This window comes from Impatiens glandulifera, chromosome 6 (genome assembly GCF_907164915.1).
Source record: "Impatiens glandulifera chromosome 6, dImpGla2.1, whole genome shotgun sequence".
NCBI classification, from domain to species: Eukaryota; Viridiplantae; Streptophyta; class Magnoliopsida; order Ericales; family Balsaminaceae; genus Impatiens; species Impatiens glandulifera.
In genome coordinates this window covers 14,868,273-14,940,361 of record NC_061867.1, presented here as the reverse complement: position 1 = coordinate 14,940,361, position 72,089 = coordinate 14,868,273, and the positions used below count along the sequence as shown (strand labels likewise).

The 72,089-nt window shown below is 28.9% G+C and overlaps 3 protein-coding genes across 3 annotated transcripts; 2 read left to right on the top strand and 1 right to left on the bottom strand.

Moving 5' to 3' along the window:
* Positions 1-16,349: 16,349 nt before the first annotated feature.
* Positions 16,350-18,918, top strand: LOC124943231 (F-box protein CPR1-like). Its single transcript, XM_047483776.1, has 4 exons — positions 16,350-16,455; positions 16,675-17,286; positions 18,486-18,601; positions 18,853-18,918. Exons 1-4 carry the CDS (start codon positions 16,350-16,352, stop codon positions 18,916-18,918), a joined length of 900 nt encoding a protein of 299 aa, XP_047339732.1.
* A 23,554-nt stretch (positions 18,919-42,472) lies between these two features.
* Positions 42,473-43,543, top strand: LOC124943229 (F-box/kelch-repeat protein At3g06240-like). Its single transcript, XM_047483775.1, has one exon. It carries the CDS (start codon positions 42,473-42,475, stop codon positions 43,541-43,543), a length of 1,071 nt encoding a protein of 356 aa, XP_047339731.1.
* Positions 43,544-52,516: 8,973 nt separating this feature from the next.
* Positions 52,517-56,806, bottom strand: LOC124942088 (subtilisin-like protease SBT5.6). The gene is made up of 8 exons (XM_047482504.1): positions 56,697-56,806; positions 56,420-56,612; positions 56,044-56,223; positions 54,693-54,804; positions 54,011-54,572; positions 53,842-53,942; positions 53,379-53,736; positions 52,517-53,286 (listed from the first exon to the last, which is right to left on the bottom strand). Exons 1-8 carry the CDS (start codon positions 56,769-56,771, stop codon positions 52,531-52,533), a joined length of 2,337 nt encoding a protein of 778 aa, XP_047338460.1. The 5' UTR covers positions 56,772-56,806; the 3' UTR covers positions 52,517-52,530.
* Positions 56,807-72,089: the final 15,283 nt, after the last annotated feature.

Here is a 72,089-nt window from a genome sequence, read left to right as displayed (position 1 = left end):
ATTTATAGTTAAAGCAAAAGAACTATGAATCATAATGCAGAATTTGTTAAACTTTTGAAATCAAATTTTTAAGTTATTATTATTTTTATTATTATTATTTTTTAATTAATTTTATTTCTATTATTTTTATTATTATTTTATTATTATTATTATTAATATTATTATTATTTTATTTTATTATTATTATTATTATTATTATTATTTTTATTATTATTATAATTATTATTATTTTTTATTATTTTTATTCATATTATTTTTATTCATATTATTATTATTATTACTGTTATTATTATTTATATTATTATTATTATTATTATTATTTTTATTATTATTATTATTATTCTTATTATTTTTATATTTATTATTATTATTTTTATTATTTAAATTAATATTATTTTTATTATTATTATTATTATTTTATTATTATTATTATTATTATTATTTTTATTATTATTATTTCGATTATTTTTATTCATATTATTTTTATTTATATTATTTTTATTTTTATTATTATTATTTTTAATAATATTATTTTTATTCTTATTCTTATTATTATAATTATAATTATAATTATTATTATTATTTTATTATAATAATAATAATTATTATTATTATTAATTATTATTATTATAATAATTATTATTATAATTAATAATTATTATTATAATTATTATTATAACAATTATTATAATTATAATTATAATTATTATAAAATAAGCCTTAAACTTTTCTTTTCTGAGTTTTGTTTTCATTTTACATTGATTTAAAACTTTAAAAATAAAAAATAAAATACACTCTAATATCTAATATCCCTCTTATTGTTAACAAACAACTCTAACATAAGATTCAAATATTCAAACTTCTTTCAAATTTTTTTTAAAATTTTCCAAAAATTTAAAAATATTATTTTTACAAATTATTTTTTTTCTTTCAGAAATTACTAATAATTAAAATTCAGCAGAACTTTCAATCATTATTTATATTATTTATTTTATTATTATTATCATTATTATTTTTATTATTATTTATTATTTTTATTATTATTTTTATTATTATTAATATTATTAATATTATTATTTATATTATTATTATTATCATTATTATTTTTATTATTATTTATTATTATTATTATTATTTATATTATTATCATTATTTATATTATTTGTATTATTATTATTATTATTATCCCGTAACGGAATACTAGGAAAAAATTTTAAAAAGTTTAGAAAACTCACACATGAAAATTGGTGTTATTATTATTATTATTATTATTATTATTATTATTATTATTATTACACGAAATCAAAAGTTTAAAAAGTTGTATTATTATTTATATTATTATTATTTATATAATAATAATTATTATTACTGTTATTATTATTTATATTATTATTATTATTTATATTATTAATTATATTAATTATATTATTATTATTTATATTATTTATATTATTATTATTATTATTTATATTATTATTTAATATTATTATTATTATTGTTATTATTTATTTATATTATTATTATTATTATTATTATTACTATAATTATTATTATTATTATAATAATAATAATTATTATAATTATTATTATAATTAATTATTATTATTATAATTATTATTAAAATTAAAATTATTATTATAATTATAATTATTATTATAATTATAATTATTATAAAATAAATCTTAAACTTTTCTTTTCTTTTATTTGAGCGCCTGGCCTGGGCTTTGTTTTCGATGTTGATTTAAAACTTTAAAAATAAAAAATAAAATATATTTTAAGTTCTCTATTTGTTTCCCAGATTTAACAAACAAATTTAACATCAGATTTAAATATTCAAACGACTTTCAAATTTTCTCAAAATTTTTCAAAAATTTAAAAATATTATTATCTTCAAAATGAATTTTTTACTAATAATTAAAACTTTAGCAGCAACTTTCAATCATTTCAGCAACTAATAACTAATTAGTTGATTTCAATAACAGTTGTTGACTTGTTATTTGGTTCAAATTGATTATTAGTTGTTGTTTGGGTCTCATATATGGTTACTGTTAGGATTTGGAATTGAAGGTCCAAACAACATTATTGAATGCTTTAATTAGTTATTAGTTGCTGAAGTTATTGAAAGTTGCTGAAATTTCCTAAATCTGGTTGAAATTATTGAAAGTTGCTGAAATTATTGAAAGTTGGTTAAACTTATCTCTATGCCTGTTACTTATTCACATGTGTTAAAGTTTTAGTCTTGAAATTAGATGGATAAAGTTTAAAATCCAATGAGAGAAGTACTAGTATTAAAGAAGTTGAACTTCAATTTCAACATCATACTATAACCGCTAGTCAACATACTAGGACAAACTTATGGTCCCCAACCTAGTAGTGATAGTAAAGGTAAAATAGATGCAATACTATAACCGCTAGTCAGTTGCAACTTGCAAGCGGATTACTTGGTGCTCTAATATTTGCAATGAAAAATAAATAGTTAGGTTGAGAGAAATGCTTTAAAACTGTTAGATTTTTACTTTCAATGTTATAAAACTCTTCATTTTGCTGATAGTAATAGAGTAACAAGAACTCAAAAAAATATTTTATCGAGTTAAGTGAGTTAACTCGCTAGTTTATTACGATTCTACTCTGAAACAAGTTTTTTTTAACTCGTCACCCAATCTCTCTTTGATTTATTATAAGGTTGTTGGTTCAAAGATGGGCACTTGTCTCCCTTTTATCCTTTTTCTAGTAGCATAATATAATATAATTGTAGTGAGTTGTTTTTACATAGACAATTTTGTATGTGCTACTATAGACTAGACTGATGACATTCTGATAAGTGTAACTATAACAATTGTCCATGGGATCATCTTCCGTATTAAATTTGGTAAATAACTATTTTTTGTTTTTTTGTTTTTTGATAAATTGGTAAATAAGTGTTTTCATATTCATCTGGGATGAGATGACAAGAGACTTAAACTCTAACGAGTTGATCATCCTAGGTTTTAAGTTTGATTCTCACTAAAATCACCTAGATTGATGTGCTAGTCTACTCCTATGAGGATTAGCCCGGACACTCATGAGAAAAAAAAATCCTCTTCACATCACTTACCATCATCATTATGGGTGTCTCAATTTGGCAGGACTTGCTTAACACCAATTTGGTTGTTCTACGTTTGTATACTTGCTTATTCAAGTTTATTTTCATTGTTAACATTTAAGAGAGCTGACTGTATTTCATACTTTTTTTCCTTATAGCTTTCAATTATTTGAGAATAAGGACTGGAGGTTCTCTTCAAGATCAAGTCTTGTATGGAGCAGAAAATTTGAATTTGTCATGCCAACCTTTCAGAAAGATGGCGGATGGATTGTTTGGATTTGCGAGAGGATGCTTATTTATGTATGGATAGGTGGGATAAGTTGAACCAATTCTTCAAGTAGACAAGGTAATGATACTAGGATTTCTCATGTTGGGTTGAAACTCGAGAAACAACTCCAATTTTTCTAAAAAATAATATAGTTTCCAAATAAGCTGTTATGGTATTATAGACCCTCATTTTAGCTTTTGATTTATAATTTTAAATCCTGAGCCAACAAACTTATTAAATATAATTCGTATAGTGTTTTTTTATATAAATTTGTTGAATAAAAATATAAATAAAAGTTCGGCCTAACTAATTTCTTTTTGTTAATTTTTCTGCTTCAAGGTCGTAGTGAAGATAAAATGCGGAAGAAGGACCAGTTTGAACAACAACAAAGAATTATAGGGATTCTAACTCACTTCCCCCTCTAAATCAGACGATTCAGAGGGGAAGCGACGATTTTTGCGCATACAGGTCTGACAAAAATGTTCCGCAATCTCACCCTTATCAAATTTCGCTTGAAATCCAATTTAAATCTAGCTTGCGATCAAGTAAAGAGTTCAGGCTGTTATCAAACTAAAACTCTAATTTGTGATTCTACTTGAAATCTTCTATTTTCTTAAATGTTCATAATGATTTTATTAAAATCTAACTAAATTTTTACATCAAACTGTTATGTACCAGCCTAGAGATCTAGGATTTGTAAAAGAATAGACAAGGATGTTGAAATTAATGTTTTTAATTAAAATAGATATTTTTAATTAATTATGGTATTGATTAGGATAATATTGGGAGGTTATAAGTTACAATATTTAATTCTAAGATAACGAAAAGATTTTTATTTTTATTATATATTTACCTTGTAATGGGATGATTGGTAAATCACAACAAAATAATAATATTTTCATTTCCTTTTGTAACCTTCGTTCCTTATTTTTCTCTTCAACCCAACAAAGTGGTATCAGAGCTTCAAGATCGATCCATGGCGATGCTAGGAGATTCTTGGCCGATACGAGGAGCGCAACTCATTTTCGACGGAGAAGATTATGATTATTGGAGTGTTATGATGAAGACACTCCTAGTCTCACAAGATCTGTGGGATTTGGTGGAGAACGGACACATTGAAGATCAAGATGCCGCAGGATCATCAGATCGTTCATCCGATAAAAAGTTGAAGGAGAACAAAAAGAAAGATGCGAAGGCCTTATTTATTATTCAACAAAGTATTTCTCGTAAGCTTTTTCCGAGAATAATAGGGGTTAATACATCGAAGGAAGCGTGGGATATATTGCAAAAGGAATTTGAAGGGAGCGATAAAATGAAGACAGTGAAGCTCCTGACTCTCAAACGAGAGTTTCAAAATTTAAGGATGAAGGAGAAAGAAACTCTACAAGAGTACTTCTCAAGGGTGATCGAAGTTGTAAATCAAATCAAGTGTCTTGGCGATGACTTGACCGACAAAACGGTTTGTGAGAAGATCTTGATAAGTCTTTCTCCAAAGTATGACAATATGGTGGCCATTATTGAAGAAATGAAAGACCTCTCGTCACTCAGTATTCACGATTTGATGGGTTCTCTTGAGATGCATGAACAACGGATGAAGCGACATACCGAAGCTTCCATCGAAAGTGCATTTCAATCAAAAGTGAGTGTAAAAGAAGATTCTACTGAAAGCTCGAGTAAACGTCAATATTCTCGTGGCGGTGGAAGTTATGGAAGAGGTCGAGGGCGTGGCCGAGGGGGAGGTAGAAACTTCCATGATAACAAATTTTGTCATCATTGTAAAAGATCGGGTCACGTTGAAGAAGACTGTTATCATAAAGGTAAACCTCAATGTTTTAATTGCAAGAGATTTGGTCATATGCAAAAGGATTGTCGAGATCAAAGAAGAGAGCAAGCCAATTATACCGAGGAGAAAAGGAATTGTGAAAGTGATGTAAGCACATTTTTTGCATGTCAAGCGGCTATTGGAAAAAATGATAACGAGTGGTATGTTGATAGTGGGTGCAGCAATCACATGACCGGAGATGAGTCAATTTTTTGCAAAATTGACAAGAGTGACACAACTCGGATCACAATGGGTAATGGTGCTGTGGTGAAATCAAATGGAAGAGGTACGATCGCAGTAGATTCAAAGAAAGGTAAATTGCTAATCCATGATGTGTTGTTTGTTCCGGATTTAGCTCAAAATTTGCTGAGTGTTGGGCAGCTTATGCAAAATAATCATGCATTGTACTTCGATGATGATTATTGTAAAATTTTTGACAAGAAAAATAATAGAGAGTTGATTGCGGTTGTTAAGATGGAGAGGAATCAAAATTTTCCTCTTAATCTTAAACCTGCAAGTTGTGCATCGATGAAGACCGATGTTGAAGATATGTCATGGTTGTGGCATAAACGGCTTGGGCATGTGAACTTTGAGAGCTTGAAATTGCTAAGCAAAAAAACTATGGTATATGGGTTGCCAAATATTGATAACAAGCATGATGTTTGCGAGGCATGTGCTCTTGGTAAAATCCATCGAGAGACGTTTCCGAAAGAGAAAGCCTGGAGAGCAAAATCATTGTTGGAGCTCGTTCACACTGATATCTGTGGTCCGATGTCCAAAAACTCTCACGGAGGTAACAGATATTTTATCACTTTTATCGACGATTTTACAAGAATGTGTTGGGTCTATTTTTTGAGGCAAAAATCAGAAGCACTTTCTGTTTTCAAGAAGTTTCAAAGAATGGCTAAGAGACAAAGTGGTAAGGTGATTAAAAGATTAAGAAGTGATAGAGGAGGAGAATACAACTCGAAGGAGTTCAAGAAATATTGTGAAGATATTGGTCTTGAAAGACAATTGACGACGAGTTATACGCCAGAACAAAATGGCGTTGCTGAGAGGAAGAATCGAACAATTGTCGAGATGGCGAGAACCACGATGAATGCAAAGGGGTTACCATTGACTTTTTGGGCCGAATCAACCTATACAGCAGTTTATTTGTTGAATCGTTGTCCGACAAAGGCGGTTGAAAACAAGACACCATTAGAGGCATGGTCCGGGGGTAGAAAGCCGTCAGTCAATCACTTGAAAGTGTTCGGATCCATTTGCTATGCTCATATCCCGATGCAAATGAGAAATAAACTTGAAGATAAAGGTGAAAAATGTATATTCGTTGGCTATAGCACCAAGTCGAAGGGATATCGACTTTTTAGCTTGAAGAAAAATAAGGTGATTGAAAGTCGGGATGTGATCTTTAATGAAAAAGAACAATGGGATTGGAAAGAGAAATGTGTTGAGGATGTACAGATGCCGGTTTTTGAAGAAGATCGGAGGGAGTCATCTAGACAAGTCAATGAAAGTGGTTATGAAGAAAGTGAGCATCAACAATCTCCGACAACACAACCCGGGGCGAGTTCATCCATTCCGATCCGTACTCCGGTAAAAATGAAAAATTTGAATGACATATATGCTCGATGTAATTTCTGTGTTGTAGAACCTGAAAGCTTTGAACAAGCTATTCGAGAGGAGATTTGGGTTAAAGCAATGGAAGAAGAAATCAACGTGATCGAAAAAAATGAAACTTGGGAGTTAGTAGAGAAGCCGAAAGAAAAAGATGTGATTGAGTTGAAATGGATTTACAAGACGAAAATGAGTCCTGATGGTTCGGTTAAAAAATGCAAGGCAAGATTGGTGGCAAAAGGGTATTCTCAACAACCTGGAATCGACTATCATGAGACATTTGCACCGGTTGCGAGACACGAAACGATAAGGATGTTGATTGCATTAGCCGCTCACAAAGGATGGAAGCTTTATCAACTTGATGTGAAATCTGCATTCTTGAATGGAGTATTGAAAGAAGAGGTATATGTGGTACAACCACAAGGCTTCAATGTTGAAGGAGAAGAAGAAAACGTATACAAGTTGAAGAAAGCGTTGTACGGATTGAAGCAAGCACCTCGTGCTTGGTATAGAAATATCGATGAGTATTTCTCTAAAGGAGGATTTTTTAGGAGTCCTAGCGAGCCGACACTCTACATCAAGCATGGTGAATCCGGTATGCTCATAGTCTCTCTTTATGTTGATGACTTGATTTTTACTGGAAATGATGAAAACATGATTAATGAGTTCAAAACTGATATGATGAAGAAATATGAGATGAATGATTTAGGTTTGTTACATTATTTTTTGGGTATTGAGATTGATCAAAATGATGGAGGTGTATTTATTTGTCAAAATAAGTATGCCCAAAGCATTCATTCAAAATTTAAAATGGAGAATTGTAATCCCGTGATGACTCCATTGGTAGTAAATGAGAAGTTGGTGAAAGATGATGGTAGTGGTGATGCTGATGCGGTACAATATAGAAGTCTGGTTGAGAGTTTGTTGTACCTTACGATTACAAGACCCGATATCATGTATGCTACGGGTTTATTATCTCGGTTTATGCACCGACCAAGCAAAATTCATCTTGGAGTTGCAAAGAGAGTGTTGCGATACATTAAAGGGACTATGGAGTATGGTCTCATGTTTGAAAAAAATGATAGTGAAGATATTGAGTTGTTTGGGTTCTGTGATAGCGATTGGGCTGGAAGCATGGATGACATGAAAAGTACATCCGGGTATTGTTATTCACTAGGTTCAGGTATTTTTTCATGGGCCTCGAAAAAGCAAGAGAGAGTTGCACATTCCTCCGCCGAAGCCGAATACGTATCGGCAAACGAAGCAACCAAACAAGTGGTTTGGCTAAGGAAGATTTTAGAAGACATGGGGGAGAAACAAGATATGGCTACAGTTCTCTTTTGCGATAGCAAATCGGCAATTGCTATGTCGAAAAATGCGGTATTTCATAGTCGAACAAAACACATCAACCTTAAACATCACTACATTCGTGAAGCAGTGGATGATGAAGAAGTAATGATCAAGCACGTAAAGACTGGAGATCAACTTGCAGATATCTTCACTAAAGCACTTCCTTTAAACAAATTCGTCTACTTACGAGATTTGTTAGGCATGACCAACAAAAACATTAAGGGGGAGTGTTGAAATTAATGTTTTTAATTAAAATAAATATTTTTAATTAATTATGGTATTGATTAGGATAATATTGGGAGGTTATAAGTTACAATATTTAATTCTAAGATAACGAAAAGATTTTTATTTTTATTATATATTTACCTTGTAATGGGATGATTGGTAAATCACAACAAAATAATAATATTTTCATTTCCTTTTGTAACCTTCGTTCCTTATTTTTCTCTTCAACCCAACAAAGGATGGTCTAAAGGTTTAACCCCTTGAAGGAAGTTGAAACAAAATATAAGAACCATGAAAACTCCATTCCCCGCAAAACAACCAATTGAGAAACTTTCTTCAAATCTTAGTTTCTAAATAGGCTCAATTTTAATTTTTCTTTTTTAGTTGTGAAAAAGACCGTTCTTAAACTAATAAATGGAATGGTAGAAGGATAGAGGAAAATACTCTCAAGGTGCTTTGAGTAGCTTAAAACATCATTGAACTAGTTTATTAGACTATCTATATATAAAGTAACCAAAACCAAAACATATGTATTAACTATCTGTAAAGTAATAAAAAAAAAACCAAAATATAAGTATTAACCCCTCTTAAAGAGATTGAAACAAATAGAAGACGAAAAATAATAAATTCAAAAACTTCCCAGTTCACACAAAGAAAGAAAGACAAATCTTAACACTAAAAGGGTTATGATCAACATTTATTTTAGATCTCACGACTTGTCATGATTCAATTTTTATGTATGTTGAGATTTTAATATTGAACTCTTTTCTATTTATAATGACTTGGTTTGTATAGATTGGTTGATTAGGTTGACCCAAAATTTTAAAATATGAAGTTTAATAAAAAAAAAATATCACTTTTCATATATATATATATATATATATATATATATATATATATATATATATATATATATATATATATATATATATATATATATATATATATATATATATAATTTTTAATGTCTGTCATACAAAAATGAAGATGTGCCTCATTATGATATCAGATATATCAGATATCTGATATCTGGTAAATTGAAGTTATTTCAAAATTAATAATTTTGTGATGATTGAGAGATTTTTTTATCTTGTATTTTCGATAAAAAGCCAGTCGGACCGTCCGATTTGATTGAAAATCTGAACCGGAATTTTCCGGTTCGAAAGGTTTGTCATGAACATGCGTTGTTTCTTTCTCACCTCGACGACTCGCCGTTTGCCGCTCGGTTGGTTCCAAACAGTCGGTCTGATTCCAAACAGTCGATCATTCTTCATTATGTTGGTGTTTCATTCTCTATTGACCGTTTGTAGTTTCAAACAGGCGCCATTCTCTATTGACCGATTGTAGTTCCATTCGACGGCCGTTTGTAGTTCCATTCGATGACCTTGTAAATTATATTAGTATGGAAGAAAAAAGAAATGAAATATATAGATAAGAAAAATAACAAAGATAAAATAATAATAATAATAATAGCTGTCAAGTCAATCTGTAAATATATATGGTAGAGAAAGAGTTGTATTTTCAGATGTCATTCAAAAAGGTAATAATCAATGTTGACTAACATTTTTTTTAATTCATGGTAGAATTAATTATTTTATAAATCTAAAATATATAAAAAAAGAGTTCCGACCGGTGGTCCGACCGGTTAAGCCGTTTAAACCGGATTTCGCCTAAAATTCCGAGTTGATAACCAGAACGGTTTTCAAAACTTTGGTAAAATGAAAATATACAATATTTTCATGTGAAAGTAGATAAAAAGTTAACAATTCATATTTTTTTTCTCAAGCTTGACTAATTAATAAAATTTAAAGGATTAAAGTTTTTTATTTGGGAAAACTGGAGTTGTTAAACGTTTCTATTTTATTACATAAAAATAAAAAAGGAGGATCCTTTTCTTGTGGTACTAAAATATATAAAAAAAATGAGGTCCGACCGGTGGTCCGACCGGTTGAACCGTTTAAACCGGATTTCGCCCAAAATTCCGAGTTGATAACCGGAACGGTTTTTAAAACCTTGGTAAAATGAAAATATACAATATTTTCATGTGAAAGTAAATAAAAAGTTAACAATCCATATTTTTTTTCAAGCTTGACTAATTAATAAAATTTAAAGGATTAAAGCTTTTTATTTGGGAAAGCTGGAGTTGTTAAACATTTCTATTTTATTACATAAAAATAAAAAAGGAGGACCCTTTTCTTGTGATATTTTTTTAGTTAATCTAATTTGATTTCTATACCAGTGAATTATATAGATATCAACTTGAATAAAAAAGAATCATAAAGAAATAAATAATAAGATTGAATTTTAGGCTTCGTTTTTGGATTTTTTCAGATCTTACAAAACCAGAAGACTAGTAAACTTACCTATCGGGAATTCCATTTTTATACATCGGAAAATCCGTTTTGTTATTAATAAACTAAGAAAGTGAAAAAGAATAACCGAAAGAAAGGGAAATCGCTTTCCAATTTAAGATAGTGACAAGATTTTTATTTTTATTTTTATTATGTTTATTTTTTTTAAGTTGCTTTCCAATTTAAGGACAATGACAAGACAATTCATTTTTGCAGTCTTACTATGATTATGATTATGTCTTATATTTACTGTTATTTTATTAATAATAAAATATAATTTAGTTACACCTCTAATTCTTAACTTGTTAAAATTTCATTTTTTAAAAAATCCAAGTAAATAATAATATTACACATTCACTAAATAACTTATATATCCTACCTTAAAAATATATTTGATATATTTATTAAGTTATGTCACTTATAAATTAAATAAGAATCAACCAGAAAATATACCTGATATTGATGATTTGGAGTATAAAATTGATGTTAATAGTAATACAAATAAAGTAAAATGCAAATTAATTTTGTTCTAAAGTCTTATCGGGGAATATATATTGTTTCAAACATCGTTTAGCTTGTAAACACATATATGCTGATAGTTGTATTAGTATTCTTGATTATGTAAAATTAAAGATTAAAAAAATCGAAAAATGATGAGGCAAAACAAAGAAAAATACAAAATAATATTTATGAGAATGAATATGATAAAAGGACATGATATGAAAATTGTTTCAAAACAATTTGACAAGGTGCGAGACAACCTTTTGTAATTAAATTAAACGTATAAAATCTAATCACACTCATCTATAGTGAGTACTTAATGTAGAGAAAAGGAAGAAGAAATATGCGAGTAAGATGGTGGTGATAATGTTAAGGATGATTTGGACAATTTTGATGTTAAACATTGAGACAAATGTTGATGATTTATTTTGTTGATTTAAGAAATTGGTTATATATAATATACTGAATATTTTGAATTATCTTATTTATAAAGTTTAAAATATTTTGAATGATTTATTATTTAATAGTTAAATATTATTTATAAGTAAATTAGTTTGACAAAAAAAAATTATATCTCACCCTCTCTTTATTTTATTTATGTCTACCTTAACTCTAATTTCTTTATCCCTCTGGACCTAGTCATAATTAATTGATTGTAGGTCCTTCATCTCCCTTACCGAACTAAGTTAAAGTTAAGTGTAACATCTCACGAACCATCATGACTTTTGTTTTGGTTGTGTTACATTTTTTAGATTAGACGATGTTTCCTTTCAATAAACTCAACTAACATAGAGCGGCGACAGTGGACGATGATAGTGATTTGTGCCCATATCAACTCCATCAAAGTGGTTGTCATTTTCCTTAGTGAGATCAGTTTACATGTACTACATATTTATATCTGTTGTGCTCGTAAGGGACACAATAAAGACTCATAGTTCGTGTTAAATTTAAAACTAGTTCAAATAATATTTTATTCAATACTCTCTTTTGAATTGTAGCCCAACACATATGCTAGTTTTATTTGTAGCAATACAAGTAAAAAAATATTCATGTTTGCGTCATCGATTATGTGGACTAAAAACTCATTTTCTAACCGTCTATTCATAACTTTTTGTTCTCCAATCATTTTGTCCGAAACATAATGAAATATAGGGATGGAAAGGAGATCGGGCTAGTTGATTCCAAGTTCAAACTATTATGTATTTGATCCTAGCGTTATTGAGTTTAATAAACAAAAAAATCGTTTTTGTTAACTAAGTGTTGTATAAAATGACATGTGAATCAAACTAGCCCTTAATTCACTTTGAACTCCAAATTTTCTATTCCAAAAGCTGGTTTAAACTACTCATGTCCTCTTACACACATAGATATAAAAATGAGGGAAAGAAATGAGCAAAAATAATTAAAGATGGATTCAAGACATTTAGGTTTGTCTCTATATATGTTCTAATTAATTGGGAGTAACCAAAATTAAATGATGTGACATTGACATGTGTAGAAACAAATCATCTTCTAAGTTAGAATTCAATGTTGTTATATCTTTAGTTAATTTATTTTTAGTTATAAATTTATTTATACTTGATTCAAAATAAAATTTAGTCAAGATCATAATTTTGTATTTTTTTATTTATATACGGTTGTTGTGATTTATTTATTTTTAAATAATAATACAATATAGTTAAACTTTAAGTTATATTATAAAATGAATTAATTTATTTAAGCAAAATAATCTATTATTAATCTAAGATATACACTTAATTGTAACCTTATATTAATTTTTGAAAATTATAACATTTGTTCTCTAAAAAAAATATTTTTGACTTTTAAGCTAGTGAGTTATTACATTATTTTTAAATAAAAACATAAACATTTTTATATACTAAATAAAAAGACAAATCAAGATTTGTAAATAAGTTGAGACATGTGGCTATTGGAATTTTTTTTTATCTTAAACTCAATATCATTTTAGGTGTGTTCAACCGCCGGTTAACTGGTTAATCGTTTAAACGATTTCCGTTAAGACCGGTTTTTCTTTTATTTTACAAACCGGTTAACCGACCATTAATGATATCGGTATTACCGATTCTAGTTCTACCGGTTTTGATCGGTTTCTGTCGGTTAACCGGGTTTAACCAGAAACCGATAATTCAATTTTTTAAATTAAGTAATAAATTTATGAAATGAATTTTTTTTTAATTATTGTTTGTACTTTACTATTATTATAGTATTCTATCATTTCTTGTCTCTATTATAATATATTATATTATTAGAATATATTTTATTGATATATTTAAGAATATATTATAATATATTATTTTATTATAATAATATAATATATTTTATAACTATTTTGTTAGCTTTTTATATATTTATTGAGAAAATTCATTATGTAGATTTTGTACCCACCAAGTGTTGGACAGAAAGTTAAAACATAAAGTGAACGTGGAAGACATCAAGTTTTAATTTGTTTAACTATTTTAATTTTGTTAATTTATAATTCTACATTATTGTATCGTTATAAAAACAATTTTACATATTTTAATAAAATTATTTCAGTTTGATTTTATTTTATTTTTGTAAAATTTTATATGAATTATAATATTTTTTAAAAATATTGTATATAAAATAAAATTTAAAAATAATTTTTTTTATAGATAATTAAATATTATTTATAATATATTTATTATTTATAAAATAACTAATACAAATTATAAAATATAAAAAATATATAATTAAATTATTAACGGTTTACCGGTTAATCAATTAGAAAAATTGAAAAACTGAACCGTTTAACCGGTAAAAAACCAGTTAACTAATAAACCGTTAAAATGAAACCGGTTAACTATCAGTTCGGTCGGGTTACCGATTTTTCGTATTTTTACGCAGCTCTAATCATTTCAATTATTTAATCAATTTATTTATTTATTAAAATATTAAAATTATTATTTACTTTTTCTTCCATATAAATTAATTATTAAATAAAAATGTAAAAGGAGAGAAAAGAATAATTTAATAAAAAAATAATTTAAAAATCATTTTTTATTTTTATTTTTAATATTCAAACAATTTATTTTAAAAAAATCCCATGCAAAATTAAAAAAACTAGCAACAAGACAAATATATTATAAACTTAAAATAAGTTAGGTGACATAAATTCACATAAGCTATAAGCTGTGGTGAAAGAGGCGACTTTCCTCCGTCTTAATTATTTATTTCTACTCATATTCTAATTTTGTTAAAGAAAAATAGAAGAATATATATATAAATAAAAGAGTAAATGAATATTTGAGTTGGATTATGGGTTCATTCGTCCATAAACTTAAAACGGTTAAAAATAAAAATGTTATGTATATGTTTTCAAAACCTAACAAATACAAATACAAGTATAATCAACTAAACTAATAAAATTTTATATTTTCAATTTAAAATCAAATTTGATAAATGCACGTTTAATAAATATAAGATTAACTTTTTAACTAACTATAATTAATATATATATATATATATATAATAATAATAATAATTAATTTTAAAGTGTTCCAATATAATTATTGATAAAACAACAATATAAAATATATTTATATAAAATTAATAATAAAAAATTATATATATAACATATTCTTATTATCATATATATATATATATATATATATATATATATATATATATATATATATATATATATATATATAAGAAAAGAGAATTGTTAATGTGAATTATTGGATGCTTAACGTAGATTATTTTGTTGAGTTTAAATTTTAAACATCATTTTATATATATATATATATATATATATTAGATAAACCAACTGTAAATTATATTAAAATAATTTAAAAATATTAAGAATAATACTAATATTATTACAGTAAATCGGGGTGGGCGACACCTTAAATCATGGGCAGAGCCTGGAGACCCCTTAATCATATATCTTCCTAATTTACTAATTCAAACATAATACTATAAATATTTATTTAATTAACATCATAATTTATTAATTCTTAAATAAATAACTCATTCAATAATATATATTTATCCCTTTTTAATAGGTTATAATTTATTCATTCTTAATTAAATTCAGTTTAAACTATATATAATTTATTCAGCTTAATTAAACAAATATGTCCATAATAATAGTCACAATAATAGTTTAAAAAATTGAAATTTTCTCATTGGCTATTAGATCTCTATAATTTAATTTGTAAGGTTAAACCGGTTTATATTGAAATTCATTCTCTCAAGGAGGTTTGTATCATTTCAATTTTATGGTAATTTGTATCTATATGAATTATTTTTACATTATTTATGTTCAAATGATAATTTTCATAGTATATAATATATTTACATGTTAAGAATTTTGAAATTCAACCAGTTTTTTAATGTGAAATTTAGAGAATAAGAGAGAAAATATTTTATATTTTCTTAAGCCAATAATTGATAATATTTCATTATCTGAGCCAATCTAACCAAATATAATAATTTTCGATGAGATTCTAGAATCTCTTTATAAATCTTAAAAGGTTGAGTTTCATTAAATTACCTTGAACGAGATCTAAGATTGCGTATTTCTATGTGGCGACATCATGTGAATAATAATGATGAAATTAGATGAACTTACATCATTACATTAAAATTAGACCATATTAACCTATGTTGTTAGTGTATTGAGATCTAAATTTGCTTCAATTATAGATTAAAAGTGAATATTATATTTCAAAAAATTTGTAAATTCCAACTTTAATAGTTAATGTCATTCTTATTTTTTTAATATATATTTGGTCTAAGGTATTTATTTTTCTCTTTTTAGTATTTTTATTTTTCTGATATAATGATTTATTTGGTTGTGCTTGTTGTGCTTAAACGATTATTATTTTTTAATATATGTATTATATTAAATATTGTGAAAATATATTTAATTTGGTTTTTGGTTAGATTTGAAATCCTGATTCCACCCTAATTATCTTTGTCTTGAAATTGTGTTATTATCACATTTTAAAAAATGTTTCACAGCAAAATCTTTTTTTTTTATTATTTTATATAATATTATTAGAAAGAAGGGGCATATATAAACAAACCCAATACAACTATATTAATGATATAAATATTTTTCATTTTGCATTGTTCAGTTAGTAGAAGATGGTGCAATTACCGGATGAAATTATTGAAGAGATTCTTTGTGGATTGCCTCTAAAGGATTTGCTCCGATTCAGATGTGTATCTAAATCTCGGCTTGCCCTAATCAGTAGTTAACATTTCATCAAATTTCATCTTAAACGATCAGTTCAAACTAAGAGCATCCTTCGCCGCCTTTTTTTCACGAGTTATTACGATCACTTTCGGGTGGATTTTGATTCCCGCAACTTTCTTCAACCAGTGGAGATCGATTACTTTAAATCGAGGTATCCAAATCATGAAACTTTGATTTGCGGTTCATGTGATGGCTTGTTTTGCATGAAAACAGACGATGGTACAGACAATGTATTTTTATGGAATCCATCAACAAAAAAGTCTATACAACTTCCTTCTCCTGCATCGAGTGCTGACGGAAAAATTTGGTGGTGGGTTAATCGATTTGGTTACGACCACATCAATAATGATTACAAGGTGGTGAAACTTATATTTTTTGAAAATGGAAAAGATTATGAGATTAATGTTTATAGTTTGAAATCAAATTCGTGGCATAGTCCAAAGAAGTTTCCTTACCGTCCAAGGTTGAGTAGCATTGGAGATTTCATAACTGGTGGAGCTATGCACTGGATGTCAAAAATGGGATCAGATTCAAAAAGTAAAAGATCAATTGTTGATCAAATTGTTGCCTTTGATCTTGGGACAGAGAAATATAGAGTAATTACACCGCCTGAGTTGAGTGGTTCTCATTTCTGTTTATATTTGAGTAATTTAGAAGGATGCCTTTCTGCAACTGTTCATTATTATTCGTGGACTGTGGATATATTTTTGTTGAAGGAATACGGTGGGAAGAATGAACATTGGTCGAAATTGATTTCGATTTCACCAACAATGTCTATCGGGGTCGACTTTCCTAATGTTGAAGCTATTGCTTATTCAAAATGTGGTAAGAAAATATTGTTTCTAATGGATCATGAGAGGCTTGTTTGGTATAATTTAGAACATAAATTAGAAGAGGAAACTAGAGTTAATAGTGAAAACGTATACACTTACATTGAAAGTATTGTCTCTCTTGATGTTCCACAGTAGCTGAAAGTAAACCAAATCCAAGAAGAATCTCCAAAAAGAAGAAAAAATTAGTCTAAGCAGATATAATAGATTGTTAAATTTGATTTACAAATTAGAAATGTTCTTTTTTTTTTCCTTAATTCTCGTTCAAGCTATGATTGAATTTGAGTTTTTTATGAACAATTTCATATCAAAGTGATTCAAGTTGAAAACTTTTGCATTAGTATTTTTTTATGTTTTTTTTTCTTAATTTCTCGTTCAAACTATGATTGTTCTCGTATCGCCTAGTTTTTTTATTTTCATATAACATCTCTTATTCATCAACAATGATTAGTTCAAATCATAACAACACTTAGCCATTCATTTAAACCTGTCACTTCACTTAATCCTAGTTTTGCAGGTTGTTAGGATTGTCATTAAATCATATCTTCAAATGTAATGATTTATTTGCTAATTATGTCAATTAGAGCAAAATCATATGATTGAACTTAAATTTGTTTTTGTAGATTATCTGGTTCAAAACATCATTAAGACATTATGATTTTGAACTAAGTGTGTTTGAGAGAATTGATTCATATTTAAAGAATCTTCAGACTTGTTAGTTTTTCAGTTTTGGTAGCTATTCTTGTTTTTGTCTTTTTAGTTTCGGTTATATCAGTTTAAGTAATTTTTGGTCTCTAGAAAAATTGAATCTTAAACTCTTACTTTAAACCAAAAATAATTATAAAATATTAGTTAAAAATCATAATTAATTAAATAAGGTATTTTTAAATATTTGAAGTATCACCATAGAGAGGAATGTAAAAACTTGTATATGATTATTCCGGTGTTAGAATTTTTCTTCACTATAAATTCTACAAATCATAATTATTCCAGTGGGAATTCACTATTTTTCTATGCTGCACAACTGAGATTATCAATCTTTTTATTTTGTGCTTATATTTTTCACGAAAATCAAATTATTCGACCAAAAAAAGAAAGAGATGCTCTAGTCCTCTCTTCGCCGTGGAAGCACCAGAAAAGGTAATTAGGAGATGAAATATCAAATCTAACACTAGCCGATTAATACTATTAAAGCTGTTAGAGCTTTGAAAGAAGCTAAGGAATTGATTGAAGAATTTTTACCGAAGAAGTTTAAAGAGGCGATTTCCAAGGAAGAAGCTAAGAAACAACTTGAAGCTGCTGGAGCGAAGGTCACCATTGTTTAATGGTGGAGATATAAAGCTATTTTGATGATGCATTATTTGAAAACATCTTTTATGTCATATTTATCATGTGGATCGAAATAAGATCATAACAAAAGTATTTCCAAATATGTTCAATTGTTGTCTTATACAAGTCTAGGTTGGTTTTAGAATAGGCATGGTTGATGATATTGAGACAACATGAACAAAGATAGGTGAGTAGTTTGACTCTTAATTCAAGATTTGTGTTTTATTTACAGAGAGATGAAGAAACTGATCAAGTATTGGAGGTGGAAATGTGGAATATTGGAGATATCCCTAAATGAAGAATCTATTTTACCTATAAATATAAATAAAAGATATTGAAATCTTAATTTTTTTTAGAAGATATCATCAAAAACCAAAACCAATTTATTGAAAGTCTTATAATTTCATCTTTCAATCTAGTAAAATTTTGACAAAATAGAGGAATAAAGGGCTTTGAGATTACATTAATTTAAGTCTACCACACAATTCTAATTTCTAGATCCGTCCTTACCCAGTCCTTACCCATAGTTTAATTCCTAAAAATGAAAACTAAGAAATAAAAGATATTAAAAATGAAACTTGGAATGAGTTTTGTTTAAAATATAGGAGGTTTGTAATCTATAATACTCCATCCCACAAATTATGAAAATAACTCAAAAGAGATTTTGAGTGTCTAGAAATAAGTTTCATCTTTCAGTGTATTTGAAGTAAGCCATGATATGCAATATCAAGATTTACGTTACGTGGGATATCTAAAACATCTTATATACTTAAATATTTCTCATATAACATTACCTAATAGTATTTGCGATCTCTTGAACTTAAAGACTTTTATCTCGATTATTGTAATTGTCTTGAAATTTTCCCATTAATACTAAAGACCTTATTAACATACAACATATTTATTTGAATGATTATAATAGAATAAAATACATATTGAGAGGGATGGGATTATAATATCTCAAGATGTTAAGCTTGTTTATGATAGACAAGAAGGAGAGACAAGAATGAGAGAGACTAGAGACTGCAAGTAGATGAATTAAAAGAATTCGATATTGTTGAATCATTGAAAATTAAAAACTTTTGGAAGAGTTAGTGTTGTATTGGAAGAGAAGGTAAGCATGGTATCAAAAGCCAACAAATAATTCTTTACGACATTTGTGATATATTTTTGTGTGTTTTGTCATAATGAAATTTTTGATTCCATCTGAATTCTGCTCATCGACAAATTGATAAATGTTGGGAATTTTGAAACGCATATTACTTTTATACTGTAATCTAGCAATGTGAGATGGGTAAATGCACAAGTTATCCAAGTCTAAAACAGAAGATCAAGCACATAACAAAACAACACCAGATTTATGTGGAAAACCCTCTCAACCTGGAGGATAAAAACCACGGAGCCAACTAACAAATTTCACTATAAACAAGAAACAAATACACATGTTCTTCTCAACTTTAAACCTAACAGTTGAGGTATACAAACAGATAAAATCAATTTCATATTCAGACTCAAGCTAGTCTAGATATAAGACAATAAGAAATTGGAACCTGAAGGTGAAAATATAAGAGATCTACTGTCTCCTTCTATTCTTCTTCCTCTGTTTCTTCTCTTCTTTACAGAATATCTTCTCTCTATAGAGGTGATAGAATGACCAACCTTCTTAGTTTTTTCTTGTTTAATTGAATGCCTGATTGGGCTGGACCCAAAGGCCCAACAATCTCCCCCTCCAGCCCACAGAGAGAGGCACACCGATCTTCAAGTCATCATTTGGTATTCATGCCGACAACAGAGCTCGAACTTGTCTTTTGGAACAATCTTCGTAAACATGTCTGATGGGTTCTTATCCGTGTGGATTTTCTTCAACTTCATCTGTTGGTTTTCTATTATATCTCTTAACCAATGAAACCTCACATCAATATGCTTAGTTCTGGAATGATATGTAACATTCTTGCTCAAATCTTTGGCACTCTGGCTATCAAAGAAAATAATTGCATCTTCTTGTTGCATACCAAGCTCTAGGAGAAATCTAATCATCCACAACAACTCCTTACCCGCTTCAGTTGTTGCAATGTATTCGGATTCTGTTATTGACAAAGTCACACATTTTTGCAACTTGGATTGCCATGACACGGCTCCCCCTGCAAAAGTAAACACATAACCCGAAGTGGATTTTCTGTGATCTAGATCTCCAGCCATATTAGCATCTGTGTAACCTTCTAGCACAGCTTCACCATTTCCAAAACTCAAACACAAATTGGAAGTGCCTCTTTGATATTTAAGAATCCACTTCACTGCTTCCCAATGTTGTTTTCCTCGATTAGAGAGGAACATACGTACCACACCGACTGTATGCGCTATATCTGGCCTAGTGCAAACCATTGCATACATCAAACTCCCTACAACTGAGGAGTATGGAACACTTGACATTTCATCATTTTCTTTCTTTGTTGATGGACACATCTTCTTGCTCAATTTAAAATGGCTAGGAAGTGGAAAACTTACTTCATTTGTTCCTTACATGTTGAATCTTTCAAGCACCTTTTTAATGTACTTCTCTTGTGACAACCAAAGTCTCTTAGCCTTTCTATCACGAGTAATTTTCATTCCCAATATCTGACGTGCTTGGCCTATGTCTTTCATGTCAAATGTCTTGGACATCTCCTTCTTCAACATGGCTATTATCTGAGCATCATGTCCTACAATCAACATATCATCAACATAAAGTAAAAGCATTAGAAACTTTCCATTAGAAAATCTTTTGAAGTAAACACACGGATCTGCCTTGGTTCTCTGGTACCCATGACTCATCATAAAAGAGTCAAATTTCTTGTACCACTGTCTCGGAGCTTGTTTCAAATCGTATAAACTCTTCTTTAATTTGCAAACCATGTTCTCCTTTTTTTTCACTTCAAATCCCTCTGGTTGCACCATGTAGATCTCTTCTTCCAAGTTACCAGGAAGAAATGTAGTTTTTACATCAAGTTGCTCAAGCTCAAGGTCTAAGTTAGCTACTAGACCTAACATTGTACGAATGGAAGTCATCTTTACAACTGGTGAGAAAATCTCCTTAAAGTCGATGCCCTGTTTCTGTCCAAAACCCTTTACAACAAGTCGAGCTTTGTACTTCATAATTTTCCATTTTTATCTCTCTTTAGCTTGAGCACCCATTTGTTTCTCAATGCCTTTCGGCCCTTAGGAAGTTCCACCAGCTCATATGTGCCCATCTCTTGCAATGACTTCATCTCATCTTTCATTGTATTCTGCCACTTAACTTTGTCTTTATGAACTTGTGCCTCCTGAAAACTTTTTGACTCTCCTTCTGTCAATAGTATATACTCTGACGAAGGATACCTTTTAGAAGGTTGGTGCTCTCTTTCAGACCTTCTTAATTACGGCTCTTCTGGCTCCTCTTGATGATGTTGCCCCCTGCTCAGAAATATCATAAATAGTCTCATCATCATTACAACCATTCATGTCAGAGATTTACTCAGTGGATTCTTCATTATGTTCATCTTCATCTGTTACTGTTGACTATACATGTGAAGGAATTGGTATGAGTTTTATGGACTCATCAACTCTCTCTGACTTCTCAATGATTTCTGGATTTATCCCATTCTGACCCTCGAAGAACACAACATCTATGCATCTAACAATTCTCTTCTTTTTTGGGTCCCATAATCTGTACCCAAATTCCTCATTTCCATACCCAAGGAAAATACATGGAATTGTTTTATCATCCAACTTGGATCTTTGCTCCTTTGAAATATGCACATATGCTTTGCATCCAAACACCCTTAGATGCGAGTATGAAATATTCTTCTTAGACCATACTCTTTCTGGTATTTCAAACTTCAAAGGAACAGATGGTGACATGTTTATGAGATAGCAAGCTGTGCGAACTGCTTCTCCCCAAAACTGTTTTGGCAACTTTGTCATCTTCAGCATGCATCTCACATTTTCTACAATGGTGCGATTCATTCTCTCAGCCACACCATTGTGTTGTGGAGTTTCAAACACTGTTTTCTCATGTCGAATTCCATATTTTACACAATATGCTTTAAACTCCTTGGAGGTATACTCTCCCCCGTTATCAAAGCGAAGACAATTCAATTAATTATCTGTCTCTCTTTCTACCATGACATGGAACTCTTGAAAGTAATTAAATACCTAGTTTTTCGTTCTCATGAAATAAACCCACACCTTTCTAGATGCATCATCAATAAATGTTAGAAAGTATCTATTGCCACCCAATGACTCCTCCTCAAAAGGACCACACACATCAGAATAAACCAAGTCCAACACATTATGTTTCCTTTCTGATATTTGACTAAAAGAGACTCTGTGTTGCTTACCAAATGGGCAGTAGTCCCATAGATCCAGAACCTCATCTTTGGTTGAGGGGATGTGAAGCTTCCTCACCAGAATTCGTAACCCTTTCTCACTCATGTGGCCGAGACGCTGATGCACATATTTAAAGAGCTTTCAGCTTGTACTGCATTCAACCCATTCTTGAGTATCTTCACATGAGTTCTGTATAAGGAGTTTCACGACTTCCCTTTTGCTACAATCATTGATCCCTTGCTGAGCTTCCATTCTCCACTACCAAGGTAATGCTTGAATCCATCTTTGTTCAATGCATCACATGATATCAAGTTTAGAAGCAAATAAGGAATATGTCGCACATCTTTCAGTGTTAACTGATGTCCCAACTCTGTCTGCAAACAAATATCACCAATACCCACAATGCTCGAATGACTAGTATTACCCATCTTCATTGTACCAAGATCTGCAGCCTTGTAAGTCAAGAAGAACTCTCTATTTAGTGTAGCATGATATCAAGCACATGTATCAACTATCCACTCAACTCCTTGATGACTTTCTACATATAGATATTGTTCTTTTTCACAAGAAAAAATCACTACATCATCTGCAGTTACTGTGGCTGTGGTATTTCTGATCTCATCATCTTTCTTCTGATTTTTGTCTTCATTCTGTAGTATTTTCTAGGCTCTACAATTTTTCTGTTGGTGTTCCTTGCCATTGCGGGCGGGTTTTAAATTCCGGGTAAACGGGTTAGGGTTTTCTCTTATGAAAACGGGTTAGAGTATAAATACTCTTTTTTGGGTATTTTTTTCATAACAGAGCAAATAGAGAGAGAGTGAATTACAGATCTAGGGTTTTCTGGTTCCTTCTTCTTCTTGTTCTTTGGTTGATCCAGAGTGAGAGATTGGGGGAGCTTTTGATTGTGGAGTAGTCCAATCATTCCTAGTGTAATCACTTCTTTTATTTGAGAGCAGGGCATGTAAGTTTCTACTATTGACATTTGTTTGATTTAGTGAAACTTATCCCTCCCGTGGACGTAAGTCGATTTTGACCGAACCACGTATATTGTGTTGTCGTTTATTGTTTTGTGCTATTTCAGTTCTTGGTAATCTGTTTATCGTCATAGACGATTTGGAATCTGATTTGCTATAGGTTTTGATTTCTAAGAAGATCCATAGTTTTGTTGTTGCAAAACCCAACATTTTCTTCATATGACCTTCTTTACCATAGTGATAACACTGTCTTCCCTTAGATTTTGATCTTCCTCTGGACTTGCTATGGCCTCTTGATTGTTGTCGGTATTCAGCTCTTCCCATGTTCTCTGTGACAAGGGCCTATACACTATTTGTATTAGTTGACTTCCTTCTTGTCTCCTCATTGAACAAGCTGCTAGTAACTATACTCATAGTAAGAAAACCATTCAGAGCTGCATTACTGACTGTCACAACCAATGTCTCTCAACTGTCGGGCAATGATACTAAGAGCAATAAGGCTTGCAACTCATCTTCTAAGGTCATCTCCATCACTGACAATTGATTAATCAAGTTCTGGAACTCATTTAAATGCTCAGCAACACACGCGCCTTCTCTGAATTTCAGATTTACTAACTTTTGAATCAGAAATGCTTTGTTACTTGCTGTTTTCTGCTCATACAATGGCTTCATCTTCTTCCACAACTCATGTGCACTCTTATCACTTGCTACATGGTGGTACACGCTATCATCAAGCCACTGTCTGATTGTGCCGACTACTTTCCGGTTTAATTATGTCCAATCACTATTAGACATATCTTTTGGCTTCGCACTATCTCCTTCAACCGGCTCATACAAGTCTTTACAGTAAAGGATATCGTCCATCTTGGATTTCCAAATCTGCCAGTTATTATTTGTCAGCCTGATCATTGTGCTATTGACTTCCATCTCAACCTACAAAAGCACTCTTCAAAAAATAAACCTAACAGCTCTGATACCACTTGTTGGGAATTTTGAAACGAAGATTACTTTTATACTGTAATATAGCAATGTGAGATGGGTAAATGCACAGGTTATCCAAGTCTAAAACAGAAGATCAAGCACAGAACAAAATAACACCAGATTTACGTGAAAAACCCTCTCAACTTGGAGGGTAAAAAACCACAGAGCCAACTAGCAAATTTCACTATAAACAAGAAACATATACAAATGTTCTTCTCAACTTTAAACCTAACAGTTGAGGTATATAAACAGAGAAAACCAATTTCATTCAGACTCAAGCTAGTCTAGATATAAGACAACAAAAAAATTGGAACCTGAAGGTGAAAATGTAAGAGATCTACTGTCTCCTTCTCTTCTTCTTCCTCTGTTTCTTCTCTTCTTTTCAGAATGTCTTCTCTCTAGAAGTGATAGAATGAGCAAAATTCTTAGGTTTTACTTATTTAATTGAATGCCTAATTGGGCTGGACCCAAAAGCCCAACAATTGTTTTGGTCTATCTTCAAATGGAGAATTCACTTGACTTTCCCAAGGCTACTTGATATTGCGGTCAAAATGGTTGGAATTCAGATTGCAAATGTGATTAACCTGATCTTCAAAAAGGAATAGATAGCTTAATGAAATTGAGACTCATTGAACTAAAAGAAAAACTAGAAGTTGTGCAAAATTTTCCTCGGAATAATATTATCATTGTATATAATAGTTTCAACTAGAAAACTATGATCTATTGATACTTATGGCACAATTTATTTTATCATATAATGCTATAACAGGTAGATTTTACCTTAAATAACTTTAAGGATCGCTTATGTGGGCATATTTTCTCAAAGTTAGATACACGAAATTGAGTGATTTTGTTGTATTACGAAAGCTCGTTTTTTATACTATAGTTACAGTGTTCTAAATTATAGACGTAACCATTCTTGGTTCTTCGGTTATCAAGACAATAGTTCTAAGCGCAAATCGTCGTCCAACCTCTAGGTATCATTTCTTACTCTAACCTATCATTTTGATCTATTAGCACCATTATATATAAAACATTTTTCTTTCAGATGTTAGTCTGTTATGTTAATAGGACATGGAATTAGGTTAAATGTTAAGATAAATCTGTTTGTTTTCAATATCCATGGGAGATCCATGCCTTTGTTTGGTATTGGTAAGGAGTGTTATGATATAAGTTAATTGTTCTTCTCTGATTTCATTTTCTTCTTGCCAATTCCAGAACAACCTTAGACATTTCCAAAGGAACTATGATCCATTTTCGGTTTTGTATTTTCAACATTGTGCTTAGTTATGATAACATTATTAACCTAAAACCATCACAAATCTCTCAACATTGTAATCATTAGTTGTGTTATCATAACCAAATCCGTAATTGGGGTCAACTTTTACATTTAGACAATGAGGGTTCAACCGATCCACTGAGATGTAAGGAAGTTACTTTTGGGTCGATGGATTCCACAAAATGATATTTGATATGCCAATTGATATATTTGAATATCAAACATTGTTTTGTGAAATCCATTAACACTGAAGTATTTACAACATTCTCACTGATAGGTTGAACTCTTACTCACTATCAAAAATTGTTTCAGCCTAGTTATGGATTTGGTTATGATACTTCCCGATTGTGATGTTATTAGATTTGTGGAAAAAGTGTGAGATATTTCATAATAAATATCCAAATGCTATTTATTTATTTGTTCTTCCTAATTAGAAGAGATTTTTGAATAACTATCTTAGAACATGAAAATGTCAGAAATATTACTTATGTTACAAATAGTTAAAAAATATTGTTGGAGTGAGAGAATATTTTTTTTAGAACTTTAGGTTTTGTTTCTCTTTTAGAGTGCTATTCATTCTCGCGTGTTAGACACATTGCCAACAAACACAGTTAATCAGGCAAGCAGTATTTGTCGACTGACGAGCTGAAAACCAGGACCTCTAAAATGCTAGGATATTCTTATTTGGTATAACTTGAAGTTTTAGTATAACTTGAAAGGCTTAATTTTCAATAATTTAAAATTATATCATACTTGATTGAAATGTCTAGCATTTTTTTTAAATTGATAATTACTATTTCATCATCCAAAAATATCTATCTATATATATAATTAAAAATAATAATTAAGAAACCATTAGAAACACTACACCAAAAAGAACTTTTACCGACACTAAAAATGAGCTTTACCGGCGTATATATGTGCCTCTAAATTTCTTACAGGCACATAAATATTAGTTGTAAGGAGTGGAGTCGGTAAAAGGTTTAACCGACACATAAACTTGTGCCGATAAAAGGAAATTATGAGCCAGTAAAATGATTTATCGACTCATATATTTGCGCCGTTAGAAAATTATTATGTGTCGATAAATCTTGTTAATATAATTAAATTGTTTTCATTATTAATTTAGATACATTAAAATTTAAATATTTAAGATAAAAAATATTATATTCTTAATTTTTATGAGTCATCCATAATCTATATAATTGAAGTTTTGTTTGATAATAATTTTTCAATATATAAGTTCAAATTTTAAATAAATAATTAAAACCACAAACAAAAATAAATATGAGATCTATACTTCTTCAAATCGTAAAAATTAGTTGCGAATTATCTATATCTTAACCTCACACAATATTCATATTGCACATGAAAAAATTCCATCGATAAGTCTTGCTCTTGTGACATCAACTCTAATAGTTTCGCATATATATCCTTCAATAATTCAAATCATAATAACAACCAAACATTTACAAAAATAAAAATACAACTTAAAGTTGATAAAATTCTATCATTTGATGTTCCACTAAATGTCCAATTCCTTCCATAAAGTCAGAAAGAACTTTCATTTCACAAATGCATATATCACCGAAAGCTGCAGCGTTGGAATGTTATCGGTTCAGCTCCTTTTGTAGGTTCAAACTATATGCCCATGCATCACCATTTGTTGTTCTTGAATGAACAAATTATCAAAGTAGGTATGTATGCTTTCAATTTTAATTTGAAAAACTAACAGATATCATGAAAACGATTCTTCCACATCTTTAGCAGATGATCAAACACTTCAATTCAAGTTTAGAGAAAAAAACTCAAGCAGATATCATGAATACGATATAAAGTAGGGGATGGAATGGATAGGTTGCAAAACTGTAGAAAACAATTCAAATCATTAGTTAGAAAGAAAGAAATAGACGGTGATGAAAGATAGATTGATCTTATAATTAGACTTAAACTTAATTTTTACCAATTAAAACTAATTTTAAATTAATTATATTTGAATAATATTAATTTTACTTTAATATTTATAAATAAATAATATTATATATGTATTTTTATCTGTGCAAATGTACGAAATTAATGCTAATTTATTTAATGGTGAATTTATTTGTTTGTATAAAAAAGGACTTATCAATTAAAATTCATTGTTGAGAAAACAGGTAATCAAGTTTGTATCTATATGATGTTACATCAACTTATACTGTATTGTAAAAATTAAATATATATTTTTATTTATTATTAATTTTTGCAAAGAGATTATAAATTTTCAATTATAATGAGATACATTTTAATTTATTTCTTTAAAGTTTAATGGTTAATCATGATTATATCAATGTGATGGTTGATAACTGAAATATATAAATTCTATTTGTGAAAATGTAACTAAAAGTAGCTAATTCATTTGGAAAAACTCATTTATATATATTTTGTATAGCATTAACAAGTATGACAAAATATTTCCGCACTCTACACCTACTTTCATTAGAGTTTTATATTAAATATAAATAAAATCAATTACAATATTATTATAACTACTTTTAAAGATAATTGTCATCGTTACAAAATATTATTTTTCAAAATTGCATGAATTACAGAAAATAATTGACATGACATATATTAAAATACATAAGTTGGAAGTAATAATTAATTATTTAATATGTACACTAATGACTTAATTATCTTTAAGTAAAACCTATCACAAATCTATACTTGTAGCTTTCTTTCCTTTTCTAGTAGAATTCACATTTTAAGTTTTCTTTGACGAATCTAAATATAACATTTGTTTTTGATAAACTTTTAGTTCTAAAAATACTTATAGTTATTAATTAGTCACTTCTTATGCATTTTTTTAAATTATGTTAGTGATCTTATCTTGATTTGTGGTAGACGGATATAGATTAACTATTTCGGTTTTAATTTAAATTGGATTGAATTGAGTTCGGAATTGACTAAATTCTGAATTATGATTATTAAAGAAAAAAAATATATTTTGAAGTTTTTTTACTATATATTTTTTGGCATTCGATCAATTAATAATTTTTTAAATATTTATATTAATTGTATTAGTTTTAGTAAAAATAAATTTATATTTATTATTGGACAAACTAAAAATATATTTATTGACTACCTTATCTTATATTTATTATAAGTATATAAAAATTAACTATAACCAAAGTATAAATTTAACAAATATTTTGTTTTGTTGAATCAAATTATTTATTAAAATAAAAATGAAATTATTCCCTCTTTTATCTTATTGGACAACAAGATATACAAGAGATGGATATCTAATTTGGATATAGATAAATCAGTTTATCTTCAAAACAATTCTATACTACAAATATATTATATGTCATATAAAATTTAAATATATAAAAGTTTAATAAATAATTTAAAAAATTATCTAAATTGTTGTCCAATTGAAAACATGTAAAATCTAGACTTTTACTTGAAATTATAAAAAAAATATCATAAACATCGGAAATACGTGCATGACCTTGCTGACCAATTTTATAAGCGGCTCATAGGCGGAAAAAAAAAAAACAATATCCTAGCTATTTGAATACACTCTACCACATCATTGACAAAAGAATATCAGCAGGGAACAATCGAGATTTGATTAAATTTGTCATGAAAGGAGGAGGTTAAGGCAGTATTTTTTTTTAGCATTAATGGGAATAAGAGAGCTCATGTCCGGATGGCTTTAATGCCGAGTTCTTCAAGAAAAACTGGCATGTTGTGGGTAACAATGTCATTGAGGGTGTGCTGGAATTCTTCCAGAATAGAAAGATATTGAAAAAGTGGAATATTATAGTCCTTACCTTGATTTCTAAGACTTCGATACCCGAAAGACTCCATAATTTTAGACCAATTTCCTACTGTAATGTCATTTATAAAATCATTTTAAAAATTCTGTCTAAACGCTTTACAAATATCATATCTAAAATAGTAAGTCTAGGGAAGCCTACATTCATGAAGCCTACATTCATCCCCGGTCGAACTATTTCTCATAATATATTACTCATACAGAACCTTCTAGATGGTTATGGAAAAAAGAATATATCCCTTTGGGTGGTTTTTAAAATTGATATAAAAAAGCATTTGACTCGGTTAGGTGGGATACCATATGTGATTTCATGATTGTTGTTGGTTTTCCTTGTATTTATATCGATTGGATCTTTCAATGCATATCTACTTCTAATTTTGTTGTGAGTGTAAACGAGATTCATATAGGCTATTTCAAGGGTGAAAGCGGAGTAAGGAAGGGGGTCCCCTCTCTTCGTACATCTTTGTATTGATCATGGAGGCCTTTGAGAACATCTTTACGATGTTTTGAAAGAGCCGACCATACATCTACCATCCTTTCTGTGAGGAGGAAGAGATTACCCACTTGTGCTTTGCCGACGACATGTTCATCCTCGCGCATGCAGACGTTGACTCTATAAAAACGGTAAGGGATGTGCTAAATTTCTTTTCTGATATTACATGTTTGACTATTAATGAGGAGAAAATTTGCCATTCTATGACAGAGTTAGTGAGAAGATGAAGGCGGAAATCTATAGAGTCATGGGAATAGCGGAGGGTTGCTTCCTGGTGCGATATTTAGGGATCCCTTTGATGGCTAAGCAACTACATATTATACATTGTCGGCCATTGATTGAGAAGATAAAGAACACGGGCAACAAAGAAACTTTCATACGCTGGCCGAATTGAGTTGATTAGGTGCGTGGTTATGGGAATCATCGGTTATTGGGCGCAACAACTTGTTCAACAGAAGAAAGTGATGAAAGAATTAGACACATTGATGAGGGATTTCATATGGGGTAGTCGCGGGAGAGGAGGTAAAGAATTCAAGTGGACAGTTTTATGTAAACCAAAAGAGGAGTGTGGCATTGGGTTGAAAAATTGCATCGAATGGAATAAGGCATTCACATACAAACACCTTTGGGAAATTGAGCGCAAACGGGGTTCATTATGGGTGAGATGAGTATAGTCTCGGTTTATGAAATGAGAAGCAAGCGTTTGGACAAGCAAAGTGAAGGAAGGTGTGGGTTGGTCTCTAAAGAATATTCTAAAACTAAAAGATAACATAACATCGTTATTCGACATACGATTGGGAGATGGCTGAGGCACGTTGTTTTGGCACAACCCATGGTTTAAAAATCGACCACTTATTCTTAAGGAAGAATTCCAAAATATACATATAAGAAGGGTTTGGTTGGATGCCACGGTAAGAGACGTAAGAGATGGGCAATGGGATTCGCTCCTTAAGCGGGTTCTGGAACAGCGGGTTCATGAACATATCAACAACATTCATTTTCAAAAGAGAACCGATATACATTCATGGGAAGCCGAGGAAAGCGGGAAACTTATTTCTAACAAGGTTTGGAACGTTATTCGAGAGAGAGGACAAGTTGTTGGATGGGCTCCACTTGTTTGATCTTCGAAGGTCATCCCGAAGCATGATTTCTTTCTTTGGTTAGCTTTTTATGGGAGGCTTAATACACGGGACCGTATTCGAAGATACAAGGATATACCGGATGCTATCCGCCTATTATGTGAGGAGAATGAGGAGTCCATTGATCACTTACTTGGGGGCTGCCCATTTACTAAGGTAGTGTGGAGTGAATTTGTCTCGGCTATGGGTTTATTGAGATTTTTGGGAGCGTGGGAGGATATCAAAGTTGCTGGCCTAAACAAAGCGAAAGGCAATAAATTTACAGCAAGTGTATTCAAGTGCGGATTTGCTTCAATAGTCTACCATCTATGGGCCGAAAGAAACGCGTGGATATTTGGTAAAGTCCGTAGAAGTGTAAGCGAAGTTTGGAGTGATATTGTGTTTGATTGTGGAGCGCTTATGTAGACTTAGAGGGGAATTCTCATGAGTGAGCGAGAATGGAGTCTATGTCAATAATGGAGAATATCAGTCACTAGTTTTAAAAAAGTCAAAGTGAGATAAAAGATAAGTGTTTGATTGATTGTAATTCATTAGACTTGTTTCTTTGTATGGTTTATGTATGTTTCTTTGATATTCTAAAATTGGTTTATTTTAAGTTGTTAGAATAAAGCAAAGGAACTATGTCCGTTTTTTTCTTCCTTTTTGGGATTTTTAATAAAATGGAAAATAAGTCGTTTTCCCAAAAAAAAAAAAAAAAAACCTATATAATTGTAGTTTTGTTTGATAATAATTTTTAAACATATTTTTTTTAAAAAAGGTCCATGTATATTAAAAATAAAAAATTATTTAAGCACAATGAAAAAGCATGACATGAAAATGACAAAAAAAAACAATATTTAAAATGTTATCAAGCTCGTAAATCCACGAGAAGAACAATTAACTCTCCGACAAACTCTACTGGTTTTCCTGAACGAATCTCAAAAAATATCATAATAATAGTATTATGAATGATACGCGTCGAATAACTACGATTATTGAAAGTTCCACAATTTCTCTCAAATTAGATAGTACACCAAAGAATAATTGGGATGGTAACCAAAATATGTAGGTCTGTCATATCAGCCACATCAATCCAAACTTCTCAGTAACTACCTAAAGAATTGGGCATCACTCAATGAATCTCAGTAATACTCCATAAAATGCTCCAAATACTAGTCACTCATCCATAATGCAAAAGTAAGTGAGTTTTCGATTCAACCTCTTCTTAACACATACGACAACGACTAACCATAATATAACATTTTTCATGCACATATCATCTGTTAGAATTCCATTATGAATAACGCTTCATCCAAAGAACGATATCTTAGATGGAATCTTTGACTTCTAAAGTTTTATCTCAATAAGGGAATCATCTTAGCAAACAACTTGTAGCAATACTCCCACAAGAAAACTATTCATATATTTCAACGCATAATGTCTTGTTTATACTGTGACACTTGTTTGCGTTCTAACAAAAGTAAAACTCTATTATGGGACGAATAATTTTTAAACAAATAAGTTCACTTTAAATAAATAATTAAAACCACAAACAAAAATAAATATGAGATCTTTACTTCTTCATATCCTAAAAACTAGTTGAGAAATATTCATATCTTATGCTCGCACAATATTCATATTGCACATTAAAAAATTCCATCCATAAGCCTTGCTCTTGTGACATTTAGATAAACAATCAACTCTAACAATTTCACCAATATATCGTTCATTAATTCAAATCATAATAACTAAACATTTACAAAAGAATGCACCTTAAAGTTGATGAAATTATATCCTTTAATGTTCCACTAAAATTCCCATATCCAATTCCTTCCATAAAATTATAAATAATTGTCATTTCACAAATGGACATATCACCGAAAGCTGTAGCATTGGAATGTATCGGTTCAGTTCCTTTTATAGGTTTGAACTATATGCATCACCATTTGTTGTTCCTGAATGAACAAATTATCAAAATATGTATGTATGCTTTCAATTTCAATTTGAAAAAACTAACTGTAATACTTACCTAGGGGTGTAAACAAAGTAATATCGTTAAGGTATTTATAGGTAGGACTCATTGTGGCTACCACATTAATGATGCACTAATTTAGGGCATTCATTCTAATTGCCAATTAGTGGAACACTAATTTAGGGTATTCCTCCTAACTATCAATTAGTGACGCACTAATCTAGGACATGCCTCTTTATTGTCAATTAATGACACTAATCTAGCACATGCCTTCCAACTAGAATATTCTTTGGGTTGGGCCTACTTAGACGATTGGGCTTCCCCTTAGGATAGGAATATTGAGGCACCGTGACATTCTCCCCCACTTATTTCGGCGACGTCCTCGTCGCATCCTCCTTGTATGTCTGAATGATGTTTCCAAATACAACAAAAGTTTTGAGCGATATGCTAGCTTTCCAACCTATTTCTTCCCTAAAAAGGACCTTCGTATTGCCTCACAAGACCCTTGTGAACTTGGAAAATTGTCTCCCTTGATGGAGGAGAAGTTTTACTATCACTCGGTTTTCTCCGAACTCCAGGTGTCTTCTCTTCTTGTCCTCCCATTTCTTTATATTTTTGGCGGCCTTGACTATTTCTCACTTCTCTTTCTTGAAGAGGAAATCCTCCGGTTGCCTCTTCAATTCCTCCAATTTGGGAGGTTTTAATGCGATAAAGAACCGTTGCCGATGGTTTAGTACATTTGATTAACTCTTCTTTGTGATCTACCTCTCTCTTATGGTGGGGTTTTTTTGATAATCTAGTGGGCATTACATTTTGGCGTTTCTCTAAGACAGTTGTAACTTCTGGAGGTATCTACTCTTTGGACGTACCTTTCTCATCTTCTTCTAGAGTGACAAAAGATGATGGGTGGGTCTTCTTCGCATCTTTTGAGAGTTGCATGGTCGATAAGTGTCTATTTTCTCTCTTACCCTCTCTTGTTAAAGGTATTTTGTAAGTATTGCCTTGCTCTAGAATGTACATAGTATTGGTAGAAGGGAGTAGGAAGGAATTTGCCTTGCCTAAGAACTCTATGCCGAAAACCATTTTGTAATCGTTCATGTCAATAATGGAGAAATCCAGAAGCCAGTCCACTCCCCCAAGTTGACCTTTACATTACGAGCAACTCCATGAGTTTCACTTGGTGCCGAGTTGACTGCTTTAAGCCACCCCTACTCCTTAGTGTACCTGATCCCCAATCTTCCCGCCTCCTTTACCTCTAGAAAGTTGTTGTTGGCTCCCGTATCCAACAAAGCTTTAACCATGTGGTTTCTTACTTTTGTTTCCACGAATAGTCGTTCTTTTTTTGCGGACTTTGGCTCCTCAAACTTTATTGTAATGGCACTAAGTTGGTTTAACGATCTCAATCGAGCTTCATCATAAAGGCGTTCTTTCTCCTCCATTAATGCAGATAGTTTGTTCTTCATAGGGCACTCTCTTTCTTTGCGCGACCCTTCAAAAAAGAAACACTTTATCTGGGGTCTCTCTCCACGTTTCTCGTCCCGATCTCCTTTACCATTGGGTTTGGTAGACTTAAGTAGGTCTTCATTATTATAGATATGGTCTCCACCATTTTCCCCCTTGTCATTCCTCTCATAGATCAACTTTGGTTTCTCTTGCCTTCTCATTTCGACAAGAGATTCATCCACGAAAATAGCGGTGTTTAGATTTGGGACACCACGTCGTTTCAACTCCAGTTTTGCCCACATTTGTAGACCATCAGTAAAGGTGAACAAGGCTTCGTCGTCTGAGTAGTTAGGGATCTCAAGGAGAGTAGCGATGAACTCCTTGACATACTCCTTGATACTCCTCCTATGTGAGAGCCGCCGTAACTTGGCCCTTGCTTCTCGAATGGTTTTTTTAGGATAGAACTGTCTCTTGAGTTCCTTCTTGAATTACTCCCAGGTACTGATAGAACAAAGACCTCTTTCTATGTCACTACTTCTTCTCCTCCACCACATCATTGCGGTGTCTTCTAGGTACATCGTGGCAGTATCTATCTTTCTTACCTCTTCCACTAGGTCGAGTGCTTTGTAGTACTGATTCAGACCCCAGAAGAAGTTGTCGATCTCTTTTGTGTTCTTCTCACAACTCCTATAGGCACACGTCCGCACACTTGCGCAACCGCCTCTTGAGTAACATCACATCCTCTTTAGTAGCTTGTAACTTATAATTCATTACCTCGAGTTTCTCGTTCAAGGTACTAATCTCTCTAAGGAGGGTCTACTCCACGATCTGAGTTTGCTCTTGACATTTGGACAAACCCTCGTTCAAGGCACCTTGCATCCCTTCTTGGAGCTCGTCTCTCTCCTTCTTGAGCTCGGCGATGCATTCCTCTAGATCTCCGAAGTTATCTTGTCTGTAAGCCACATTGAGTTTTACTTTCTCCAACCTGGCGATAATGTCACCAATAGCATCTCTTGATCTCCCCTTTCTTTGGTATTTTTGGATCCTCCCGTTTGAACCTGGCTCGGGTTCTTAAGATCATCTCTAATCTATTGGGAAAGTTTCTCCACTCCATCCACGTTGTTAGTAGTTGCACTTTAATTTGATCTCTTCATCATTCTACCATGATACCACTTGTCAAGGGCTCGGTCTTTCCACCAACGATCCGTGCGGCACTAATTACAATCTTTACAAGAACAAGTAACTAGTCAGCCTTACTCTAAGTAACACTCGATGCTTATTAGAAATGACACAAGAATTTTAGAGAGATAATAAACTATTACAAAGAATAATATTATATAACTTGAATATTTGGTGATTTACAAAGTAATACCGTTGAGGAATTTATAGGACTCATTATGGCTACCACATTAATGACGCACTAATTTAGGGCATTCATTTTAATTGTCAATTAGTGGCGCACTAATTTAGGTGCACTAATTTAGGTTAGACCTCCTAACTGCCAATTAGTGACTCATTAATCTAGGACATGCCTTTTTACTGTCAATTAATGATGCACTAATCTAGGTTATGTCTTTTAACTATCAATTAATGACACTAATCTAGAACATGCCTCCAACTAGAATATTCCTTGGGTTGTGCTTACTTAGACGATTGAGCTTCCCGTTGGGCTAGGAATATTGAGGCACCGTGACAATATATGTTAATACACTACAATTTTTTAAATGAAGATGTTGCACGTTAATAAGGACTTTTGTATTTCTTGACAAACGTCCAACCTTGTGACAATAATTGAGTTTCAGAGTCGTAAGTTCAGGAGATCAAATACTATTAGGCAATGTTGTTATCTCTATAGGAAATATCTATGTATCTAAGATGACATCCCATGTAAAGTAAATCTTGATATTACAAACTGTGGTTTACTTTAAAAACACGTAAAGACAAAAGTTCCTTTAAGACACTCAAAATCTCCTTTGTTAAATTTCTATGATCCGGGCCATTGATCATTATTGATTGTAAACCCCCCAATTTTCATAAGAGAAATACTGATGTTTTGTCTAACTCATGAACCATTATTGTTATATTACGAATTTCTCGTTCTAAACCATCATTTGAGCTATTAACATCCATTGTATAACATTCAACTTTCATAACAGATTGGGTTTACATGTTTCATAAAATCCACAACAATCAAATTTGTTGTCTTGTAAAAAGGATCTCCAACACAACTCCTTCCATATTGTATTCCCAACATTTTCCACTTCTTAGTTTTTAACTTGAGGAATTAAACATGAGTCATCCACAACTGGATTAATCTCTCCTTTTTATTTTCATTATCCTGTGGAAATGTAGCATAAAACACAAATCATCTTCTCAAATGATAAAGTGATAAGGAGGTCATAGTAACTCAACCTTAGAATAGACAAGATCGAACTTTCATATTCTGAGATCTCCGAACCCCAATTGACTTCCCAATGTCTTTGTAGCTAAGGGAACACCTTTACATTTTCTAGCTATTTCTTTATCAATATTAATCAAGTTTGGAACTTTTGATTTTCCATGCACAAATGTACTCGTTCCTTGAATAATAACCCACAACAATCTTCAGATAGCGATGATAATTCAAAATGTTGAACAGTTTCATGATTTCCGCCACATTTCTTTTACGTGTCCTGGTAATTATCAGGGTGAACGCACCATTTAATCCACACTATATATTGGTAAGAAGCTACTATTTAATTTTTGGGATTCCCTCACACTGCTTCCGGGTAGATCTCAACTGATTTCATGCATCTTTGTTTACATTTCAAACATCATCAAATACAATCAGGTATCTTTTCCCTCTCAATTTATCTTGAATCATTTGTTGCAATATTCAGGGAAGTTTCATTATTTGCTCCTATGATGGCTTTGATGACCAACTTAATATCAATAATCTATTTCTTCTCCTTAGTAAACTTGTCTATTTTTTAGTCATAAATATATTATTTTAAATGTAACTTTTGGCGCTCCTAAGAAATTTGATTTAGTTTCTCTTGAACATCCTTAATTTTGTGATCAACTTTTAGACGCGTCTTTGTATTGCTAAAAGGATGGGTGATAAAGTTGGTTACCTGGTTCCTGGTCGAAGAAGAGGAGGCATTACGTCTTTTGACTTGAAGACGAATTAAGATCTTCAAAGGTGCACTCATCCATGATGTCTCGAACCTCATATGCTATCTTTCAGTTTGTTTGTCCTTCTCCCGACACGTTCTTTCTCTCAGAATCCTCAAGGACGACACTAATTGCAGATAATGTGCTCAATAGCTTTTGAGCCTCCTTCTTAAAATTCCAAAACAACAAAGAGAATTCATCCTTAATTAGATGTGCAAATTTGAAAGCAAACCACTTATTAGAGCTGCATCAACCGTGACTGTTTCTCTCTAGCTATCTATTAGATCATTTTCCAACTTGTGTTATTTGAAACTCTCGAATGATAATAAATAGGATCATGTATTGTTTTCCATTAAGAAAACACAATTACAAAAATCAGATACAAAACAAAAAATTGGACCCACTGCCGTAGGAACCAAAGGCAATAATATTTTAAACATTTCTAATATCATTTTATATATAATATGAGTGAAAAAATGTATGATAAAAAATAAAATGTATTTATAGAAAATTAATGATGAAAAATATATATTTTATATAATTAGTGAGAATATATATATTATTGGTAAATTATTAATAAAAAAATATATTTTATATGATTAGTAAGGATATTAGATGCAATTATTATATAACGTCTAAATATATTAATAGAATCAAAATTTAAAAATGTAAGTTTGTTTTTTAAATAAAATTTAGGAAGATAGTAATCATGACATTTGTATGTTGCTAGCTAGATGAATTAGTATTCTACTTTTAGATATTGACATTAATTCTTCTCTTTTCTTTTTTATAAATGAATTTATTTTAATATATAACATGAAGATAATATATATGAGATTGCAAGATTATGGGTAAAAAATGTTACCTAATATATATAAATTTATCTTTTCTCCATGATTGAAATGTGAAAATAAACCTACAAATTTGAGTTATTATATAGATTAGTGATTAAATAATAATAATAATAATAATAAGATTGATAAGACCACTAATTAATTTCAATTTTGTATATTTTTTTCTGAACAGGTGAGGTTAATTAATCTTTATATTATTGATTGACATAATATATGCATTACCCATATCTCAATAAAGAACTAATACAAGTTATAAACGTTGACATATAGTTTTTGTAATGGATTATATTTTCATGGATATATTTATGTATAAATCTTGGTATTCATTGTGTTTCAAATAAAATATTATAAATTTTTATGTGATTTCCACTAACATGAACTCATATTGTCGTAATGTTTTTTCTAATTCAGTATGTATTGAAGATTTGTCATATTTTAAGTGGGTGTTAGGACTTTGAAGAGTGATGCTATGTTATTATTCTGCATTAAAAAAATATAATTAAAAAATTACCATATTTTAAATTGGTTTTTTACTCAAAGATATTTATATATATATATATATATATTTATATATATATATATATATATATATATATTTATATATATATATATATATATATATATATATATTTATATATATATATATATATATATATATTTATATATATATATATATATATATATATAACCAGAGAAAAAATAATTAAAAAAGAAAACTTAGTTTTTATTATTTATTATTTATAATATATATATATATTATGTTATATTATATTATATTATTTCATATTGGTGTTATATATAATATATATATATATATTATATTATATTATATTATATTATATTATATTATATTATAGTGTTATATAATGTTTATAAAAATATATGAACATTGAGATTAAAACAAATATGAGATAAAATATATTTATATAAAATTAATTATAAAAAATATATATATATAATATATAATATATTTTTATTATCAAATATATATATATATATAAGCATATAAAATATATATATTTTTTTTATTCATAATTTATATATAATATTATATATTTATTTTATTTATATATAGTAAGTGAAAAAAATAATTAAGAGAATATATTTATAGAGTAATGATAAAGGGAGTAAAAAAATTATAGCAGATGTGATCTAAAAGAATTTAATAAATTCTCTTTTCAACTTTTTATTATTTTAAATAAATATTTAATTATTTCTCTCTTTAATTTTTTTTTTATTATAAAACTATTATAAATATTTACTTTATTTGAAATTAGATCATTATGAGATATTATTCTAATTTAAACTAAAAACTAATAAATAGAACTCAAATATTAATTTTTTCTAGAAAAAACAAAATTTAAAAAGAAATAAAATAGAGAACTTTAACAAAAAATAACAGTTTAGTAATATATATATATATTTTAAAAATATAATTTTATATATTTTATTAATTTGATTTATTTATTCTCCTTATTATTACTTAATAAATTTTATATTTGACTTTTTAATTCTTACCATGTTATAAATATATTTATTGATTTATTAATTTTTTCAATTATTACTCTTAAAAATATGTAAATTAATTAATTCAAATATATAATTACAAATTAATAGATAAATATATATATATATATATATATATAATAAAAAAAAAAGAAAAATATTCTTTTTGTCCCAAACATAATTTTTACTGCAATTTATTTTAATAAATAAAAGAGAATAAATTAAATAATTAAAATACTGGTGTTTATAGTTAATTGTTGATGCTTACTAACAGAAAATTATTGTGGTGTCTAAGTGGATTAGTGGATTATTGTTAGTTTAAATTTTAAACATTTAAATTTTAAGCATTATTATATATATATATATATATATATATATATATATATATATATATATATATATATATATATATATATATATATATATATATATATATATATATATATGATAAACAACTATTGAATTATATTAAAAAATTAAAATAATATCATATATATTATATATATTCACTTATTTTCCGGGTGGGCGAGCCTACATTAGAGGTAGAGCCCGGAGGCCCAAGATCCTTAATCCTAATATATGAGTCCTAATATATTATATAATATATAATTATATATCTTCCTAATTTATTAATTCTATATAATTAGCCCGGTGGCCCTTACCATGTTATATATCCTTATTCCTTAATACTAATATACTATACTAATATATTATATACTATATTTATTCATAACTAAACCAAACTACTGTATTTAATTTATTAATTTTTTTTAAAAAAAAAAAAAAAAAATTATCAATCAATCAATACTAATATATTATATAATATATTTACTCATAATTAAAGAATATCATAATTTATTAATTCCTAAATAAATAATTCACTCAATAATATATAATTTATCCCTTCCTAATTAAATTCAATTTAAGCTATATATATAATTTTTCAACTTAATTAAAAAAAATATGTCCCTAATAATAATAGTCACAATAATAGTTTAAAAACTTTAATTTTTTTCTCACTGATCATTATATCTCTATAATTTGTAAGGTTGAACGAAGAATTCTTGCCGACTTATATTAAAATTCATTCTCTCACCAGGTTTGTATAAATTCAATTTTGTAATAATTTGTGTTATGTGAATCGTTTTACATTATTAATGTTCCGATAATAATTTTAATAGTATCTAATATATTTAGATATTAAGAATTTTGAAATTCAACCATTTTTTTAATGGTAATTTTCTATTAGAATCTAGAATCTCATTATAAATCATAAAGAGTTGAGTTTCATTAAACTATCATTGAACGAGATTTTAGATTGCGTATTTTTATGTGACGACATCATGTAAAAAATAATTATGAAATTAGATGAACTTACATTAAAATTAGGCCATATCAACCTATGTTGTCGGTGTATCTGAGATCTGAATTTATTCAATTATAGACTCGGATTTAATTACAAGTGAATATTATATTTCAAAAAATAGTAAATTCCAACTTCAATAGTAAATGTTATGCTCTTCTTTTTTTTTATTTTTTTTTATATTTAGACTAAAATATTTATTTTTCTCTTTTAGGTATTTTATTTTTCTGATACGATGATTTGTTTCGTTGTGCTTAAACGATTATTATTTTTTAATATATCATGGAATATTTAAAAAAATGTGTTATATTAAATTTTATGAAAATATTTTTAGCTCGGTTAGATTTAAAATCCTAATTCCACCCAGGTTATCTTGTCTTGAAATTGTGTTACTACTTTTTTGACATTTAAAAAAAATGTTTCACAGCAATTTTTTTTAATTATTTTATATAATATTATTAGAAGGAAGGGGCATATATAAACTCAATACAAATATCTTAATGATATCAATATTTCCTTTTTCCTTTTGCATTGTTCAGTTTGCAGAAGATGGTGCAACTATCGGATGAGATTATAGAAGAGATTCTTTGTCGATTGCGTGTAAGATATCTGCTCCGATTTAGATGTGTATCTAAATCTTGGCTTGCCATAATCAGTAACTCTTATTTCATCAAATTGCATCTTAACCAATCACTTCAAACCAAGAGCACCCTTAGCCGCCTTTTTTTCACGAGTTATTGCGATCACTTTCGGGTGGATTTTGATTCCCACAGCTTTCTTCGACCGGTGAAGATGAATTACTTTAAATTGCGGTATCCAAATCATAAAACTTCGATTTGTGGTTCTTGTGATGGCTTGCTTTGCATAAAAACATACGGTGATACACCCAAGGTATTTTTATGGAATCCATCAACAAAAAAGTCTATACAACTTCCTTATCCTGCATCGATTGCTGATGAAAAAGGCTGGATTTGGGTTTATCGATTTGGTTACGACAACATCAATAATGATTACAAGGTAGTGAAACTATTGTTTCCTATAAATAAAAATAAAGAAAATTATAAGATTAATGTTTATAGTTTGAAATCAAATTCGTGGCATAGTCCAAAGAAGTTTCCCTACCCTCCGAGGATTAGTAGCATTGGAGATTCCATAACTAGTGGAGCTATGCACTGGATATCAAGAATGGGATTAGATTCAAAAAGTGAAGGAGCAATTGTTGCCTTTGATCTTGGGACAGAGAAATATAGAGTAATTACACCGCCTGAGTTGAGTGGTTCTCATTTCTGTTTATATTTAAGTAATTTAGAAGGATGCCTTTCCGCAATTGGTCATTATTACTCGTGCACTGTGGATATATTTTTGTTGAAGGAATACGGTGGGAAGAATGAACATTGGTCGAAATTGATTACATTTTCACCAACAGTAGGTTCCGGGTACCAGTTTCCTGATGTTGAAGTTATTGCATATTCAAAATGTGGTAAGAAAATACTGTTTCTAATGAAGAATAGGCTTGTTTGGTATAATTTAGAACAGAAATCAGAAGAGGATATAGGGGTTTATTGTCACCAAGTATACACTTACATGGAAAGTATTGTCTCTCTTGATGTTCCAAAGTAGTTGTAAGTAAACCAAATTCAAGAAGAAAAAAATAGTCTGAGCAGAAAGAGATAGATTGTTAAATTTGATTTACAAATTAGAAATGAGTTTTTTTTCTTAATTCTCTAGATTGATTTTGAGTTTTGTATGAACAATTTCATATCAAAGTGATTCAAGTTGCAAACTTTTGCATTAGTATTTTTTTTAATGTTTTTTTTCTTCTTAATTTCTCGTTCAAGCTATGATTGTTCCTCGTATCGCCTAATTTTTTATTTTCATATAACATCTCTTATTCATCAACAAGGATTAATTCAAATCATAACAACACACTTAGCCATTCATTTAAACCTACCACTTCACTTAATCCCAATTTTGCATGTGTTAGAATTGTCATTAAACTATATCTTCAAATTTAATGATTTGTTTGTTAATTATGTCAATTAGAGCAAAATCACATGATTAAACGTAAAATTTTTATAGTAGATTATCTGGTTCAAAACATCACTAAGACCTTATGATTTTGATCGAAGTTTGTTTGGGAGAATTGATTCAAATTTAAAGGATCATTGGGCTTGTTAGTTTTTCAATTTTGGTAGCTCTTTTCGTTTTTGTTCTAATTAGTTTCGGTTATTTCAGTTTAAGTAATTTATCGTCTCTAGAAAAATTGAATCTTAAACTCTTACTTTAAACCAAAAATAATTATAAAATATTAAATAGAAATTATAATTAATCTAATAAGTTTAGATATTTTTAAATATTTGAAGTATCATCACTAAGAGAAATGTAAAAACTGGTTCGATATTACAATTATTCTTTTTCTTTAGAGTTGTATACTTGTATATGATTATTTCGGTGTTACAAATTTTCTTCCTATAAATTCTATACTTTTCCTATGACGTAAGAAATTGTATGTTTTGTTATAATTAAAATTATATCTATATAGAGTGCAATTCATTATTAATATCAAACATTCCAAATCACAAAACTAGTTTTAGAACATCACAAAATTTATAATGGTTTGACAAAAATGCGTACATCAACTTTCAAAAGTAAAAGAGACTATAATTTTTTGACAAAACTTATAATGATTTTTTTATTACTCAAAATTAGTACAAATGTTTGTTTTGTCATAATTTTAAAACGCTTGTAACCCTTAGTCTGGAGTACAAACCCAAGTTTTCTAGTGACCCAATCCAAATAAATTAGGCCCAACATAACATTTGATTTGATCGTCCAAAAATATTTATTTAAGGGTTTTGAATTGTTTTGTTTGTATAACAAAGAAAGGGCTTATCAATTAAAATTCATTATTGAGGAAACAGGCAGATAAATTTGTATCTATATGATGTTGACATCAATTTATACCACATTGTCAAAATTAAATATAATTTTAATTAATTAGTATCTTTTGCCCTGGATTATAATTTTTCGATTATAATGAAATACATTTTAATTAATTTATTTCTTTAAAGCTTAATTGTTTATCTGATTATATCAATGTGATTTTTGATAACTGAAATATATAAATTCTTTCTAAATAATAAATACTTCCAATTGTGAAAATGTAACAAAAAGTAGCTACTTCATTTGTGGCAAAAAAAAAAATATTTATATATATATTTTGTAAAGCATTAACAAATATGAAAAATATATATATATATATTTCTGCACTTTTCACCCTTACCTTCATTAGAGTTTTATATTAAATATAAATATATTCAATTACAATTTTATTATAACAACTTTTAAAAATAATTGTCATCATTACAAAATATTATGTTCCAAAATTGCATGAATTACAGAAAATAATTGACATGACATATTAAAATACATCAGGTTGGAAGTAATAATTAATTATATTAATTGTTTAATATGTGTAAACTAATTACTCGAATTATGTTTAAGTAAAACTTACCCTCCAGGAGTAAAACTCATATTTTCAGTTTTGTTTGACCAATCTAAATATCACATTTGTTTTTGAAAAACTTTTAGTACAAAAAATACTTGTTGTCATCAATGAGTCACTTTTTATACCATTTTTTTAAAAAATATTTGTGGTAGATTAATATAGATTTTATTTTGGTTTGAATTTAAACTGATTTGACTAAATTCGGATTGGATTAAGATTAAGATTTATTAAAGAGGAGTGATAGGGGAGAGAATGAGAGAAGGAATGATGTAGCATCACCTCATTTAAATGGAAAAAAAAAAGTGTGAGAAAAGAAAGAAGTGAGAAAAATTTCTGTCAATCAAATTGTCACGTCATTCCCTCTTTTATTCCCTCCAAATTATCTCTTCCAATCATTTCTCTTTATTAAATCAAAAATATATTTCAAAGTTTTCGTACTATATATATATTTTTTAGCCTTCAATAATTTTTATTTTATTTTATTAATTGTATTACTTTTAGTAAAAAAAAAATATATTTATTATTGGACAAATTAAAAACAGATTTATTGATTACATCATCTTATATTTATTATAAATATATAAAAATTAACTATAACCAAAGTATAAGTTTAATAAATAAAAAAAAATTGTTAAATCAAATTGTTTATAAAGAAAAAAATGACATTATGCCCTGTTTTAGTTTAGCCTAGCGGGCAACAACGTATATGTAATTTGGAATTAGATAGATGTGTTTATCTTCAAAATAATTGTATACTACTAATATATTATATGTTATATAAATTTTAATAAATAGTTAAAAATAAATGACTGTACTTAAACCCACTCCAGTCTCTAAATATATTAGTTCTTAATGTCTATATACCGTAAATATTCATATAAGTTAGTTTAGAAATTATCTTGAAACTATTGTCTGATTGTTTTTTATCCATTGTAATATAAATTTTTCAGATTTTCTTACTATTTAACCTCATTTATTTCCAAAATATATTTCATTATTTTGAATGAAGAATTGACATGTGCAATTTTGACCAGTAAGTAAGCCCAACTGGCCTTATGACCCAATCCCAAAAAATATATATCATTAACTATTTTAATCTAGTCAATTTAAAAAATTATATATTTAAATATAAAATTAATTAAAAAATAATAATAAGTAAATAACACTCTAAACAAATTATATTTATTAATTTATTTGAATAAATAATACATTTTTTTATTTTATAATTATAAATTTGTTTTTTTATAATGTAAAATAATATATAAAATCGTAAAATTTTATTATCGTAAATTTAAAATCGTAAAAATTTACTTACTTAAGAGTTACTTAAAATCAGACTCTGAAATAAAAGTGACAGAAAAAGAAAATCTACTATCATGGGAATCATTTATGAGTGGAGGTAACACATATGTTCATTCTGCAATATTTTCTATTAACACAAAATGTGCTCAAGCTAAGGAAGAAGAGAGAATACTGAAAGGGCAAGAAGAAAAAAATAGGAAAATAAAATAGAGGAGTCTAACATTAAAGAACAAAATGTGGAGGAAGAGTGGGAAGTTGAAACCAATGAGGACTCTGAAAAAGATGAACACAATGTGATTGAATAAAAGAGGGTAAATGAGAATCTGATTAAAAAGAGGTTGATGAAGAAGAACGAAGTTGATTCTCAAACAAGTGAAGTCGTAGTAGAGGAAACCAAAGAGCAAAATATTCAGACTAATCAAGCTGAAGTAGAGGATACCAAGACTGATTTAGATGATACCAAAACTTATACTGAAGGAAACAAATTTTGACCCCCACTTAAACACAAAGTGAAGTAGAGGATACCAAGATTGATTCAGATGATACCAAAGTTGATACTGAAGGAAACAAATTTTAACCCCCACTTAAACACAAAGTGAAGTAGAGGATACCAAGACTGATTCAGATGATACCAAAGTTGATACTGAAGGAAACAAATTTTGACCCCCACTTAAACACAAAGTGAAGTAGAGGATACCAAGACTGATTCAGATGATACCAAAGTTGATACAGAAGGAAACAAATTTTGACCCCCACTTAAGCACAAAGTGAAGTAGAGGATACCAAGACTAATTTAGATGACACCAAAGCTGATACTGAAGGAAACAAATTTTGACCCCCACTTAAACACAAAGTGAAGTAGAGGATACCAAGACTGATTCAGATGATACCAAAGCTAATACTGAAGGAAACAAATTTTGACCCCACTTAAACACAAAGTTTTCAGATGAAATCAAACTCGTGATATTTTGGTCTTTTAAAGAAACTCTTACCATTGGGACCCACAAACACACTTAATATTTAACCAAGCGCAGAATTTTCCGCAAAATGGACTCGAACCCATGACCTCACTAAGAATATCCACATCTTATTGCAGTTAGGCTAAAAGAGAGGATGACTTGTGGTTGTGTTACGGTCTACTCACCAAAGCCTCGGTCCTAAAGTATTTGCAGCACCCGTCTCTCGGCCCTAGTGTGCATATGGGTCAGCTTATGTTTTTTATTGAATAATTCTGTTTTGTTTCATTTCTCTCTTATTTCTCTTAAACCGAATTCTGTTATTTTTGAAGTAGTTGTAACCGAATACTCTTGGGTAGTTCAGCCTCTTTAAATGCTGATGCCCACCCCACTTTTTGGGGGCTATGAATTGAAGTTTGTGAACTTGGTGCTCTAAGTTATTCTCTCGGCCCTTAACCTCTTTCTTGGACTATTAGGTGTAATCTAGTAGTATTTCTCTTGTCACCTTCGGCTTTTCTCTCCTTAACCTCGAATTCTCTTCTCATTCTATGTCTGTTGTGCTTGAGTGTTGAATTCCACCATAGGCCCGATCATCAAGAACTCGTTTTTTGAATTAAAGAACTCGAAAGGCTCGGTTATAGTTTAAAGCTTAACATATTGGTATCAGAGCTGGCCGATTCTCAACATGGTAGAAACTCGCCAGCAATCAGAAATGGATGCGCTCAAGGCCCTTATTAAAAACCTGTCCCAACAAACAGCTGCGATGCAAGCCACCATAGACCGAAGATTTGATGCGGCTGAAGAAAGAATGGCAGCCTTTGAGAGCGGGGCATCTGAAAATGTGCAAGAACCCCGCTACAGACCCTATGATGATAATTCTTGCCACGGTCCTTCCTCATTTAGGCCCCAACACCCTAGTCAGAACTACGACCAACACTATGTTCCTCCCACTCGGCTAACCAATGTCGATTTTCCTCGGTTTGATGGGTCGGATGTGGAGGGCTGACTAATATCCGCCGAGCAATTTTTCAGGGTGGACAAAACTAGGGATGCCACTAAACTAGAAATCGCCCCCATTCACTTTTCTGGCGAAGCAAGAATGTGGTACGCGTCATATCTTCAAAACCGAAATCATATGGAGGCCTTATCTTGGGACGTGTTCAAGAGAGATCTTATGACTCAATTCGGGCCCTCTATACATGATACACCAATGAGACAGCTGATGAATTTGAAACAGGTTGGGTTGGTTCAAGAATATAATCTACGATACATGTCGATCTCTCAAAAACTCTACAACATGCCAAGGGAATACGTCATAAATTGCTACTTGTCCGGTATAAGGGAAGAGATTGCGAACTGTATCAGGTTGCGATTCCAAGATTCTTTAAATGAAGCCATGGCCATGGCTAAAGTCCAAGAAGCAACATATCGGTTCTTAATGAGCAATGGTAACTTGTACAACGCTGAAGCACTGTTGCTTCCCACGCCATCCAATATCAACACAGCCGGACCGAGCACCAATACCGACTTCAAGAATTCATCATATGGGTCCTCTTCAAATGCAAACTAGGGCCATGTTAAGCAATTAGACCCAGCCTCAATGGATGAAAAGCGAAAGAATGACCTATGCTACTCTTGCAATGAAAAATGGCAACCAAACCATAGGTGTAAATCAAAGTTATTCATGGTCTTGGCCAATCAAGAAGACCAAGAACCCGATCAAGAACCTGTTTTTGATGATTTTCCTTCGTTGCTCGGCCCAAGGGATGAACCAGCCATATCCTTACATGTCTTGACCGGGTCTAAAGCTTTTCAAATGCTCCAGATTCTTGGAAAAGTTGGGAACCTGCCGGTAGTGATCCTGATCGATACAGACAGCACCCACAATTTTATCAACAGCAGGATTTTGGAGAAAATAGACCACAAAAGCATAGCAACCCGGGTGCAATCGGTTAGAGTGTTCGATGGGTCTAATGTGTTATGCTATAGTGTTTGCAAAGACTTGAAGTGGTCGATGGAAGACAATGAATACCAAACAGAAATGAAGGTAATTTCCATGGACGGATATGATATTGTGTTGGGAATTGAATGACTGATTACTCTAGGCCCGTCATCTTGGAATTTTGAAAAGCTGACCCTATCCTATGAGAAGCAAGACAGAACCACAATCCTAAAGGGGATTCCTCGGTCGTAGGCCACCTTGACGCATGGAAACCAACTGGAAAAGACCTTAGATGAATATAGTGTTGCTGCCAAAATGCAAATAAAGAGTAAGCCCGAAGGCCAAACTGTTTCCCTCGCGGCAATGACCTTGGAAGATATTCCTGAAGATCTAATTAGAAGCTATGGCTCGTTCGATGTCGCTGTTATGCTGGTTCGGGAAAAGGACTTGGCCTGGATTTTTGATAACACTATAGAGTTTAATCAAAGTTGGAAGAAATTATTTTTGCACCAGACGCTGGAGACATTGCAGCAACAAAGGCCAGCTCTAAACACTGAAAAACTCGACCTTGGGTGCATAGAATTTCCTCACATGGGCGGAGTGGCAAGCGACCCGGCAGCGCAAAAGACCGCGAGGACCCGACCAGCTCTACTACTGAAACGATTCTACCGAAAGATTTTTAAGAAGACCCGTCCTTTGCGGCGAAGCTTGCTGAACATTTTGAAGCCCGACCGAAGCGATATTTTTGAAGTTTGAAGATGCGCATTAGAGGTTGACCAGTCCACATTTTTTCCGTCGAGGGCGACGAACCTCGAAGGGGGAGATTATGTTACGTTCTGCTCACCAAAGCCTCGATCCTAAAGTATTTGCAGCACCCGTCTCTCGGCCTTAGTGTGCATATGGGCCAACTTATGTTTTTTATTGAATAATTCTGTTTTGTTTCATTTCTCTCTTATTTCTCTTAAACCGAATTCTGTTATTTTGGAAGTAGTTGTAACCGAATACTCTTGAGTAATTCAGCCTCTTTAAATGTTGATGCCCACCCCACTTTTTGGGGGCTATGAATTGAAGTTTGTGAACTTGGTGCTCTAAGTTATTCTCTCGGCCCTTAACCTCTTTCTTGGACTATTAGGTGTAATCTAGTAGTATTTCTCTTCTCACCTTCGACTCTTCTCTCCTTAACCTCGAATTCTCTTCTCATTCTATGTCCGCTGCGCTTGAGTGTTGAATTTCACCATAGGTCCAATCATCAAGAACCCATTTCTTGAATTAAAGAACTCGAAATGCTCGATTATAGTTTAAAGCTTAACAGGTTGTTTAAAAATAATTGAGGTGTACTTAGAATAAGATAAAGAAAAATTATAGTTGAATAAGTGAATGGGTGATAATTTTGTTCGACTGGGGTTATTCAAATAACCTTGTTATTTGAAAAATAATGATGGGTGATATTTTTTTTTGGTAAAAATGATTTAAAGGATATTAATATATAATGATAAAATTAAAATTAATAATTTAAAATAAATGATATTTTAATATTTTGGGTAATGAATTAAGTGATGTAGTAGAGAAGAAGGGGAGTGATACGATGGTTTTATGTTATGATTATTTGAATCCTTTTCTTTTTTACGCATAGTGCTAAAAGCAGCGAAGGAAGGCGCGAACAGCGGAGCAAGCAACCCATGCGAGAGCGCGGTTATAGCGGGGAGCGCGGCCTCAAATCAAATCAGGCCTAAGTAGGGATTGTAATGGGTACTCGTCTACCCGATAGGCCGATATCCATAAGTACCCGATGGTCAGGTTCGTGTATTTTAAATCAAGTTTGGGGCCAGGATCGGGGATGTGGAGTGAAAAATATTACCCGATCGGGTTCGGGGATGGGTAGTGTTAGAAACTCAAATCCGATACCTGATGAATATATTAAAATTAAAATATATATTGTTAAAATTTAAATAACTTTTCAAATTCAACGTATTAATCATCATAAATATGTATTTACCTTTTTATTCTTACCCAAAACCACAAATCACGTCGTTATTGTAATAAATATTTCCCTCTCATGAGTCATGACTCTTAATCTCCACTCTTCATTTTTCATTTTTTTTTTCAATCTTACTTCAACTTCTATATCCAACATAAAAAATTATTATATTATTCAAACATCTATAGCATAACTATGCAAGTAAACATCTATAGCATAATTATGCAAGTAAGTAATATTCTTATTTATATTTTTAAAATTTTAATGTTATTTATTATTTATTAAAGTTAAGTTTGTTTTTCAACTTTATGATTTTATATTTATTTATTAACTTAATCTTCTATCTCTATTTTGTAATTTTTATATTATTATTTTTTGAAAAAAAAATATTTAAGTTTATGTTTAATTAAGTATTATGTTCTACCGTTTTAAGTTTATTTATATTTTTATAGTATGGATTAATTTATATTATGTAATAGGAAATAATTTATATTATATAGTAGGATTGATTAAATGTTTAATTTTTCTAATAATATATTAGTTAAAATATTAAATTTAATTTATAATAATTTTAAATTATTTTAATTTAAATGTGTTAATTAAAATATATGTTTTTAATATTTAAGTATATTTAAAAAATAATAAATATAATTTCACACTTTAACCGATAATGGGTACCTGACGAATAGTAGATGGAGGTATAAATAGATAAATCAGTTGGGGTCGGATAGTAAAATGAAAATCGGATTCGAGATAGATACTTCACTACTCAGTGCGTAGAATACCCGTTGTCATCCTTAGTCCTAAGTCACGTTTTATCATTTTTCAGAAAATATGTTCCTAATATGTTTAGGTTTATTTGAAAATATTTATTTTTGGAAAAGAAAAATACATTTGAAAAACTAACAATGATTAATTAGGTTAGGCCAAGGAGAGTGCTATAGGACTCGTAACAATATGAATTTCATCTCTCCAAGTTAACCATCCAAATCCATATTCACCTTTCTCCATTGACAATGATCCATCTTCCCTAACCCTAATCGTTACCGTAAAACTCTTCTTCTCACCCACACGACTGAACTTCAACATCGCCGGAGATACCTTCACTGAGAAACCCACCGGCGGCTTAACACTCGCAAAGTATATACTCTTTCTTCCACCAACATTTGTCACCGTTCTTTTCACAGTCACTGTTCTATTCACCTTAGATATTGCAATCGAAGGATAATTCAGGTTCATCGGAGAAGGCGACTGTTTCGGACACTTAAATGTCGACGGATCTATGTTATTTACTCCACTGCTGCAGAGAAAGAGGAGATAATCTTCGTATGAAGCATCGTATACGAGTCCTGGATCGGCTGCTTTCGTCGGTCGGAAATGACCGGCACCGAATTGGAATGGATCGGCTGGGGTGATTCCTGATGCATCAGTTAGAAGATTGCCTTCGTTATTGTTTAGTCCAGAAGATGTTATTAGAGCAGATCTAATGGCGGCACTGCTCCAGGTTGGGTGTATTGCTTTTAGAAGAGCTGCTGTGGCTGAAATGTGAGGACAGGACATGGATGTTCCTGATAAGATATTGTATTCGACTATACGTGTATCGGTTGCAAGCTTTGTTGGTGCGTCTGCTCCACTCCATGCTGCTAAGATGTTTATGCCTGGTGCTGTAATATCTGGCTGCCAATTGTTTGATGAACTGATTATTTAAGAAATTATTGTTCAATTTGCTGGTTTTTGTTTTGTTTTGTTTTGTTTTGTGTTTTGATTACCTTGAGAATGTCAGGGGTGATTGTGTTTGGACCTCTGCTGGTGAATGATGCCATGGATGGAGCTGGTTTGCGATTCAGAAGGGTTTTGGCTATGGTAATGTACGCGGTTGGGTTGATTGTTGAGTTGATGTAAGCTAGAATCTTGATGGCATTGTCTGAATTAACTGCTATTGCAGGTAATACATGGGCGTCGGCTGCAACATCTGCTCCGTTTTGTGGGTTGTTACCTAAGATGAACCCTAAACCACCAGCTCTTTTGACCTCTTGACCTTTGCCTACTCTTGTTCCATTCCCTCGTAAGCACAATACAATCTTTCCTTTAGTTTTCTCGGGTGATAAAGATCCTGGTAAGCATTGTCTGTTTCAATTTACCACAATGACATGAATGATTTATGGTTCAGTGGGTGATGTTGCATTTTCAAAAAAGAACTGTATTTTGTTTGATGTGTTAATGTTTGTTTACCCATCGATTGCACTTTTGGGTACTAGAGACTCGACTACTTGTGCTGCATACACAACTGGATACATTCCTTTCTTCAATTTGTATGGTGTAACTGTTTCTCCCTGAAAAAACACAGGTGAGGATTCCTTAAAAAAAGAAAAACATAATATTTCTTGTTGTTACCACTTACCTCGAAGATCATGCCATTCCCAAGTTTAACCGTGGCAATAAACGCCCTATCGACACTACTAGCCCCTACTGTTATAATCCACGGAGCCACATTCGACAGAGTAGAAGCAGTAGGACCATTGTTCCCTGCACTGCAAGACACAACAATATTGTTCTTCATCGCATGTAGTGCTCCCAAAGCAATCCCATCTTTCATGTATGGAATTGGTTTAGTTGTTCCTATAGATAAGCTCATAATATGAACCCCATCGGCAATGGCTTGGTCTATACCCGCGAGCATATCCTCCTCAAAACATGTGTTCCCGCCTTCTTTACCTGCGTTGGGTATGGCCCAACACACTTTGTATATCGCCAAGTGGGCTAGTGGAGCCCCGCCCGAGGCTGTACCTTTGGCGAAGCCTCCGAGGGCTGACACACCTTTCACTGTCCGACCAGCTATGGTCGAAGCAGTGTGGGTGCCATGCCCGTCCATGTCTCGAGGGGACATGGAATCTAACGTGGTGTTTAGTTTACCGTAAAATTGTTCGTAACCTTTAATGTAGTATCTTGCTCCGATTATCTTTCTGTATATGAATGAACTTATCACACATTAATGACTGATCTAATTCAAAAATTAAAATTATTTTGAATTATGATTCAATTAATTAGAGATGATATAATATTTTTAAAAAGAGACATTTTACCTGTTGCAATGAGAAGAATTGAAAGTATGGCCAGTTTGGCAGATTCCCTTCCATGACTTAGGAATTGGGCCCATATCTCCATCACTAAAACTCTTAGACTCTGGCCATACACCTAATATATTTAAAATAATAATATCAACATCATTATTAATTTTGAATATTTGAACAAAATTATTACATATATTATTAATGTACTATATACAATTATTTTTATTATCAAGTATTTTCTAGATATAGTTATTGATTATTAATCTAAAAATAAATCACAATCTTTTTATTTATACTTTCATGAATAAAATTACACATTAATCAATTTTTTTATTTATTAAATATTAACATCCTTTTAAAAAAAGAAAACTAAAAAAACCCAATTAAAAAAAGAAAACTAAAAGTATTTTTATTATTCATTTTATAAAATAATAAAATTACCATATATATATAAGACATGCAAAATAGGTATATAAAAGTGAAAATTTTATTTTATTTAAAAAAGGACAATTAAAATGTGATACTACAAATTAATATTTGATTCTCATTTATTATTATTATTTATATATTTTGTTGGGTAAAGAAGGAAACCATATATATATATATATATATATATATATATATATATATATATATATATATATATATATATATATATATATATATATATATATATATATATATATATTTCAATAAAAGGCAACTAGGAATCACTATAATTTTGTATACATATTTGTAAATTTGTAATGAAATAATTTAATGATTTGCCTTTTAAAAAAAACAAACTTAATAATTTGCATGCAATTGAAGATAAGCCAAAATTAATTAAGAATATTTGTAAATTTTGTAATGAAATAACTTAATAATTTGCTTTTTTTGTATTAATAATTTGCATGCAATTATCATCAATTGAATAATATTAATTTATACAAATTAAAACAGACAAAAATTAATTAACAATATCTGTAGATTTTGTAATGAAACAACTTGATAATTTACTTTTTCTGGATTTTTTTCTTCCTAATAAAATTATTTTATAATAATTTAAACAGAGACCAAAATTAGTTAAGAATATCTGTAAATTTTTGTAATGAAACAAATTAATAATTTTCTTTTTCTAGATTTTTTTTTCTTCCTAATAATTTGCATGCAATTATCATCAAATTAATTTATACTCATTAAAACAGAGACAAAAATTAAATAAGAATATCTGTAAATTTTGTAATGAAACAACTTAATAATTTTATTTTTCTAGATTATTTTCTCCCTAAAAATTTGCCTGCAATTATCATCAATTGAATAAAATTAATTTATACTAATTAAAACAGAGACCAAAATTAAATTAAGAATAATAAATACGTACCACTATCAAAGACACCAACTATGATTCCTTTGCCATACTTAGATTTCAACAAAATATCATCTTTTACAAGATTTTTTCGAGAAAAAGTCTCCTTCAAACCCGAAAATTCCCACGATCTTGTTGTGTGAGTAACATACTTTCTCGCCTCGCTACGAATTACCGATACAACCTCCTCCATTTCTGCCCACCAAAGTTATACATAAACAAACCATAATAAAAAAAAAAGTATTTTTTTTGTAACTATTAGAAATTATTATAAGAAATAATCAGATTGGTCCCAAGTCATGTCCAATGCTTGGTTGGTAGGAATCAATTTATAGTGCTTTTTTTTGGATGTATGCAAAGAAATTAATTGAAATGATCAATAATAATTAACCAGAGATTTTGGAAGCTTGTTGAGGGTTAAGAAGAGCTGCAAATCCATTGATGCTATGTTTGTAACTGTAAACTAAAGAAGATTCAACTTCTTCATCTGATTCATTGACAGATTCAAGATAAGATCGATGATTGTTTTCGATTTCGTGAAATTCTCTATTGCCTTTGTGTTCTCCCAAGTAGACAATATAAACCTAAACAATAATTCACATATTTCAGATTCATTTTATTGGAATGAGTCATATACACATGTAGGAAGATCATAGAAATAGAGATACCTGTCGATCATGATTATCGAGGGACGAAGCGAACAAAGGAAGAAGAAGAAGTAAGAAAGAAATAGTTATCTTCATGCTTTCATAGAATGGATGGATGAATCATATGTGATCTCTGATTTGGATTCAGATTTCAGATTGATCTCCATATATATATATATATATAGATAAAGATATAAGATGCTCTGCTTTTTTTGCTAGTCAACTCCTTGGATCCTAAATAAGAATATTCATAATCTATAATTAAAATGTATTATGTATATGATAATATAATATGGATATAAGTAATGATAATATAAACTTTATTTTTTAAATAAATGATATTTTATTACTTTGTTTGATAGAAATCATAGAATAACTATGTTTGATTATAATTAGATTAAAAAAAATGAATTGTTTGATCTTATGTTTTGGATAAAAAATTATTTTGACTTAATTTATAAAAAACTAATTTTGTAATGTTTAATGATTATTTTACCGTCAAAATATATGAGATAAAAATATGGAAATAAGATATTAAATAAATGAGATTTTAATATTTTGGAATTAAAAGAGTAACGAGATAAATAAAGTGAAACAAGAGAAAATATTGAATTTTAGATAAAATATTTAAAAAAAAAACGAGATCAAACTTATTCGATAAAATAAGGTTGATTAGTGATCATTTTTTTAGAAATTGTATTATTTTTGGTAGAAGTAATTAACCAATATTAATATATAACGATAAAATAATTATTTTGTAAATTAAGAAAATATTTTAATATTTTAGTTAATTAATTAAATGATTGATAAGAATGTAAATATAATTATGTTTAATTTTTAAAAAAACTGCCATAAACAGTAATTAACTAAATAATTTAATTGAATTATGATAAGGTAAGTAATATAAATGCAAATTACATCATGACAGTAAATAGTACACCTATTTATTTGATTGCTTAATTATATATATTTTTTTTGGAAAACAAAATAATTTTATATTTGTACATGCATGCTAGTAGTAATCATATTGTTGTTATCTGTTATAGGTAAAAACCAGAGTACAATTTTCTTATAGTAGACAATTTGTCTGGTGAAATTAGACATACTGTTTATTCATATGATTAATAGTTTATAATTCATTAGTTAGCTAAATCAAATGATAAAACCAAATTCACCAAATTATTTGGACCCCCTTCATTTTCATGGTTTTGTCAAGAGATCTTGTTTTTGGGTATTGATCTGAATTATTATTTTTCTCAATAGGGCGCGGTTTAATCAATTTATTAGATATTCAATAACCGTGGTTTAATAATATATTTTTAAAGACTTATTTAGTCGTAGATTACATAAACTCATATTGTTAGGGTCATTAATTGAGTCTTCTTCACCCTGACCATTTAAAAATATAAATTAATAATAAGATATTCTTGAATTTTAATGTAAAACAATGTATACACCAAAGTATATATAATTAAATTAAAAAAAGGCTAATCTGCAACACCCAACATTAATATCATTATAGTTTATATATTTATTTAAAATTATATTGATTTTTTTACATGTGTCAGTGAAATAAATGTAACTATGCAGAACAATAATTTTTTTTTTATAAATCAGTTTGGTCTGATTATTATGGTTTTGTGAGATAAAAAAAAATTAAAATCAAACCACTTATTATACAAATTTAAAGTGAATATTAATTTTTAGTTGATTTAAATTTTAGTTGATTTATATATATATATATATATATATATATATATATATATATATATATATATATATATATATATATATATATATATATATATATATATATATATATATATAAAAGTGGTAAATCAAATATAGGGGTCAGTCATTTTTTTTGGTTTTTGACTGATCATTTATGTACACGTTATTTCAGAAGAGATATTGTCACTTATTATTATTTTTATTGTTCAGAAATATATATATATATATATATATATATATATATATATATATATATATATATAAACTCTCATTTTTATTCTTTTTATCTAGTATTTAATATTTATCATGTCTTAGACCATATAATTAATTAATTGTTTTTAGCATAGATCATTGGTACTTACTTTTGAATTTTAATCATGTACAAGATATGTTTATTTTTATTAATACAAGTCCTATTATTATTATTATTATTTTTATAACTATTATTGGGATCATATATTATCATTAGATCATAATTCCAAAAAGAATGTCTCTCAAAAAAAATTATAATATGATAAAAATTACAATAATTTTAAAATTAATTTGAAAAATATGTAAGTAAAATAATCACATAATAATTTGAATCACAATTTAAAATATAATTTTATTCCAAATAAAGTTAAAATATACACTATTATATGTATCCATGATACATCAAAAAATTATATCATCATCCAAAAACAATTTAAAAATAAGAAATATTTTTTATTTTGATCATTTTCAATATGACCATGATTATGACATAAATTATGTAAAAACACCAATTTTATACAGGTCCAAATATTTATCTAATTACCATCCTAAAATATTTTATTCTTTTTGGACACACATATATATTGTATTGAATGTAACAAGTGCTTGGTGCCAATCCATGCAGGCCTTAGTTTTAAATCCTATTTAGTCATCTATCATAGAAAAGTTAAATAAGAATTATGCATCTTAATTTTGGAGTTTGGGCAATGAATATTTTGTAGTTAACAATTAATTTGAACATTGAATTCATGAATATATATCATAAAGAGAGACTAAAATAAGTTTGGAGAAATCCACTTTTTAATTAACATCAATTACTTATATTTGAAATAGTAGTTAAAAGGAATGCAAACATATATGCATAAGAAAAAAGAACGAAATTATTTCAAATAAAATAAAATAAATCATACTAACCTGTAAGAGCACGAGTCACACCAGCTAGGAAATGAAGATTTGTATTGTGTTGACGTTGATATTTGTATATCAAGAGATCTTTTTTTTTGTTGATCTTTTATAGTTTAATTTGATTAACTTATTACTATTTATGTTATTAACTTATATTAAACTAATTATTACAGTTTCATTATATTTTTTATAATATGATATAAACCATAGTTGTTTAAGTCAATAAAAACAGATATAAATATCTTTAAAAAAAACCCTCAAAATTTGATGATAGTCGATGATATTACCAAACAAGCTCTATCTCCAAGAAAAAAAAATTATTCCTTGTACCAAACTTAAGTATATATAAGAGGAGTGTCACCTAATATTCTTGAATTTCTTTCACACTATTTAGACCAACAAATACTCTCAAAGATCATGGTCCTATCCATTCTCTATTGGGAACAACTCAAGTACAATGACCTAGTTCATCATATTAGCTAGGTAAGAATCAAAACAATATTTCAATTGTTTTAGAATGATTTTCCCTCAATGTGAATTGTTTTCTTCCGAAACAAGGAATTAAACCCACTTAAGATTTTTTGTATGACATGTAGACCATAAAATATAGATTGTTCGAAAAATGTATATCTATTCATTCTCTTTTGTTCAAAGATTTAGTTGTCATTCATGAGAGGATACATGTTTCTAATGTGCAGGGAATGCACATAATTTAGGTTAATAAAAGAAGTACTTCCATCTTCTAATAGGTTATAAAACCATGGTAATATTATGGATTATTAACTAATACATTATACCAATTTAAATGAGTTTATTGAAAAATAGATATACATAATATTGGGGGAGTTTTCATAGTTAACTTAACATATTCTACTTTTAATTTGTTATTTGAAAGAAAAAAACACTCTCACATAAGATATTACTACTCATCTTAAGTAGCTTAATAAATGGTGATTTATTCTAGAACTAGATCAAGATTACTTAATATATACTCTTATTTTAGCATATGATCTGCTCCTTTGCACATGCCATGTGAACTATTGTAAGGGGGAGAGATATAGAGTGTTCTTTGCATAAATATATTTAAAATAAAAAATTGTTTAGGCTACCAAAATCGTCTAGACCGCAACTGATTGCAACTCAACCACCTATAAAGAATGTCTTATAAAAAACAAATTCATTGATAGTAGCTTCGAGAAACTCTTTCAAATGAACCGACCAAAATTGTCTCGATCTGTGCCCTCAAACCTATTATAGCTTCTGATCTCATCGATATACGTTTAAAGCACTACTAATATTTGTAATTTGTCAACAAAGAAAAGAAGTTGAAATTTCTTGAAAAGGGGTAAACATATTTCCTTGGATGTAAACTTTGATAGTTATGGATAGAGTTGAAAAGAGGATCAAAGATAACATTTTAGATATTGTTTTTTAGAAAAATTAAGATGGATTTGGTGTTTTCTTACACCTTAAGATTCTCTTGACAGTATTCGTTTTAGACCTATACTATTGAGTAATTGAAGGTGACAGCCAATAATTTTATAGCCAAGCCCTTTAATTTTGGGATCATCTTTGATATTGAGATGTGAAGAAGAGTTGAATTGGTGGTGGAATATTTTAATGAAAATACAATAATATGTTTGGTTTTTGTTTTCTTTAGTGCACTATGCGGTCCTTAATTACTTAGCTTTTGACTAAATTTCCAATTGAATGAAAGGGGCTTTTGTTGAGTGATTTGTGTGGACTTCTTTTTCAATAACAAGGCCAAACCAGTCAATGTATAGGGCCACTAAATGAGTCCCTGTTGAATTCAATTATCGCAAATTTGTGAAAGAAAGTTTGAGATTAATTCCGTTATAATAAGATCTAATAACATTTAACAAAATGTAACGAAAAATATGTCTTGAAAAAGCAAGAAAAACATGCAAGTTATAACAATTTCGTGAACTCATTCAATACTTCATTTGTCAAACTTCAAATAAACCCTTGTATTCATCGTCATCATCGTCTCTAGTTAGTCTTATTGTCTCTTAAATTAATAATTCTTTCTAACCAAATTAACATATATATATATATAGGAAATGAAGTATACTTATAAGCTCACATTTGAAAATGTACATAAGGGAAAATTAGCACGAATATCATGTAGACTCAGTTTCCACCATAAATTGATAATCTAATATGATACTTTTGAGCTCTTAAATAACAATCCTTCCACTTAAGTTATCAGGTGAGTTAGTCTCCTAAAATATACTTAGTAACCTCTAAAGGAAATCTTATAATAACGTAAAATCTATAACAATAATCATCTCTAAGAGTGTAAACAATTCAATTTATAATAACGTAAAATCTAAAACAACAATCATCTCTAAGAGTGTAAGCGATTCAATTCATTCAATTTATATAAATGCACAACCAAACTATAAGTTCAGTGTAATCTATTTGAAGATCGCTCATACAAAATTGAACTTAAAACTCATTATTCACGCCTCTCATAGACTCACGATCCCTATATACAACAATTCAAAAAAACTAATAAAACTAATACTAGGAACGAACAAGCCAACCTTTCCCCGGACCATATTAATCTAGCTAGATTCAAAATGTCCCGAACTAAATAAATGTTTACTAAAATAAGAGCTGGAACGAGATAGAGATCTCTTGGATTCTCGAGGATGGATACTTGTCATGCATTGAATAGTTCGCGGTCTTTCCATTCTATAAGATTCACCATACATTAGATTTCACATAGCTGCTATTTTTACACGGCAATTCCCATATCCCTTAATTAAAAAGTTAGGATGGTCCATGTATGTGTGCATGGAGGTGTGTTCTTCTACCCATACCACCAATTAGATGCTCAAAATGGATGCTAAGTAGATATTCTAATCACCTACCAAAACATTTTCTTATCTAAACTATTCATTTGATATTTTCTTCCAAAAGTCTTAACTTGGCATGCTTCCTTGCTTGCTTTTGAACTCTACCTTTTGTCATATCCATCCCACTTGATGATATATATATAGCTCCATCCCCATTGGTATCAAGGAATCATTCTCCTTTCTCATTTTGTGTAAACTATTAAATAAGTCCATCAAATTATTTATCAATTTAAAATCAAAGAATTGGTGGGGGTAGGTCTAGAAGTTTATTGCTCTTTTCGAAAATCTACGTGCTCATTAATCGGTTGGGTGAATGTTTTTTTTTTTCTTTATAATTTTTATGTTTTGTTACATTTTCATATGATTTTCTCACATATATATATAATAATGCTTCTGTCGTGTTTAAACGGCTTACATTATTTTTCATTTAATAAACCTCTTATATACTGCAATTACCTTATAATTTTATTCAAGGCAGGTAGGTGATTGGGAGCAAGCGAAAGAGAAGAAAAAAAAACAATCTTTTGTATTGGATGTAAAAACAACTGAAAAAATAACTAATAGTTGTGATAATCTACTCATATTTAACTAAATTAGCCAAAAACACCTACTTCCTTGGTAAGTAGCTGAATCTATAGTTATTTTATGAAATAATGGTAAGATTAACCTTATTTTAGGTTATCTCTATCTAAATAATGAAGGTCAGAATCTATATATATATAATGATATTTAATTTTTAAAATATTTGGATTGTCGGGTCGAGAGTTATGATATATATATATATATATAAGAGTAAATAGATACTTAAAACGGTTAAAAATACAATTTAAAATGTTATATGTGTGTTTCGAACTTGCAACCTAACAAAAATCAAATAGAATATCTAATCAACCAGGCTAATAACACTTTATATTTTAAATTTAACACAAAATTTGACTAACACGAGATATTTTAATAAATTCAACATTTTAACTAATTAATGTATAATGAATCAAATATTTGATTGACCAAAGTGAAAGTGTAAGGTCACGAGATGAGAGATTAATTCAGAAAAAATATGTGAGAAAATAAGTTGTTTTACCGAAGTAAATAAAATGTGTATGAAAACATTCTATTTTTATTCGTGATTTATTAAAAATTTTAAACATTAAATATATATTATCTTTTTTATTATTAAATTTATTTTAATTATATTTTTATTAAATTTTCCTAGTTACTTAAACTATTCTAAACTTTAAGTCATTAGAGTCCACTAAAATCTACTTTAAGAGTGTGTTTCATAACAAAAAAAAAAATTGAAATTGCAATAGCAATTGCAATTGGGTCATAATTCAAATTATTAAATTTGGTACATTTAAGATTAAGAATTGGATTTGGAAGAATTTATACCAATGTAATTTTAACCTTCTCAATTCTATTATTTTAGCTTGAAATTATAATTCCAATCATTTTTTTATATTTTTCAAATAACATATTTTATTATTTTATCATTTATAACACGATTAACGCGTTGAATCGATAATTTTGTTTTTAAATTTAGAAAGTTAATATGTAGAACATATTTTTCTTTTTAGTTTAGGAAGTTAACATGTTGAATTGACGTTTTTTTAATTTAAGAAGTTCAAAGGTGAATAATAATATATATATATTTATTTATTTATTTTAGAAGTTTAACATTTTGAACCGATATTTTTTTTTCTTAATAATAATCGAAACCTTCGACAAAACGTTTTGACACTTTTTATTATTATACTAAATTGTGTCAAACCAATATTTTAATAATATCGATAATATATATTCAAATTATTATTATTTTTTTCAGAATTATAATAAAATTATAATTTTGTAGTTTTTTTTCAAACAAATTATTGTATTTCAATGACAATTCTGATGAAATTAAAATTTGAATTCTAATTTGAATTTTAATTTCAATTCTAATTTCAGTTTCAATTCCGGTCATTCAAACAGAACTTAAGAAAAATGAACCCAAAAAAGATATTGAGTTGGCTGTTCTTCGGTTCATCAAATAGAATTGTTTGAATTTAGGTGTGGGTTACACTCAGCTTCTCTTTGTGCAGAAAGGAGAAGCTCTAGTTGGAGCGGTTGGTGACGTGAGTTGATAATCATTAGACATGAAAAATTTACAGATTTCGAACCCGACCCAAACTTGCGAAAAAAACGGGTACTTAAATTACCCAAAATATCAGTTCGTAATCGTACACAAGTCGAATGAGATTTTTTAAACTATTTTCATGAATACAATTAAACATAACTTAAATCAATTTAACAAAAATTTGACTTTTTAACTTAATTTTAAATATTCAATAATACATACTTTTTTTTTTAACCAATGCGAGTTAAGCTTAAAATAATAATTAAATAAAAAATTATATTAATTAAAGTAAATTATATCACATACTTTATTGCTTTATGATGGAAAGAAAGAGATCACTATCATGCCTAATGATCGCTGTAGCTGGACCCAAAATGTACCAACTTGTAATCCATTTGTCAATTAATTCAAAAATAAAACAATACAGCTTATTAACCCATTGTTTTTAACAATTATTTGTGAAAAATAATTCAATGCACGTGAGTGAGGAGGGAGACTTGTTCAGAAAAAAATGGACCATAATTGATAATTAGATAGAGTGTAATCATTTCCACAAAAGTAAAATTTTGAAATTAAAAAAAATGGACTATAATTAGATAGAATGTCTAATCATTTCCACAAAAGTAAAATTTCGAAAATGTATTATTTAAATAATTTAGATGGAGAAAAAAATTTGATAATTTTGAAAAAACGATATGATTTAGGTAAAAAAACTTAAAATGTATTAATATTTATATATAAATAATTAAAAAATAATATTTTAAAAATAAATAATATTAATATTTTGGTTAATGAATTAAGTGATTTTATTTTTAAGAAATAAATGAAACGATATTTAATTTTGTATGAGTTATTAAAATAAATCAAATCGAACCCGCCTAAGATATCAAGTCTCTAATCAATTAATAAACTTATATATTTTTTTTTGTAAATTAATATTAAAAAGTAACACCTAAAAGTCACCGAGTTAATATTTCAATTTCTATCCAAAGAATTGTCGTAATTTGAAATTAGGTCTAATTCGGTTTGGTTGTTAAAATAATTCAAATAAAGTCAAACATTATATCACTTCACTTAAGACTCATCTAATAAATCATTCAATTTATTAATCAAAATATTAAAATATTTTTATTTTTAATTTTATTTATATATCAATACACTTTAAGTATTTTTACAAAAAAATAATCATTATCTTCAAAAAAAAAAAAAAAATTATTATTTTTCTCTAGATTATTCAAATAACCCAAATCTAAACAAACACTTGGATTTGGATGATATGGAGGTGTATGTTACATCATTTCAAAATAAAATAAAAATAATGAATTTGTTTCATATTAACAAAAAAAAAAAAAAAAAAAAAATTAAAATAGTGAATTTGTTTCATATTAAATAAGCTGTTTTGACTTAATAATTATTTTTATTAAACTTTGAAGTCAAACATAACCTTGTGGTTAAATTAGAATTGAAGACCGTTAGATCAATCAAAATCAAAATATATATATATAAAAAATGATGCTTAATTTTTAAAGTGTCCGGATTGTCGGGTCGAGAGCTAAAATTAATTTGGATATATATGTGAGAGTAAATTTATACTTGAGTCGGATTGTGGGTTGACTCGCCTATAAATTTAAACGATTAAAAATAAAATAAAAAATGCTATAGGTATAGTTCGAACTTGCAACATAACAAAACAAGTATAACTCTTTAACAAACTAGGCTAATAACACTTTATATTTTAAATTCAACACAAAATTTGATAAACGCGAGACATTTTAACCATATAAGTTCAACATTTTAAGTAACTAATATTAATATATATATATATATATATATATATATATATATATATATATATATATATATATATATATATATATATATATATATATATATATATATATATATATATATATATATATATATATATATATATATATATATAATCATGATTATCGGTTCGAGAGCGGTGATTAATTTGGATATATGTGAGAGTAATTAATATTTGGGTCGAATTGTGAGTTGACCTGCCCATAAACATTTTTACCGTAATATTATTTTCACGGTTTTTTATATTATTACTCGTACAAATACACGGGATACATGCTAGTTTGATTTGATTTATTTGATGCAATTTAAAACTAGTCATTTAAAAATAAATTAAAATGTAATTAAATTAAACGATTTTATTTGATACATTGAGATGCATTGTTTTGACATTAACAATAAGACAATTAATGGTTAAGAAGAATGATCTTTCATTCATTTTGACATTAACAATAATGCAATTAATGGCAAAAAAAAAAACAACTTCCTATATAAGTTTATTATTTCAAACCATTTTCAAAATAAATAAAAGAGGCCACAATTATATTTATCTATTGAAAATAAAAAAATAGTTATTTCATAATTTTCTTAAAATTTCATCTATTTGATTGTGGTTTCACCAAATTTCGTTTTGTTTATTATGATAGTAATTATTTCATATTTTTCAATATGTATTGATTATATTGCTGAATAATTTCCAAATTCAATGTAATTTATGAAATAGGCACCCACATGATCAACTTTATCATAATAGGAACAAATTATCACAATTTTGCTCTTTTACAAATTATTATTATTATTTTCTTTCAAATAATTACTTTTATTGTGGATTTTGGAATTTTTTTCAAATGTCCTGATCTACAGTTTTGGGCCATGAGATACATTTATAACACTTGGGCCGTGTATGATATATTGGGCAGAACTTGTTTTAATTTTGAGATTAGTTAGTTGGAAGTATATAGATTATAGACATACATCCAAATTCAAGGACTAAGATTGATTAATTTATTATTATTATTAAATTTTGTTTTTTAACTTAGAAAGTTATAGTCACACTCAGATACGGATATAGGTAGGGGTTCGGGCGGGCGGAAGCCTATCTCGAAAAAAAAAAGATTTATTTATTATTTTTTTTGTTACGGTTAAAATTTGACTATACCGTTAATTTCTTAAAAATTTCAATATACTTCAATGTTTGTTTATTTAATTATTAAAAAAATAATAAAACTTACATTTATTTACTAGTTTTATTCAGAATTTTCTTGTCAATTTTTAAGTCCATTCAATTTTTTTTTTAAACCCACCCAACCCTAATTCCTAGTTCCGTTCCTACTCACACCTTAAATACATGATATATAATAAACAATTAAGTTTCAAATTGACCAAACACAATTAAAAAACTAATCTATTTATTAAGTATATATATATATATATATCCATTAAAATGAAATAATATCCAAATTTCTAAGGATGTTTGGACTAAAACATTGAAGTTCTAACAAAATGTAAGACTTTATTGGGTGCATGACATGACTCACTCATGGATGCATTATTTAGATTGTTCAAACTCCATATATTGACAAAGACTGCACTGAAATGATCAGTTATTGCAAAATAGGGTTGTGGATTGGACCCATTCATCAACTTGCATTATAAGCTTGTCGATTATAGGACGGATTTCACATTCATGATGATGATTTTGTTATTAATACATTAATTTTAAACTATCATTAATATTAGAGTAGATGATTATAGTATATCAAAATCTCGGTATGTTACAAGTAAAATACCGATCATACATAATATTGACATAATATTGACGGTATATTGAGATTTCGATACAATATCGATATTATACCTAATCATATTTATTTGAAAAACAATTTCAGTATGATAAGTATAGAAACGTTAAATATAACAAAAATTAAAGAGTTTTGTTTTAAAATAATTTTTTTTTAAATCTAATATTTATAGAGACTAACTTAGCAAACAAGTTTTATAACTCGAAAAATTAAATACAATAATATTATAATTTAGTTATATTTTGATCTAATTTTTAAAAAATTAAGTTTTTTTTAAATGAAGTAACAATTTTGTTAAAGAATAAAATAAATTTGTTAAGGTTAAAGATAGAATAAAGACATTGATACATTTAAATAAGATAGGTTGATCAATTGACTATCTTTTGATTTGGTTAAAAAAAATATGTAAATCTAATTTTTAAAATAAAAATAAAAACTTAATTATTTATAATTTTAGTCTGATTACTGGTTTGTTTATAGAATTGTATGAATTTAGGTTTGATTACTGGTTTGTTTATAGAATTGTATGAATTGTAGCTGGAGTACTGGTGGTGTGTGGTTCAGGGTGAAAATCACTTGACAAGGCAAATTTACGGATTTAGGGTCAAACCACCAGACCCAAACTTGCTCCGAAAAAAAAAATACTTAAATTATTCGAAATATTGGTTCATCGATGGGAACCCAAATTTTAAAAGTTATTTTTCCGACTCATTTGACGTTTTTTTCCTTTTAAGTTTAACATATTTTTACGTTATTACTATATTTATTTATAGATTAAACATAATTTGAATCAATTTAACAAAATTTTAAACTTTCAATTTAATTTTAAATCATTCAATGATACATTAAAAAAAAAAATTAATCCATGTATTAATTTGTAAAAAATTATCAAATAAATAATTTATAAAATATTATACCAACTTGAGTACCCAACCCGTAGGATCACGGTAGCTGGACCCAAAATGAATAGTAATTGTACCAACTTTTAATCCATTTGTTAATTAATTAAAAAATAAAACAATATAGTTCTTACTAAGTCTCTTCAATTTGAGAGTTTTCGTAAAATCGTTTCCAATTGTAAATTCGTTAAATCTAGAATTTATTTAAATTCGTAAGAGTTTAATTTTAAAAAATAATATATATATTATTATTATTTATATACAATTAAATATTTTACACTTAAACTAATTTTAAAAATTTATATATTTAAATATAAAATTAATTAAAAAATAATAATAAGTAAATAATACTACTAAAAAAATTATACTTAAAAAATTACTTATATTAATTTTTATAAAAAATTAATATAAATTTTATTTGAATAAAAAATAACTTTATTTTTTAATTTTTAGATATAAATTTATTTTTTTAAACGTAAAATCGTATAGAGTTGTAAAATCGAAATTATTTATAGTAAAATCGTAAAATCTTATTATCGTATATTTAAAATCGTAAGAGTTTACCTATTTAAGAGTTTACTTAAAATTAGACTCGTTAACCTAATGTGAAATCGTAAAATCGTAATATCTTAAGAGTTAACTCGAGATTTTAACAGTCTTAGTTCTTACCAACATTAACACATTGTTTTTAACAACAATAATTTTGGGAGATAATTTAAAAAATAAAATGAAATAACGCAATCTAATGGATATAAATCCTCAACTCTCTTTATTTTCTCTTCTTATACATTTATTTTTTTACATCCAATAAATTAAAATGGCATATCATCCCCTTTTCTAATTTACATCTCCCGGCTACTCCCCATTCCTCTTGCTTTTAACCATTATTTGTGAAAAAAAAGATTCAATCTATGTGAGTGAGGAGGGAGTGTGTTCAGAAGTAATGGTACATATATAATTAAATATGAGTGTCTAATCATATTTACACAAAAGTAAAAATAATAGTGAGGAGGGAGGGAGTTTGTTCAGAAGGAGGTACATATATAATTAAATATGAGTGTATCATATTTACACAAAAGTAAAATAACTTAACCACAAGTCTACTAATTAATTAGTAAAATTATATGCTTGTAAAATTAATATTCAAAAGGTAAAACCCATGTGGCGAAGTTAATATTTCAGTTTCTATTCATGTGAGGAATTGTTAAAATTAGGATTTCGATTATATGAAGGTGTATGTTTCATAATTTCAAAATAAAATAAAAAAAATGAATTTGTTTCATATTAACAAAAATCAAAATAGTGAATTTGTTCCATATTAAAAAAAGAAATATAATAAAATAAAATGTTTTAACTTAATAATATTTCCATTAAAATTGAAGTCAAGCATAGCCTTGTGGTTAAATTAGAATTGAAGAACCTTAGATCAATCAAATTTGATTTGATTTTACTTGATGTAGTTTAAAATTAATCAATTAAAAATAGATTAAAATGGACTTGAATGAAATGATTTTATTTCATACATTAAAATAATGTAATTAATGAGTTATCTCAAACTTAAACACTTATTCTTAAACTCAAAATAGTACCCGAATATCTCTAAAATTTGGACCTTATGCTAAAAAGAAAATTTGTTATCATTTTTTTTATAAAACTTATTATATTTTATGTTTTTTTTAAAAAAGTCCATTGGGTACCCGTATACCAGATACACGTGGGTACTCGATGGTCGGGTTCGAGTTTGAGTATTGTAAACCGGGTTCGGGGTCGGGGATGAGAAATAAAAATGATTACCCGATTGGGTTCGGGGAAGGGAGTATGCGAATCCCAAAATTGATACACGATACCCAAAATATTAATATATATATATTTGTTAAAATTTAAAATGACTTTTTAAATTCTACATCATTACCTTCGTTACAAATTTTACAATAAATATTTCAATTTATCTTTCCCATGACACTCTAATCTTCTATTTATTTAATAACAAAATATTTTGTCTCTCTGTTCACTATTTATTTTTTATTGTTCAATCTTCTCTCTATTATTTTTTTTGAACTTTATGTATTTTCTCTTTCTATTCACTCTCATTTTTTATTTTCAAGATCAACATTTCTTCATCTTTCTTCAACCTTCTCTTTAATTTTTTTTTGGTTGAACTTCATGTATTTTCTCTTTCTATTCACTCTTCATTTTTTATTTTCAATATCAACATTTTTTTTTATCTCTTCATCTTTCTTCAACAATCTCTCTAGGTTTTTTTTTGAATTTCATGTATGCAATAACAACAACGTTATTATTTTTTCAACTTCTACAACATAACTATGCAAGTAAGTAATATTTTTTTTTTGTGTTTTTAATATTTAGTATATTTAGAAAATAATAAATAAAATTCATATTTTAATCGGGTAATATAGAGTACACGTCGGTGATCGGGTACCCGACAAATCGGGGATGAGGATACAAATATAGATACCTATCGGGTTTAAGGTTAGGTAATAATGTAAAATCTGGGTTCAGGAATGAGTATTTCACTACTCGGCGGGTAGGGTACCCGTTGTCATCCCTAGTTTGGATACCTAATAACAATTATAATTTAGGTACCTAATAAAAATTAGGGGTTTGATAACGGGATCGTGTACAAACAATCTCACGTACCTATCGATAAATATGGTTTGGATAATAATAATAATTAAGGTTTGAAGATGGGATCATGTACGAACAATCTCACGTACCTATTGATAAATAGGGTTTGGATACTTAATAACAATTAGGGTTTGAAAACGGGATCATGTATGAACGATCTCCTATCAATATATATGATTTGTGTTAGATTAAGTTAAAAAGAAAAAAATGGGGAATTAAGATTAGAGGGGAAATCGTTAATTAAGTTGAATTAAGAAAAACATTTTAAATGATTAAAATGATTATAGGATAATTAAAATGAAAACACATAGTTTTGATGATGGCTTTGATAAGAAATAAAACAACGTTCAATATTATGT

Excerpts from the sequence above, each read along its gene's own strand:
- LOC124943231 (XM_047483776.1), top strand. The coding sequence starts at position 16,350 with ATGGTGCAATTACCGGATGAAATTATTGAAGAGATTCTTTGTGGATTG. Across the intron at positions 16,456-16,674 it reads ATCTCGGCTTGCCCTAATCA|ACGATGGTACAGACAATGTA; the intron begins GTAGTTAACATT and ends GCATGAAAACAG. Across the intron at positions 18,602-18,852 it reads TTGAAGCTGCTGGAGCGAAG|AGAGATGAAGAAACTGATCA; the intron begins GTCACCATTGTT and ends TTTTATTTACAG.
- LOC124943229 (XM_047483775.1), top strand. The coding sequence starts at position 42,473 with ATGGTGCAACTATCGGATGAGATTATAGAAGAGATTCTTTGTCGATTG.
- LOC124942088 (XM_047482504.1), bottom strand. The coding sequence starts at position 56,771 with ATGAAGATAACTATTTCTTTCTTACTTCTTCTTCTTCCTTTGTTCGCT. Across the intron at positions 53,943-54,010 it reads GGAATGGCATGATCTTCGAG|GGAGAAACAGTTACACCATA; the intron begins GTAAGTGGTAAC and ends GTGTTTTTTCAG. Across the intron at positions 53,737-53,841 it reads CCCAAAAGTGCAATCGATGG|ACAATGCTTACCAGGATCTT; the intron begins GTAAACAAACAT and ends AAATTGAAACAG.